This window comes from Lepisosteus oculatus, chromosome 1 (assembly GCF_040954835.1).
Source record: "Lepisosteus oculatus isolate fLepOcu1 chromosome 1, fLepOcu1.hap2, whole genome shotgun sequence".
Classification (NCBI taxonomy): Eukaryota; Metazoa; Chordata; class Actinopteri; order Semionotiformes; family Lepisosteidae; genus Lepisosteus; species Lepisosteus oculatus.
In genome coordinates, this window is record NC_090696.1 from 23965751 (window position 1) to 24030084 (window position 64334).

At 35.0% G+C, this 64334-nt stretch overlaps 1 protein-coding gene across 4 annotated transcripts; it reads right to left on the bottom strand.

Moving 5' to 3' along the window:
• Positions 1–20396: 20396 nt before the first annotated feature.
• Positions 20397–47451, bottom strand: glrbb (glycine receptor, beta b). Of its 4 annotated transcripts, none has more exons than XM_006629478.3 (10): positions 46941–47451; positions 44140–44291; positions 42387–42493; positions 40471–40538; positions 36093–36319; positions 33835–33917; positions 31444–31584; positions 26374–26526; positions 23602–23891; positions 20397–21299 (listed from the first exon to the last, which is right to left on the bottom strand). In XM_006629478.3, the coding sequence occupies exons 1-10, from the start codon at positions 46941–46943 to the stop codon at positions 21003–21005; spliced, it is 1521 nt and encodes a 506-aa protein (XP_006629541.2). In that variant the 5' UTR covers positions 46944–47451; the 3' UTR covers positions 20397–21002. The 4 variants fall into 4 exon arrangements, with proteins under 4 accessions (XP_006629541.2, XP_069044018.1, XP_015200230.1 ...); XM_069187917.1 differs by lacking the exon at positions 46941–47451 and adding an exon at positions 46748–46766; XM_015344744.2 differs by lacking the exon at positions 46941–47451 and adding an exon at positions 46617–46709.
• Positions 47452–64334: the final 16883 nt, after the last annotated feature.

Below are 64334 nucleotides of genomic sequence, written 5' to 3' on the forward strand. Positions count from 1 at the left end.
CAACGCGGTTTCTCACCATTGCGTAAAAGACTTCTGCCAGTTTTGTACTTTAAAAACTGGGACTTCCATCTTTCCCTAAATGTTCACAGTTCTCATGTTGACAGATCTTGTCTCTATATTTATACAATTATACATTATACAAGTTATACAATTTTGATGAAGCTAGAAATGTCTTACATCTGCTGCTCTGGCTCCTCCGTGACTCTCAATTGGAAGATCTGGTTGAAAAATGGAGGATGGATATGTAATAAATGCAAATTTTGAAATTTTGTAAGGTAAGTCCCAGGTGTTTAAAGTAAATATCATCGTTATGTCTTTAGGAACAGCTAAAGCCAGGAACTCAAAATAAAGATAGAGAAAGAACAGAATAAGAATAACCACTGAAACCAAAATTATTCTGCAGCTAGGATCACACATTCTCCCTTCCCTTAACGACAGATTACTGTTCTTTTAAATTTTCTCCATTCATTGGAAGTTTCATTTCACACCTCTCTGCACCCATTTTGACTTCACACCTCTTGATTGGCCTCTCTTTCTGTCCCCTGCTCCCGCCTCTCACTCCTCCTCCCTCCCAACCTTTGTTCTCCCGCTACTTTACCTTTGCCTACTGCCCTGTCTCTCTCACACCTGAAGAAGGCTCCACGGCCGAAACGTTGTGTTCTCTTTCTTCTTTTTTTCAGCATGGAATAAACCTATTACTTGTTCCTGATTAAGAATAAGAACAGCAGCATGATCAAGGCATGGCTGCACTGCACTGAAGAGCAAAATTAAAAACAAATTTAGCAGTTCCTGCATAACATCACTGCATACTTGCATTTGTTCATCTTAGATTCAGAATATTACTGGCATGCTTTCTTTAATATAGTATATTTATAATATATTATATATTTATAATTAACATACATAAACTGTAAAAAGCAAGCACAATTTAATATTCTTTGTTCAATATTTTCTTTGTTCATTACCTTAATGTTCATCTTTTATGCTAGAAAAGATATTTAGACTGCCTTTCATTCTACTCTATATTTTCATGGTATATTATTTTCTAAAATAACTTTCCATGTCTGGGGTCACGTTTTAGAAATTCATTATTCACACTGGCTTAAAAGTCCAAAAAGACATCATATGGATTCTGCAGTCCTCCATCAAGACAAGTTTTGTATACTGTATATTGTATGGCCAGAAAACAAAATAAGCCAATTACTGTATGTACTGAAATGAAAAAGATTATTTAGCCCAGACATTAAAATAATAATATTTCGAATTTGCTGGACTTCCAAACTTGTCATAATTGTAAGAGTAACAAGAAAAAAGCTCAATACAAGATTTACTAGCATCACTTAATAGTTTTGAATAGTTAAGAAGTCTGTATTGCATGATTTTTACTTTACAAATGTATAACTTCAAGAATACAACAAGTTTTCAACCACTTTCCCCTGCACCTCACGCAAGCACAGTTTTTCAGTCAAGAGCTAGCAGTTTTCAAAAACAGGACCAGAAACTGTAAAGGGACAGCATAATGTTGTTTCTCTAGTGGGATTGTAGTGTGACGATCCTTAAATTCAAAGTGAAAATCAAACGTGAGTGCCACAAAAGCCCTTTAGTTTGAGTCAAGAATTGGATGGATTGAAACAATTAAAGAAAATTTAAATTTAATTAAATTGCAGAAGGTGAGTAACACAATAAAATATGTACAGGTATTACAGTACAGTATATTTCAAAGCTGTATTTAACTGCCAGCAGTATTTGAGTGTTACTGTATGTTGTTGTGAGGTGGCTATACTCCCTTTAGCAGATAACATCTTTTCTTTATGCTTTTCTGCACTTTCTTTTTTGCTTCAGTGACATATGTGGTGCTGAATCATGCAAGAAGCAATCGCAATCTATTCATGTTCATTATATCTTGCCTTTTGTGACCTATCTATACTGTTTTTGCTAGTGATGGGGGCTTTTCCCCTCTGTCATTATTTCCTTGTGGCTTTAGTGAATACATGGGAACAAGAAGGCTCCACAGCCAAAAAACAGTGTTTCTTTTCTTCTCTTTTCAGCATGGAATAAACCTTTACTTCATCCTTTGTAGCCTATGCATGCTGACGCAGCTACCTACTTGAACTACTAAGTGAATACATGGCAGTTCACGATTTTAACTTTCTAATAATTTTTGTCCCAAGATGTTTTATACATGTGTTTGTAAGGATGTAATGTTAAACAGCCTTTGTAGCAGAGATGTCTATGTTAGTAGTATGAATCCATGATTTTATTGTTGTGGTCAGATTTAGAACAGTTCAGAGTGTGAAAATGCTGGCACTCTACAAATTAAAATGGAAATATTCTCTGAAACATTTATAGCAATTAAAACACATTTAACCAATAAACACTACTAAATAAATGTATTTCAGCTAAATTATTGTTGTAAAAAAATACAAACTACTCCCCTAAATAAATACATTTAAAGTTTAGACTTATTCAAACAGAAAAGGTAAAATTCAAAGATTTGCTGTAAACTTTTCAGGTAATGCTTTCTATGTCTGCCATATATACATTACACAAAATAAATCCTCAAAAACGTTTATATATTTTCTATATAATGTGCAGTTTTTAAAACCAACTTTAAATATACTCTTCAGATGTCAGCATGTCCCTTAACATTAGTAAAGTCTGCTGATGCAGGTAGGAGGAGTGATATTTATTTTGGAAATATTTCTAGGCAGACACTTTTATGACACTTTTAGAATTATTTTTCAAATGCCAAAATAAGAACTAGCTTTTGGAATGCTTTTCGAAGCTTGATTAATGGAACTGGATATCTTTATGGACGACTCAGCAAGTTCAAAATGACATTTTATTTGAGCCGTGTTTAAACTAAGCAATTAGAGACTCAAAGCAGAATGTTCAAAGATCTCCCTGACCTAGTTTTTATTTGCGTTTGAAATTGTGGTGTTTATTTTATTGCTTTTAGTATCACATGCCATATTTTAAAATCAAAATAAAGTTTATAGTAGAGGTTCGGGAGGAAGGTTAGATCCTAATCTCACACACTTCACTTCACCTTTATGTACAATTCGCACACCCAGGTCTCCCCTTCATGTAACTCTTTCACATCCCCCCACTGCCTCCCCATCTACACCTTTGCATTAATTCCCTAGATCAAACTTCACAATAGTGATGGGGGCTGGGCAGCTTATTCTCTCTAATAGGTTACCATTCCCCATTGCCTGGATATCTAGGTACTGTACATATATCTTCAAACGTATCTCGTCTCTCTATCGCATTCATTAGAACCAGGCTACTGAAACAGCTATTGTTTCTTCATGAAAAAAGGCTTAAATGTATTTAATTGCAGCAGAAGGAGAATGTTGAATGTTGAATCTCTTCCAGTTTTATCAGAGTTCCATACAGAAGCACTGAAAACAAGTAAGAGCAGGACATGTAGTAATTTCATCTGGATGAGGGTTGGCCCTTCGGTGCTAAAAAGGAATGGGAAACACTAATTCTGCCAGAATAATTGGTGGTTAGTAGTTGGGCAGTGCTTTTGTTCTCAGTACTTAAAATCCAGACAGGGCAGATTTATAAAATGGTACAAAATTCTTTATACACAATTATACAAGAGAATATATACAAACATTCACTAAATTAGAAAAAAATCATTAAATATAAACTTTAAAATATGGGGAAGTAAGTTTTTTTTATTTGGATTTGAATGCCTGAACATTTTTGTTCTATACAGTATTTTTCTATAGATGTTTAAATAGAGCAAATAGCAAATACAGTATTCTCTTTGTGGAAAATAATGTCAGTGTGGCAAAGCCACAGCAGTTCAGTATCAACTATAACAACTGAAGGATGTTATACTGCTGAAATAGAATAGAGGACTCATCCGGGAATAATTTAACACATTTTGGTGTTAAAGATATAGCTAGAGAAGTTACAATTCATCTAAAGAACTTGTGTGAAAAGTAACTTCACTAGTAATCCTAGATAAACTAGATTGCAAGCAGTTTTTCAACCTCCAGAAGCCAGGTATGCAAAGTTAGGTAGGAGTTCATAATCCTTCCAGTGTTGAAGACCTCTGCAACTGGGCCAGTGTGTACTTCCTAATACAACAGCATTCCTGAGGAACAATGTTCTGCCCGCACAAGCTTCTTCTGCCAGGGGATTTAATCCAGTGAAGGCACAACAGATGCAGCCTTCACAGAAATTATAAAGTAAGTCACTGCACTTATAACTCTTCACTCCTATTTGTTTCCATTGTGGAAAATAAACAGCTCCATAGTGTTTCTTTAAGGGACAATGCGCTTTGTACTTTCATTCCACTTAAACCAGTTAATTTGCAAACTATGGCCACTGCAACGTTCAATGGTATGCCTGTTATTGTGCTCATACTGTAGATATAGGCAATTTCCAGATTTTAATTACTGTATAGCAAATCTGGTAGTAGGTGAAAGTATATTGGGATAAATAATTATTCAGTGTGTACATGGAAATGAGCAAAGCATGTAAAACTGAAAATGTCTTGCTTAAAGTTTTATGCCAAGTGTGTAACATAAACATTTGTCTACTTGATAATCTGAAATATCAGTTTGTACTCCAGCAAGATTTTTCTTGATGCAACACAAAAATCCTGCACATGTGCACAAGAGCAAGCAGACTGACCACAAAAAGGACCAATGGGTTTGGCCATTCAACTCTGATCTGTATACTGTCCCATGTTAAAACAGGAAAAGTGGGCAGATACTCAAAAGCATTCAGTGGGTGCTATTGTTCATCCACTGAAGAATCATCAGCAGTCTTAGGTGTTTGTAAAAATTCAGTTTTAATGTGTCATCAGCTTTTTTATTTTTAAAACTTTAAGGCTGACTGACTTCCTCAATAAAGATGATTTTTTTTATTATCAAAATCAATTTGTTATATAAAAAGAAGAGGTGAGCACCAGCTGGTGATGCCTAAATGCCATAAGGACAAACACTTGCATTTAGAACGCTCAACTATTGCTGCAGTCTTTTGTAGACCTGATTTAGCTACTGATGTTTTAAATTATTGTTGTAGTGGTTCCAAATGTGAGTACACCTCCAAACAATTTTGTTTTCACTAATACCATTTCCTATTATTATTACTCTGTTCCAATGAATGGTTCCAGATATTGTGGGTACTCTGAAAATATGTACAGTAATAAAGGTAACAGATTTATTCTTTTTGTCTGTGATTATATCACACATTACCCAGGGACATCTCCACTAATATTCATATCAAGAAAAAAGGAAATTATAGCAGCTTATAGGCAATCCATAAGTGACAATACATGGGGGATGCCAATACATGTGTTGGTGAACTTCTACCGCTGCACTATCGAGAGCGTCCTCACCAACGGGATCACCGTGTGGTATGGCAACACCTCTTCGCGAGAAAGAAAGGCACTGCAGAGAATGGTCAATATGGCCCAGAAGATCATTGGCTGCGGTCTCACCGAGATTAAACAGCTCTATGAGGACCGCTGCCGTGGTAGAATTCTGGCCATCACAGAGGACAGTCACCACCCAGGGCATGAGCTCTTCACCCCACTGCCCTCAGGCAAGAGATATAAGAGCATACGGACACTTACCACTAGATTCTTCAATAGCTTCTATCCACAAGCAGTGAGACTGGCGAACACATTTAGCCATCCCCCTCGGACCACACCCACACCATCACCATCTACCTCATTGTAATTTATTTATTGTACGTCTCCAGTCATTGTTTACACGTCTGTATTGTTTACATTCAAACTGCCTGCATGTTTACTTGCACATTGTCTATTGTTTGTTTGTACATTGTCTTGATGCACTGTTTGCACTTTGTTTTGTTTTTTTACACTTGTTTTACAATCGAGAGACTTTCTGTAAGTAAGAATTCCATTGTACCAGTACCGGTTACATATGGCAATAAAGTTCAAGTTCAAGTTCAAGTTCACAAGACCAAGGACCAAAATCCATGTCAGGTCTACTACATCACCTTTACTACATCACATTTATTAGGTGATTGTGGTGAAATAGCATTAATGCCAGGCATATGATATAGCATGCTGAGGAGGTTTGTTTCAGACACTGGTAAAGACTGGCTGACATATTTTCTATTTGCATATCCAAAGGCATCAATGTGTATCTTGTATTTTGAATTTCTTTATGGTAGAACATAAAGAGGAGCCAACCAATCAGAATGTCACTTACTGTGTTCTTCATGTGAGAGACCAATTGGAGTTCTGCAAGAATACATTTCATAAACATTTCATTTCATTTCAGGTTTATTGCCTTAAACATTTAAAGTAATCTTATTATTTATTTAAAAATATATCATTCTAAATATATATATACACATTTTAAATGGCCTTCCCTATTTCTTTTCATCGTGATTGGCAAACTCCACGTCATTCAGTTAAGCTCATTTCTACAATCGGATACTATTTACCCAAACATGTATGTCAAGCCATCTGCCTTTTTTTACATTTTGTACAGTGCCTAGAGTCACCACTAAACAAAAGGCTAAAACAGCTCTCACTGATAACAGTAGACTCACAGGCACAAGTAACAAAGGGCCCCTGTTATACTGCATGTTATACTGTGACCCACTGAAGCCCAGCCAGACTCAGTAGTACTCCGCCAGTTGTGCAGTATCTCTTGGGGAATCCCAGTTACAGCTATTTAGATTTAAATCTGTAATGTCTGCACTGTAGGTCTTATCCTGCAATCTGAACAATCACTTTTACTGGTTTAGCCATTTGGGAACCCTGGAGTTCTGATTTTCAATTTTCTTCATATCAGAACCTGCTACTGACAATTGACATTTTAAAGTTCAGAAAGTGGACTTGTCACACCGTATTACTTTTTCTCAAGTATTTTTCACAGTATTCCTTCATTTCTCAATTTATTTTTGACAGAAGTGTTAAAGTGCAACTGCACAGTTTATCAGTTTCAATTATCAACTAACCACATCAGCTTAGGACAAGTTGTTCAGTCCAAAATGTTCATGTTGCAGTCAGTCAGAGCCACTTTAGTGCCAGTGTGTTTCAGCAGAGAATTATGTTTATTGTTATGTTGTTATGTTATCTGCAACAAATAGGTCATTAATAACTGTTGTACAGTTAGAGTATGTCATATTTTTGCAAAGATTATTATTCACAACAACCAATTGGAAATTATTTGGGCTAAGACTTTGTTCCTACAAAACAAAAGAAAACAAAATCACAGAATTGTGTGTTTTCGGTTACTATCTTTATGTTTTGCAGTAAGACTTGATCTAGAATATTGTATACAATTCTGGTCACCGTGTCATAGAAAAAATATTTCTGCTCTGGAATCACTCCAGAAAAGAGCACCCAGATTCATTCTGGGGCTCAAGGAAATGTCCTACACTGAGAGTCAGAAGGAAGCAAACTCTCTTGAGCAGAAAAGACTAAGATGGTACCTGATCATGTTTTTAAACTCCTCAGAGGAATTAACAGTAAAAGTCAGCCTGCTGGACTTCTTCAGAAAGAACAGTGAAACATGATCCAAAGGACACCAGGAAGGAGGCAGGACTTTACCCAAAGGGTTAAAAGATACTGTATGTTCATTACTACTATGCAGCAACAAAAAAGATAATCAAATAACTTGTCTACCTTTAATTTATCCTATTTCAATCTGATCACAACACAAAGACAGCATAAAGTATAATCCATACATGAAATATTTTTTGGTTTATATGGCAACATTGTATATTGGGACATAATTAATTATAGTAAATGAAAAAAAGACCACTATATAGAGAATAAAATAACAGCGTAAAACTGGTGCTAAAAAAGCTTTGCTTGAAACTAGGCTCTCTGAGTGAGACAAGAGAGCTGGTTTACCCAACAGCACTCAGGAAGGAGGCCATATGAATCCATGTATACAGACACAAGACATTCTGAAGAGCTAGAGTCCTCACAGCTTGCCTCAGGATGATGCAGCCACCCAAGAGAGTCAAAATGTAACGAACAGTTCTTTCCGGACCCTATGCGGACGACATAATCCGACGGAGTGGGGAAACACTAGGGAAACGTCATGCAGGAATACGGGGCAGAAGACAAGGGGGCGTGTCCAAGGTGCGCTGGTGCACGGGGGAGGTGTGGCCGAGGCGAACAATCCGAGAGAGTAGTCCTTTGGGAATATCCAAAACACACGAGAAAGTCCAAAACCAGGAGATCCATCAGAGCAAGAATTAAAAAACCACGAAGGCCGGGTCGGAACCGGCGGACGGGGAACGGGAACGGGAACGGAGGTTAAAACCTTAACGGGACCAGGCGCTTCCAGGTCCCGGACTCGCACGATATGGAAATCAGATGCGGAGCCCGGATGAGCGTCAGCGCCTGGGTTTTAAGGTGGGCTGGGAGTAGGGAGCAGGTGCATAGAATAAAGTCTTAAGTGATAGGGCTGGAGCACCCTTAAGGAGGGGGAACTAATATCGTGACACAAAAATGAAAAGACTTCTAGCCACTTCAGGTGAAGTGAATAATATCTTGAGTTTATAGCTTGGCACAAAGAGACCAGTTTGGCTAGTGCATTAACTGAAAGGTCAAAGGGGTGATTTTGTCTAAAAAAGAAATCTGCCTTAATACACACTGTACAAGCAGCAATTCTTTACACCTGTTTTGAATAACAACTGTATGTGAGCCTGAAAGATTTACTATAAAAATATTTATGACCACAAGGGAAGTCAACAGAGAATGTGACTAAAACTTTGGCTTTCATGCAGGTCCTGTTCCAAATGCACCAACTGTAAGTCAACTCTAGATGTGGAGACATGTTCCAAAAACTGGTGATGAGACAACCAAATGATCAATGTCTGTAAATTTACAAATAACGTTGAAAGAACAGAAGGACCAGAGCAGACCTGTTTTAGCCACCAAAAACCTTTTCTCCAAGTCTGTCAGACTTGGAAAGAGTGCAAGTGTACTAGGAATGCTAATACACATTTATACAATTTTTAAGCCTAGAGAAAATATTTACATGGATAGTAATTGAGACAGTGTGAAATTGCATTATATTTGTGGGAACAGGGGTATATAAGATACAATAGTGCATATAGTTTATTAAGATGCATAGTTAATGTATATTTGTGCAGGATAGTACAGAATACTTTACTTGACAGGATCACCCAACTAGGTTATGAACTGCAAGAGCAAATTCTCTGTATTGACTGGTTGTAAAAAAACATTATACTGTATCTCCAGAGTCATGTGTTTGATTCTGGACTGATACACCTTCCTGTGGTGTTTTCTCCTGCCTTCCAAAGACAGGTTAGCTATGTTAATTGGTGTCTCTAAATTATGCCAATATGAGTGTGTTTTATAATGGAATAACATACAGTATCTTCCAGATGTATTCCCACCTTGTGCTATGCTTACAGAATTGACTCTTAAATACAATACCTCTCTCCAAGAGTAAGTGGCTTTGTGATAAAAGATGGATAGTTAATTTGTCTACAATGAAAAAGCACAAAAAGTGTGTGACATTTCACGATAATATATATTTGGTATGTTCAATTCTGGAGCAGGGATAATGGAGCAAAATGCCTGAGAGGGTGCTATGAAAGTGCACTGTTGATATTCATGAAATCTAAAAATTCTGTCAGATTTTATTCTAGAAAAAATAATTCTCAGGTTAGGAAGGATGTTAAAATAGACTGGTCAGTAAAAAAAATGCTGCAGTAGAAGACACTTTGGTCTTCACTAACCAGATATTGAATGCCTCACAAATTATGTTTGGCATGTTCATTCAAGAAACCAACCCCTATCTGCTTTTTAATTGACAAGAAGTACCATAGCCATCATCTTTCTGATTGCTTTTTCTTTTAATGCTAGCAATGTGAGTAGACAACTTAGTATGACTAAATATAAACAATTCAAGGACAACATCAGTTCTGCACAGAGTAACATTGTTGGTTATATCATACTAACAAGAAATACTGTGGGGTGAGAACATTTGCGAGGGAATGTAGATTTGGCCTAAAAGAATGTAGGCACAGTGCAAAAAATAATAAAAAAAACAAATAGTTGTGTGTCCTGAGAGAGATAGAACTAATTTACAAACTGAAACAAGAAGTGTTTTTACTGTTGCCATGCTATTTTATTAGTAAAATGACAAGATCTGTAAGACGTGATACAGAACACTAGTCCAAAAACATACATGCCACAGGAGTGGACAGTAAAATACATTTTGCATCTTCTTTCATGATCCAGCAAGTCAAAGATTTGGATAAGACACATAAACAAGATAAGGTTATTCAATCAGTCTTACTTGTTTGGTTGCTAATAGCTTATTGATCCAAACATTTCATCTGTTTATTTCGGAGTATCAGTTTCAACATGACTGAGTAGCTTGTACAGAATTTCTGTGTAAAAAAGGGTGCTTCTTGATCTCTGTTTTAAATACACTATGTTTTTGTTTCTAAGTGTGTCCTCCGGTTCATGTTCCACTGTTGATTCTGAAGAATTCCTTTAGCCATTATGTATTAACATTGTCAGTACCTTTGAGAATTTTGAAAACATGAATTGGGTTCTTTCATATTTTTTTTTTCAACACTAAAATTATCCAATTCTTTTAGATTTTACACTGGGCCTGGGAATATGCCTGGCATTAAACACATTTCTAAATTGAATGGAAAAAAAGTCCCTGTCATCACCACCTCTGATTTGTGTAAGAGATACTGTCAAATTTTAGTAACTAATTCATCAAATGAAATTTATGCTTTCAGGACTCCTTGTGGTTTATTTATTTTCAGATATGTCATTTGGACTCCACAGGAAGATGCCACCTTCCAAAGCTTAATGAACAAAAGGCTGATTGTCTGCCAAGTGTATTCCACAGCACATCATGCTGACCTTTTGATTTACAGCTAAAGTTGGCAAGAACATCTGCAACACTGGCAAACAATGTTGATTAAGATCCAATAAACCAGATTGATCATTAAAAATGTTAAATATTCCTTTGAAAAAACAGAAGTAGAATACATAGTTTTTGGAAAATTACTTAAGTCTCATCTCAACTTAATCATTACAGTGCATTATGGCCCTACAGTACCTTGGCCTACAATGGCCTATCCACCTTTCTAGGGATTTTCTAGGGAACGAGGCAGTCTTTTCTAGGGATGGTGGACAGAATTTATCTATCCATTAACAGCGCATATTGGTTTCAAAGGTATACAAGAATTCTAATGGACTCCTGCCTGTGAGTAGTTATTTGGACAACCTAAAATCCATATTTGTTAGTCAACACCTAATTTTTACATGCCCTTAATTTTGTATCACCAATGTTTTATCCATTCAGTCTGGTGCCCATAGCAACCCTCATATTTGCACAAGCAAGATGGGTGCTTTGAATTTCTAAGACCATCTGCATGTTACTGAATATACAGAACAGAACATATTCCAGAACATAATAAAGTTAAAAATGGGAGAAGGCCATTCAGACCATGTAGCTTGTTTGACAGCTAATAATTAATTGAACTGAGGATTTCACCTAGCCTTTTCTTGAAAGACATTCATCAATAGGGCTGTATTAAGAAGTTGCAGACAGCCAGAACTGTAAAACTAAGCTAAGGCTAAGCATCTAACCATCACTAGATTGATTTTTGCAAGTATCAAAGGATTACCTATTTTAAAAGAAAACTTGCAAATAATCAAATACCAGCTGTATAACAAAAAATACCATAATACCATAAAAACATCTGAAATCTGTCATCTGATGAGCCGCTTCCCCCATGCTTCTGATGTCTCCAGCATAGATTTAGTTCCTCACTGTACATACCATCCAATATTTTTCATTCTTGGTTTCATCACTGCAATTACCATTCATTTCTACAAATTTAAACAACCTCTGAATAGCCTTATTGTTACTGTTACTGTATATATGTTTTAGAAATCACATCATTAGATAATAGTTCAGGTTTCAATGAATAATTATGTTTATGGATTAATTAAGGAAGTTTTTCCCATTTTATGCATACACTATACTGTAGTATGTTAAACAGTGGACAGAGACAGCTCTCATCAGAAATGCTGCAAGCATACTGTACATGGGTCATGCTAGACAGAGACACTACTAAAAGGAAATCTGATAGATAAATCATTAAATTAATGATTGTTATATTATATAAAGGATGGTTATATTATATTTGAAGTTTGTATTTGTATTATACTTATAGAGATTACCTAAACAGTAGGAATAGTAAACACTGGAGGTTAAAAATATAATTTAAAAAATAACTAAAATCCAAGCAAACACCTGACAGATTACGTTTAATGTAGACAATCTGGGTAATAAAAAAATGAATTAGAAATATTAAATGGGAAATGTAGAGATTGCATAAGTTAGTTATGATAAAGACAGCTGTTTATATTGACTCATCATTTACATTTTCTAGCCAATATGGGGAAGAGCTGAAAAAGGAAAGCTATATGTTAGGATATAATGAGCGTGCTATGTTAAAATTGTACAATGTACTAGTAAGACCTCATTTGCAAAGTTGTGTACAATGTTGGTCATCATGCTAGCTCTATGAGGATCGCTGCTGTGGTAGAATTCTGGCCATCACAGAGGACAGTCACCACCCCGGAGCATGAGCTCTTCACCCCACTGCCCTCAGGCAAGATATACAAGAGCATACGGACACTTACCACCAGATTCTTCAATAGCTTTTATCCACAAGCAGTGCGATTAGCGAACACATTTAGTCATGCCCCTCGGACCATACCTATATCATCTGCCTCATTATGATTTCTTATTTATTGCACATCTCCAGTCATTGTTTACACGTCTGCATTGTTTACATTCAAACTGTTTACTTGTACATTGTCTACTGTTTGATTGTACAGTATATCGTTTTGATGCACTGTCTGCACTTTGTATTTTTACACTTGTTTTAACAATCAAGAGACTTTCTGTAAGTAAGAATTCCATTGTACCAGTATATGTACCAGTTACATATGGCAATAAAGATCAAGTTCAAGTTCAAGTTCAAGTTCAAAACAGGAATGTTTAAAAGAATGTCCTACGATGACAAACTAAAATAACTTAACCTTTTTAGTCTTGAACAGATTATGAGGGGACTTGATCCAGGTATTCGAATTTCGAATTCCTGAAAGACACTGACAAAGTCAACCCAAATGAATTCTTCAGAATAAACAGTGAAAAATGAACCAGAAGACATAAATAGAAACTAGATGGAAGTGATTTTTAAACTGAGAACAGGAGGCACATATTTACACAAAATGGGGAGTATGTAACAAGCTATTTGGTCATGATATTGAAGCCAATATCCTGGCACATTTCAAGAAACAGCTAAAAAGATATTTAGATGAATTACATATACAGTACCTATCAAACAGACTAGAAAGGCCAAATGACCTGCTATTTTTTGTTATATGTTCTTACTGAATAGCAACAAAGGTGCCTTATTGCAACAAACTATTTTGGTTAGTATTGGGTATAAGTAATGTAGTAGAAGATAAATTAATGTACTGTGATGATCTTCTAAAATGAATATGAAATCACTCCAGGCAGTAAGAAAAATAAAACTGAGGAACGGTTTATTCTCATCTTTAATATGTAGGAGAAGGAACAAAAGTTTAAAACTCAGACACGGGGCATTCATTCACATGGACCTGTTTATCAAAATAATAAGATTTGAACTGGGACTTATGCAATTAAGCAAATGTTTCCTGTCATTAAATACTGTTTTGTATGTAATTTTATATTAAACAAAAAAAATCAACTCATAGAACATTTGCATTTTCAATTGAATGTAATCAAAAAGAGATTTGCATTTGCTTTAGTATTTGGATGCAATTAGTTTTATCATTAGTAGAACCATTTGTCATGATGCAGTTAATCACTTCAAAATCTAGGTGAGTTATTAAAGTACATTTAGTAGGTGTCACCTACATGCAATTACTGTTGTTTAAGAAGTGATTTGTCATAATACACCTTGTTACGTCCCAGTGTGTGTTCTGTGTGTTTTTTCTGTTATGTCCACACTGCTGACCCTTGATTGTTCTCCCTTCCCCATTGGCCAACCATCACACCACTGTTTCAATATGATGTCATCATCAAACAGCCCTCAGCCAATCAGAACATATCTTATTCACTATATAACATGGAGGCTTTCAGAAAGAAGAGGCCTTTTGTTTGACTTTGGTCCCGTTCGGTTTTGGTTATCGCTTCGCTTCGGGTTATTGCTTCGGCTTCGTTTGTTGGTTTGTTTTGCTTTGTGTGTGTGTATTTTCGTATAGCTTCGGCTTTGTTGTTTTGTTGGTTTTATGTTAGTTTCTTTGTACTTTCGTTTGTTTGTGTGTTCATCCTTGTTTTGTCATTACCTTGCCCCAGTGTTACATGTTCAACTTTTGTGTTCTTTTGTACCCTGTCTTGTTGATTACTCTTGTTTTCCCTTATTTGTCTTCCTGGTTCACTTGTGTTTTTGTGTGAACTTTTGTATATAAAGTTAGTTTAGGTTGTTGGGTACACTTACACACTTAGTTGATTTTGTATTAGTACACTAGTTTAGTACGGGTGAGTGCCGTTTGTCTTGTATGGTTTTGGGTAGTCAGTGCAGGTTAGCTAGGGTGTTGAAGACGCCGAAGACCGTGTGTTTCGGGTTTTCTTTTGTAGTCAGATTAGCTTTCCCTCATTGTCCTAGCCAGCTCCATTTTGTTTGTTATTTTCTTTCCTTTGGCACCACTCTAGTTCCTTACCCTTATCATACTTCCTAGTCCCTCACCAAAACCCCCCCTGCTTCCAAAAGAATTATCCTAAATGTTACACCCCTTTTCCCCTAGACACTTGGGGTTGTAACAACCTCATCAATTCAAAATTCTTGTGTGCACTTTTTTTGTTGCCCATTGAATCTCCCTGACTTCATCACATCTTCCTGAAGGTTACTGCATTCAACAATTGTAAAGGTAGTGCTTTATGTTACTTTAAGCGTGGGTTTTAATATAGGCGATAATATCCACAGATGAGTGTTTATTATGCCAGAGATGGTATACATTAATACAACCGAGACAAAGCAAGGCTGATGGATTTTATGCCATATTGGCTTCCTCTTCTAGCCCTGCTGGAATAGGAAATATAAAAATCAGACTCAACACTACACTACACATACAAAGTTATTCTACACATTGAAGTAAAAATAGTGTAACTGAATCAAACAGAACATACAAATAACTTTACTTATTAACTACCTGCTATATTATTTATTTTTATAATTGAAAACTGTGCAGTACTGTATTCATTTTGTCATGTTATATTGTTATTTGGTAGATGCATGTTCATTTTCAGAATGTATTACAGTAGGCATATCCAAGATATTGATGGTACAGTATATGGTAAAGGAGAGTTTTTCCCAGTATCATTAAATCATTATTAGTTCAGGAACATATCCCCCTTGAATAAGCAGGACACTGTGTAATTCTGAAAAAATACTGCTATACAGATTTTGTCAACTAAAATGTGTCAAAAAACAACTTCCACAACTTAAAATAATAATCTATTGGTATGTAATACTACACTTGATCTAATCTAATCCTAATGGTGTATCAGACTGTAAAACAAAAAAGTAGTGGAAAAGTAGTTTTAGCTGGTAATAAAGTTCACAAACCATCAAAAAAGAATATTTATTTACATATATTGTACAATACTGTATTTTCTATGTTTTTTTTTACATTTTCCTGCAGGTTGTGGTGCACAGTTCCTTTACTTAAAGTATAATGGAAATCTCTGTCAGCTCCATTTAAATATTATCACCAATGCCACAACCACTTACACATCTCTGTAACAAAGACATTTACGTTTCAGGTACAGATATGAACCTAATGTTAAAATGAAGTTGTTTTCACTGATCATATTATCATATTACAAATTCAACACATTGACCATTTCTACTGATCAGGCCACACAGTCTTCAGATCAGATTTAGAAGCTGAAGTACAATAGAGCGGACAGGAAAGATATGGAGGGTATAATCCGGAGTCGATCTGTAGATTGGGACCTGAACCAAGGTACTGTACATGGAGGAACAGTGAGCCCTTTGGGTACTTCAGGAAAAGATATGGGAATTGTCTGAAAAGTAGCATAAATTAAAATGAAACATCAACAAAACCAGTTCACTAGGAATAACAATGCCCCAAATCAAAGTGTAACAAACTATTGTGGAGCGAATATTTGGCTTAACCCACTTGGCTGAGGGCCGACCTCCTGGCCATAGGATGAGGAGGCAAGGATCCCCCCACAAGGTAAAGAAGGGGCAGCTGCAGAGGTGGTGTTGGGGTGGAGGTGGGATACAAAAGTCGCACGCGAGGGAGAGAGATATAGCATTTGGTATTAATAGCGTTCGGTGGAGGAAGGACGAAGGGAGTGATTGCTAATCACCAACAGCTGGGAATGATTGAGTGTGGTTGTTGTCATCCCTCCTGGACTTTAGTTAAATAAACTCCATGAAGCAAGAAGCAAGAGAACAATGGCTACACAATAAAAAGATGAAATGCATAGAAGCAAAGCACAGAGTAAAACTTACGTATTATCACCTACAAACTGAGTCATGAAGGAAATTCCAGATCTCTGACCATTAGCACTGTAGTGTTACCTTTTATGAGACAAAATAAAAAAAAGTATTATGATTCTAGGTCAAGCTATTGTATTATAATTATTTTTTCATTAATAATGTGTCATTAAATATATGTTACAATATATACTTACAGTATACCATAAATGAAAAGTAGAGTGTTTTCAGTCCTCAAAGTGTTGAAAATCTCAAGATTTTCTTGCTATCTTTTCTCAAAATTAATGCCCAAATTATGGAGCACCATAAATGTAGCAATTATATGTCTTTTGGAATGACTAATAAAAATATATCATTATTGGGATTGATTTATTTACATTTACATGTAGCAACCTAGAAATATTTGAAAGCTCAGTTACAAACAAAGACTATTTTGGATTCTTCAAATGTTATGTCTTAATGGTTCTCCAAATTTAATCTATTAATGGTTGTTTTTAAAAATAGTGAGCTTTTTCATTTTTATTAGTTATTAAGGCTAATCTTCAACTTACTATAGAGTCCCATAGTTTAACTTAGTATAGATGATCACTAGTATTTAAGAGATAGTAAATACCACCTAGAGTTTTTTTTATTCATTAGTAAACTAGTTTAATATACTTCCAGATGGCTAACAATAGTGCTATTTTTGACATTACCGTTGAGCTAGGGTGCAATGACATACCTGTAATGTATATTAAAAGTATGACAGCACAATGATCAGTACTGGTGAGCACACCATTGCTTTAAACTCAAGCGTGCAAGCAGTATGGCGATCCTGTTCATGCTCATATAGTCTTCTTTGACAGTTTCACAATGCAATCTGCAATAGTTGTGTCTGTCACATTTACAGTGGAAAATGGATGAAATAATAATTATATAATAAATAATAACAGCCTTTTTCATTCCATACATACAAGTAGAGATATAAAGTGATCCACCATTGATGTGAAGGACTCCCCTGAGTGGCACTGAGCACAGATTATGCACTAGCAACCCCACTATACCGCAGATCAGGCAAAGTGAGTTATTGCTTCACCATCTTATTTAAGGGAAGCGAGACTTTATGTGAGATTGTGCAAACACATGGTCGAACCCAGTTAGGACACTTAGGTGAACACTCTTATTTTACAAAGTGTAATTTTTAATGACCAAGTATTTAGAGCCTTGGTTTAATGTCTCATTGAAAGAATGGCACCTCCTACAGCACAGTGTCACTGATCACCATACAGGGACATTGTTTTGGGAATCTTAGTCCAAAAGAAAGAGTGTATTGATCAACTAACCAACACCACTTAGACCAGCAACCTTATTTTTTACCTTGCTTCACCCCTGAAATATGAAGACCACCTGGTAATGTGGCTGTTGTTTATATAGTTGACAAAACACTCATTGTTTTCACATGTAACAAAAAGTATTGAAGAAATTTTAAGAGAAAGGTCAATACTATAATTAGAACTAGATACAGTACAGATGTGAGACTGATCCTACCCAACTAAGCTTTTACAGGGTTACAACCAAGGAAAATATTGGGAAACAGTACAATATGCTTTACCTAGAGTCAAAATGACCTATTAATTAGAAAATGAAACACTAAAACTGATATACAGTAGGTGTGTCTCTCATTTTTTAGATAAAAATATTATTGTTCACTGTAAAAAAAATGAAAGCATCTATGAGTTCCTCAGGGGTCAGTGCTGGGAACACTAGTGTTCCCATTAAATGTATATATATGTGTAATTTTACTGAATCAAGACATCTAAGAATTTAACTTTCAGACTAGTGGACAAGGAAAATCAAGAACAATTAATTCAACAGTAAAACACAAACCAGAAGTCACTAAGGGAAAGGGCATTTAAAACAAACCAGGAGGCATATCTTCGCTCAGAGGGCTGTGTACGTCTGGAATAAGCTAGCTACTTAAAGCCTTTTCTTAAAAAAAGTCAGAGCATCCAGATTTTGATTAAAATACTCACAATCAAGTGCATAATTTAATGTATATACTGTACTTTGTAGTTCAATAAAATGGGATATCTGTGCAAGGGGGTGAATATTTTGGCAAGACACTGCAAGTCTTCAGCCTTACACAGAGAACAGTGGAAGGTCAACCTTAGCTGCTATTTCAAATTCAATACAGACAGCAGGTCTAGAGGGCACAAGTGAAAGCTGAGTGAAATTATATTTAGAATAGGTACTGGGTCTCTACACCAAGGACTATAAATGTGTAGAATAGATTATCAGGATGATTTGCAGCTCTGTCATTTAACCAAAACAATAAGAAAAATCTAACAGTACCCTGCTAGTGTTTTTTTACTGAGGGAAAAGCCTTTTTGAACCCAGTGGCATTTGCTTTATCCTACCATTTCCCATGTACTGTATTTTAGTGGTCCTCTGTTTTGTACTGAAGTAAACAGTCTCAAATCCTCAAGTTACCTTCAAATATTAAACAAGCTCAGCTGTTGTATATATGGAATGGATTTCTTTTCATACCTGCAATTTCTAAATCAACAATTAATGGGTTTAAAGGGGTTGTTTTGAATGGATGGTTTAGGAATTTGGATTGCAATACAATGCCAAAAACGTAAGGAAAAACATCACTTGCGCACGGCAAATTCATTTGTCTCCACTAGAGGACACTAGAGGGCCAACATATTTTTTCTAATGCCAATACCACGTAATTGGTTAGAAAGACTAAATATTTCTAATCAGTATAAATTGTCAAAATTGCATTTTGAATTTTTAGAAAACCAAAACTTCACTTAAAATGTCTATTCCTTTCTTGACCTACACAGTTGCAGTATTAAAATCATTTAATATATTTAAACTTAAAAAAGAAAACTTTACATTCTATTGTTTATGAAAATCACGTTCTACACGGAAATGCGAAATGTGCCGTGTTTTAAGATCAGTCTGCTTTCTTCTACGTGTTTGAATTCCGTATCTGTTTTTCAGACTGCATTATTTTGTGAGTTGGAGATCGCCGTGAAAATGTACAATCTTAAAATAGTTCTGGCGTTCTAACTTGAATGTGCTGCAAAAGTCTACTGCATTTTGGTAAAAAGCTCAATCGTATACAGTCCTAATTTCTGCCTACATTGTTAGCAAGAGTATATTACTATTAAGATGCTGTAGAAAATCCAATATACCTGCAACTATTGCTGCCTTGAAAGTTAAAGATAATTATATTTCTAACTGTTTGCATTTCTACAGCACTTTTCATTTTAAAGTATCCCATAGCGCTTAACACTGTGTCCAGCAATGAAGTGCAGCACCCAAGTGGGTGACAAACAGTACAGCAGCCATTATGTGCCAGCACACAGCAGTGTGGAAAAATGAGAATCTACTTAAATTGAATTTATGGATTGCAAACTGGTATTGTAATTTGGAGGCAAGAATTTTCCAAGTTTAGGTACAGTATATGTTTGCTGCTACTGACTAGGACTTTTCTAGTTTTGGTTTACATGCACTATATACATATCAGTTTGTGCAATCCAATAACATAATTCAAGCAAAATAAATTGAATTTCTTAGAAAAAGATTTTAAAAATGTAGTCATCGCTCTAAACATATTCCTGAAAAGAGGTATCTATTACTATGTTCAGTATTATAAATATTCCAAGGGCAAAGGAATGCATGTAGATCTTAAAAGTATCACTGAAAATGTATCAAATGCATCCAAGTTCTTGAACCATAAGAATTTAAGGAAACAAAACAAAGAAAAGACAGTTAATAGAAAATGCACTTTAATGTGAAAAAGAGAAAACAATATTTAGAACTAATGTGTGAATAGAAAAAAGAATATTTAGAATCAAGGGTGCACTTTGAATTCTTCAACCTTTTATTAATTTTGTAAATGCTACACATACAGGAGCAGTTGGTTTTCCTTCACTTTACAAATTATAAATGAAATATAGCTTACTCTTCTTCTATGATATTTCACAATATCCATCTGAGGGGAAGCAAAGTCATCAAAACAAGACAAGGCAATAAATAATTTCTTAAAATAACTAAGAATATTTCATAAACCTTTAGATACTTTCCTTATGTATATATGTATATATTTATATTTTAAAACGTGCAGGACATTAGAATCTTTAATTTCTTAATTACAGAAAAACAAATGGTACTCCCACAAACTGGTGTGCAATTTTGCACATAGCTCTCCCAGTGCAGAGGATTTGGCTGTACAACTATTTACAATAAATGTTGACAGGAACACCAATACTGCAAAGTAATGCTGTTATTCAAAATTTGAAAGCAGGAGAGTTTTGTTGTAGTTGTTATTGACATCCCATCAGTTACACAGCATCTACATTGCAATATACGGCTTGCAAAGAAAAATCTGACAGACAGATTCTAGGGCAGAGCTACAGTAAAACAGGCTGAAGTATCTTACACGGAGAACACTGATGGTAAAATTATCACAAGTATATGGACCAATATATGACATTAAAGAATAGGAATGAAAAGGGAAACAATGCTCTGGCATAAAGGTCAATTCTTTTAGCTTCAGAGGGGATGACAGGTTTTGGTGGAGGTGGCTTCTTATTATTTTTGGCCTGTGACTTCCCCAGAGCACTGCTGACTTCAATGGGCTTTCCGTAACAGTCATAGTTTGACAGTTCAAAATCTCTTGGGAGTGATCCAACAATGCTGAAATCATTGGACCTCAGGTCAGACTTGGAGGTGCAAACTTTTTTGCACCTTGTTTCTGCCACCTATTGAATAATTAAAAAAAAAAACAAGTTAAAAACAGCACTGTGAACAAAAAGTTCCAGTAACATCTCCACTATAGCTCTTAAGCAGAAAATTACACCGTCAAGCATGACAACAGTTCTAAATATGCTCCATACTCATTTAAAAAATGTTATTAAAAACATTCTGGTAGATTAAATCATTGATTTAATCTGCACCTGGAATTAAACTCCAGTTTTTATCAAGAAGTGATATTACAGCAGCATAATACTCACATCTGGTTTTGTATTAAACAATACAATAACTGCACTGTTATTTAGCTCCTTCCAGCAAATCACATACTCTGCTGTCTGGAAACTATATATTGCAAAATAAATTGTTTCTCAAACAAGGACACCCACATTCTATGAACAAAGTCTTAGTTGTATTCCTGCAGCTGAAGCACCAGAATAACTGAACTAAAATGACATATTAAATCCGGCAAGTGAGTCATACTGTATATGAGTATAACTTACCATGATGTTTTGATTCTTTAATCCGGCATACAAATAATTAAAGCTAATTTTAAATATCCAGTGCAAATATTTACTTATGTTTCACTAACACACCCAAAAAACTAACACTAGGCAATGAACTATAAAAACTTACATACTAAACAATTAGGCACTTAAATTCGCATTGCTTCCTATAAGGATTTAAGTATTCATAAATTGTTTCTACGGTTTAGTCCACAATCAGCAAATATCTGAAATGCAAATTAATCCATATTATATATCAAGAAACTGTCATTGATTTCAAACTCTTCAAAAAGGTTCAAATTTTATGAAGTTGGTATTTCTATCTGAAAATGTTTCTTTACAGCTACAGTACAATATGTGATATAATACAGATATGAATTACAGTGATTGGTGCTGTATTTTAATCAGATTAACACTGCAAACTACAGTATTTCCATACAATAAATACTATTTTCCTAATACACTAGTTTGTTTATACCCTTTATGAAGTTTTGTATTATCTAGGACTATCTTAAATATTTCTGGAAATGTTATCATAAATGAAGCATGAATTAAGAATTTCAAGAAAAAATGAAACAGGAGAAAAAAGCAGGGATCTGTCTAAAAACTGCACAAATAACTTTGAAAGAGGAAATCTTCCCTCACTGCATAATTGAAAAATCCTGAATTTGTTTTTACAAAGAAATACAAAGTTAAAAGTGTTTTTTTTTAATGCCATGCCTTTAACAGTTTGCTTGTAATGGTTTTTCATTATGAAACAAGGATCTCGAAATGAACCTGTACAGAAATTAAAAATTACAGTTGCATACATAAATATTGGTATAGTCAATCATATAGTTTACCATAAATTAGTTTTCTTACATCAGTTACATAAGACTAATGTTGTAACTTTGTCAGTTTCAAAATGAAAAACGCAGTCCACAGTCAGTGCTTTTAAGCCTAGCCTGAACATTTACTCCTGCGTATAAGTTTATGATTGTTTTATCTTGTTTTTTGTTTCTTGGTTCCTCTTGTATTTATTTTTGTTAAGTATCTTTTCATATATTATAAAACACTTGGAGATCATTGCTTTGGAAGGTGCTTAATAAAGTGTACTGTATATTTTGTAAAATGCTACACATTGCATGAAAGGTAAAAATCTGGAACCCTTATACAGTATTCGAAGAGACAAAAATACCCTGCTTTCAGTGTCATATTTGTAATGTTACTCAACCCATTCTCATTTTCAGATGTATTAATTCAACAGCTCTGCAATTTATTTTTCAAAGAGCAGTTACATGACCACATCTTTGCAGTACTAACTCCTGCCATATACTGCAATGAATAAATCACTTCACATAAGGATTGTTCAGAATTCATGAGAAATAACATCACCCAAGTATTAAATACATTGAGAAATGTACTGAATGTTTTAATCATAGTCAATCTGCCTTAATCAATTTGGCTGTGAGCCAAGCTCCTGGCCATAGGATGGGCCATGGGAGTGATGTGTGAACCAAGGGGCACCTGCACAGGGAGATGGGGTGAAGGAGGGATGCAGAATGATTAATGCAAATGAGGGTAAGGTCTTACATACAGTATAGTATTTAGAGCTTTAACTTGAGGAGATGATGTCTGGAATGATTACGATACAGGACAGCTGAGGCCAGCTGAACTTGGATGCTGTTACCCCTGCTGACATTTTGTTGTAAACTACATTTCTTACATTACAACACAGCTGAAGTAAGGATGAACTTCATGCATTTACACAAGACACATCTACATCCATTAGATATACAGTATAATATACAGTAGCAATGGAACATACCTGAAGTGTGCTCACATGAATAGGAGTTCCTCCTGTACCATTAACTGTATTTTTCTTAGCTGGGGCTTTGCCTTCAGCTTGTTCTTTGCTTGCCATTTTAGCCTTTTCAGCCTCAATCCTCTTGGGGCTATTCAGCATTACCTGTACTACAGCATATTCAACAAGGGATGCAAATCCAAACAGAAGACAGGCGATCAGCCAGATGTCAATTGCTTTTACATATGATACTTTGGGGAGCTCAGAAGCAAGAGATGTACATTCGGATGACAAGCTCAGTACAGAGAAGATTCCTGAAAAAAGAAAAATGAAGGTCAATAAATTGTTTAATGAATAAAAGAACATTTATAACGACAGCTACTTTTTATAGGGATACTGTCTAAATTGTATAGCTTGGTTGCAAGTTTTAAAAGGCAAACCCAATATATCAGACAGCCAGAACTACAAACTCATCAAATCAATTAATGAAATGAAATAATACTGATGTAAGCACATATTTTCCATACACAAAGATTTCTTATTACTTTTCCTGCCTCTTATTTATTTCTACTCAATCTGGTCTTCTGAATATTGAAAAATAAAAAATTTGATACAAATTGATAAAAATTAAAAACAAATCCCTTTTTTCTTACTTGCTAGACATATGCATTTAGTTTAAAGTATATGAGTGTTACAGGAAACAATAATACAGAAAATACAAAAAAAAAGTACACGTTAAAATGATAACCTCTACAAAGTACAGTGGATTAAACTACTGTATCCCTCATGATAAATACATTCACTGTAAATCTATATTGAGACAATTTCACAGTAATATTTGTATTATTCTTAGTACCATCTTCAAACAGATCTATAAGATGATCTTCGTACATTATTTGATTTGAATCCAATATAGGAATTAATGACAAACTTTATGTAATAGTTTAATAATTCTGACAAAATATTAATGACAATACGGTGGCTTGTTTTCTCCCTTCCAAAGACATGTTGGCTAGATAAACTAGTTTCTCTAAAAGTCCGTGCGTCTGTGATGGACTGGCATTTTATCCAGGGTGCACTCCCCCTTTTTCCTTGTGTCTGCTTGTTTACGTTTTGGACAATTCAAGGATGGACAAAATGTTGAACACTTCATTATTTCTACTGTATAACAAACTGTAACAACATTTAATTACATGAAAACAATCTTAAGATAGAAAAGATCTTTCCTTGTATATTTTGTCAGAACACTTACACTATTCATTGCACAATTAACCAAATAACATATGTTAATACACTGCAAACCTTTAGGTGGTACTCAGCTAGTGCACATTAATAACCCATCAAACCACATACGATATATGCAGATAAAATTAATTGACAATGTCTGGTGAACTGGAGGCTTGGTGGTTAGCTCTGCTGTCCCACACCCCTTGTGTCACTGGCATGATTCTGGCCTGGGGCACCTTCTGTGAGGTGTTTGCACTTTCTCCCTATGAGAACAAATCTCCAGTTTCCTTCCAGTATCCAAAGACATGCAGTCAAGGTTAAATGGACAGTAAATTTATATGTATGTGCCCTGTGATAATATAACCTTGCCTTGTGCCCTGTACATGCTGGTTTAGACTATCTCACTGTGACCCTCTAAGGATAAAGCAGGTACTCAAATTGTATTGATAGTGGCCATTTCCTATTTGATGAACCATTAAAACACCCTATATGAACAGTAATACTCTCAATGTCAGCACATTTATACATCAAATAATGAAAATGACAGATATCAAAGGACATCATGAAATGCTCAGTGATAATGCCTTGGTGGAACACTGCTGCTACATGACCCTGACAAATCATGAGGTCAGTTGTGTCAGTTATTGTAATGCCACCATACATGAATTGTAAATTTTGAATTATACACATAACAGAAGGCTTTTTCTGTTTCCTCATAAAATGCCAGAATACGTCACGAACATCAAGGAAAACTAACTTGAACCTTGATACATGAGATCAGCGCATGTGACCACTGGACTACAGCCTATCACTGATGTTGTCTACACCAGTCACTATAATTGTCTGGCAGAGAAGCAGTGTTAATGGGCTGTCACCTTTGCAGGATTCAAGAAAATGTCTTATGATTTATGTTAAAACATGAAGCCCCATGGTTCACTGCAGTTGTACTGTACAAACTGTCACACTATGCTATTGTGATAAACTGCTGGCTCTAAGGTCAGGTAGTACAACTCACTTGCTATAGGGTAACCAAATTTTATTTCTAATTCACTCAGAACCAGAAATAGCTGAAGACTGCCAGTAAAATAGAGTATCTGTGGATTTATATGGTTTCATTTACTGCAAAGTATTCCAAAAACCCTCCTGCCTTTGCTTGTCCTTAGACATAAAACTACATTGAATTTGACAAGAAAAACTGTTTTTACCAAGCTCAAAAAGCTATTTGTAGCCAAATTATACATGTGGAGTTGGATTAGTTTTGTTAACGAAGGTCTAAGAATTATAATACATTTACAGGATTATAATAGCAAAAGTAGCAAAGCTACTGTATCACATACACACAAACACAATAAAAAGAAATGAAAACAGAGGATATGACTGACCTGACTAGATGATATGACTGAAATGAACAATTATGACATTTGGTGAAAAGACCAGACCACATGATAATGGTAAGAGGATGAAGTGGCATTGGGCAATGGTGGAATGAGAATGAAGTTACTCGGATCATCTTTCCCAATTCAGTGGCACCAGGCTCGTCCATAGATGAAAAGGCTAGATTGTGTATACCCAGTGGGACTCTGGCAGCACTTGCATCAGGGTTAATCCAGAATGACAGCCATGAAAGAACCACAATCAGAAGGGTAGGACCATAGACGCCCATCATGTAAAATCCAACTTGCCGCCTTAATGTGAAGATTACCTCAACACAAGTATAATAGCCTGAAAAGAGAGAAGCAAGCAATCAAATCAAATCTGTTCAAATTGTTCCAAAATGTGGCAAAAAAACAAATGACCTTAATTATGGAGGACAATTTGTATAGAAAAAAAAAATCTTAAAATAAGCATGTAATAGGCTGACATGGTGAACAGATGCAACTGGTTTAGGTTTCTCTGATCAAAGCTCTGTGGCATATTTTAATTAATATACTGTATAAAGAAAACTCATAAGGTTTTATAACTACACATTATACCATTTTGTAAAATGGTAGGTATAGTTCTGTTAATATTATTTGTGAGAAAACAATTTAAAAAATAGTGTATTAAGTGCAGTTATTTTATAAGACTACCTTTTTGTTTGGCTACGTAAAAAAGCAATGGTATCTCATATACCAAAGAAGCAATGTCTGATGTATTTGCATGTCTCTGTCATGAGTCTGGATTAACTTTTAACTGCTTTTATACTCTGCCTTTGCCTGCTGTTCCTTTATCTCCCTTGTTAGCACCTTTAAATAAATAACATTGCATGATGTAATGCTTAACGGTTCTACTACTTTCAATCCACTTTCTTTAAACCCTTTTTAGCAGAGGACATGGCTTGGATATGGTTGGTTGGTTCAAAACAATGCTAACGTTCATGCCTCTGGTTCTTTGACAATTCATTTTAAGCCTTCAGTGTAGCCTATTCTGATTGCATTAAAATCAGTAGAACCTTGTGGAGAGTTAGAATGCATGTGCACAATAAGTATGCCTCTTTTATACTGGAATTGAATTGTATGAATTCTCTGACCTTAGCTTCTAAATTAAAGAGGTTTCATCCAATGCAACATAATATCAACACACCTGTCTTCATATTTCTCTATTGCAAATAATATTTATTTAGTTGTAACTGACAATTCACTAATTATTTAAAATGCCTGAAATTCTCTCAGTGAAACTCTTTATTTTCAAGTCTGATTCTAAAAAATCCTTAAAACAAAGTTAAGGCTCTCAATTATTGAACTTACCTTGGCTGTACATTTGTGTAATGTTTCTCTGTTCAAATAATAACATACTGTCTATACAATATGTGACCATTATGTATTTCTTCCCCTCCTTGCATCTTAAAAATTGTCATGTCATGTTTAGAAGGAAAATCTATATTAATTAATCTCTCCGTTAAAAGGCAGCAATTAAATATTTATGGAAAAACAACTTACATTAAGATTTTTTTCTCTGAATTATACTAACGGTAGGAAAACATAAAATTAAGATGGAAAAATAAATAGGTGGCCCCTTGAGCTAAAAAAACAAAAGAAGATTGCTTTTTTTGCTTAACATAGGATCTCAAATAATTACCTAAAATATAAAGTATTCTAATTTTTATTTTTAATACATGTTGTATTGTACAATGACAGCCACAATTAATTAATGAAAATGTGATAAGCACAGTGAAAAGTACTTAAAAGTGACAATAAAAACAAGATTAAAAGTAAAAAGCATAGATGTAAAACTGTTAAATTTGAATTAATACTCTTCAGAAAGCAGAAACCTGTAAGTCTACACATTATAATAGAAGCATAAATATCTTAATTTTGGCATGAACTGATTATTCCCCTATGGGCTGTGAATATTTCAACCAGAAATTATATAGAATTGAGTCACTGAAAATATGCCAATAAATTATACTAATTAAAGAAAGTATATGACCCTGTTTCCTGCCAGAAAATAAAAAAATTGAGCGATAATGTTTTTAGAAAAGTTTTTTCCTTCCAACCATCTTTGCTCCATAAACTCTTATGGGCAGAAACCTGACAACAGACAGAGTGAAACAGGTCTATTAATTCAATTATTTGTCTTTTATCAACACCAACAATCCTATAGTAATCCACTGAATTACTGACGCACTGAAGGGAAAATAATACTAGGACCCTTTTCCACAATCTCCTAAATATAGCTAAGAACACAACTTCCCAAGAGTCTACAATCAATGTTATTTGTTTTTTTAAATTTAAAATTGATAACTTTTGGAGTCATATTGTATACAGTGATTCTACCCCTACATAAAATGTGAATCTAACTGTATAGAGTTTCCTGCAATCTTCCCTCAGCAGCTATTTGAAAGTATCAATAAAATAAAACCCTACCACTTTTTTTCTTGGATCTTATTCCCACTGCTCTACTGTATTCAAATTCTACAATTTGCAGGTCTCATTGTCACAAACCATCAATTAATCATTCTTGAATGATCTGGAAGTCTTCCCTCAGCCCTTAAACTTGAAATTACCTCTATTAAAAAACAGAACTTAGACTCCAACCTAATCAATATTTATTGGACAATATAAAACTGTGCTCAGATTGATGAACAAATTAGGTTCAAGGTGTTATTCAAAATCAAGGCAATACGAAGGGCCGCTTCACATCACATTTTGCGTGAACTCTCAGGGATTTACAGTACAACAAAATGGCGACAATACAGTAATTTCACAAAATTCACAATTTTGTGCTTAATTCGTAATTTGTCAAATTTTGTCATACAAAAATTGGGACTTCACCTTTAAGACAGAAAAGGATCCTTTGAGAAATGAACAGATGGAATTCTTGACTTATGAAGAAACGAGCAACCAAATAAACAAGTTCGCCTGAATGTCCTCCTCTTATAGTTCTTTTTATGTTCTAAAATGAACATTTGTTGAATCAAGCCTGTTCTACCAGTTTTACTTCAGAAAATTTGACAACCTTCCATGCCATTGGTAGTAGTATTACTTTTTTCTATACAGTGCTAAACTTCGATTTTAGTTGTCATTCAGTATACTGTATAATAATACTGCTGTAGCACTACAAAGAATTGCCTTAATATTAAAAGAATGTAAAAGAAAACAAGTCCATAAATTAATATATATATAGTGGCGGGTTCTAAGGTAGTCTTGTTTTCAACTATTCTTCCTTCGAAACAGATATTTACATCAGATTTCAAAATAACTTGTTGAATTTACTAGCTTGAGGACATTCATTGTAATCACATGCAATGGATTAGAGCTTTGGAACAGGGATAGCCTGGGAGTGCATAGAACTGATAATCAATTCGGTTTAGTGATCTGTTAGCTCTGAAGTAATTGCTCTGAGTGTATTAGATTTGATAACTGCATGTGTAGAAGCGTGAGGAGCACCCCAAATACACTGCTGGATCCTGATATTATATATACCACAAAAGCATTTACTAGCTTTTTCTCAGAAAAATAAAGAGAAGGAGTTTGTTAGAAGCTGCAAAATAAATACCAAACGAATTTTAGAAAGAATGAAGAAATAATAGCTGAATATGTAAATAGTGCCCTGGGCTGAATAAACTTTCTCTTTTTTATTTAAAGCCTAGTGTAGCTGCTGCAATACAAACTTTCAAACCAAATGAAAGGACATGTTTGCAGGAAATGAACCGAGTGTCACAGTACCCTAATGAGACAAGGTCACATCATGTTTGATGTCAGCTACTGAAAGGCAGAGCTACAAAGCAAGCAATGAGCCTCTGCAGTGACAAAGCCTTGAGCAAAGAACTCCATGGCCTAAAACTTCTGAACCTACATATAATTGCGGAGTAACATTCATATTTTACTAAGAAATATTGAAATTGATCAATGAAATATTTAAAAATAATCTAACAAAAGAAACTGCAAATGCTCCAATTCATAATGATAACAAAACAGCAGTCACTTATTTTCTCAGTATTCTCTTGCTCTGTCTGACCTAGTATCTAGCCAGAATGTTCAAAAGAAGAGTCAATTAACGTAAAGTGAAAAGAAAGCTTTTTGCTCCAGCAAGGGATATACAAAGCATTTAAATTTCTACACTCTGGCTACAATGCTTTCAAAATACTACTTTCTAAGTGTGTTATTTATAGCAAATCTAGCTGTCAAGTTTAAACAATCTCCTTTTGCAGTAGCTCACTGGAGGAGTTTACAATACTTGTCTTCTGTCAAATACTGCAGCGTAAGCATACATGCACAGCTACAATGCATTAGACATGCAAACTTAATAGGATTCAGAAAATGCATTTGACTTAATTATCAGTACTTTTAAGGATTTAGTACTGGAATGTGACTTGAGGACTTACAATACATATTTTCAAACTAAGGAAAATATCAACACTAGTAGCACAAACTACACAAAACTCTTCAAGGCAAAACCCACCTACAGTATGATGTATAATGACATTAATGAGATGATCAGATTTTTTAAGATAAAAATTCAGCCTGATCAATATAAGATTTTTTTTGCAAGTATTTTACAAATATGTCACTATGACACCTGATGCAAAGATATTTATCTTGGATAGTTTCATTAAGCATTATATTTCAATTGCAGAAAACATTTTTGTAATCCATTTCGTGAACAGAATCCAAACAGGAGACTCAAAACTTGTAAAGCTTCCAGATGTTTTGGATATAGCACATGGGAGAAGCAAGGACAATTTGCATTATACAATAATTGTGTAAATGCCTTATTGGCTAATTTGTGAGTTAACACTGCTGACCTGCATCTAACCTCAAATACACCACTGCTGACACCCACCCATCACTTGTAAACACTAGCAAATCTAGAAATCATGGAAATTACATTTATGTAATGAGGAGAAAATGTTTGATAACATTTTTTGCTTTTTAAGTGGAAAAATCCAACAGAACAATTTTAATAGAATATTGGATATATTTGATGTATTACAGTATATACAGGCATTATAGTTAAAAAAAAATAAGATTTAGATCAAGTTTTTTTTACATAACTACAGCCACTGTACCCTAACATAAATTTATTACATAATAAAGAAGCATACATATTTTTTTAAAAAAGTATATATATCACTAGTGCTTTCTCTTATTTATATTCTCTGAATGCACAAACATTTATTCATCATGTATGAGTAATGCAATTTAAAAAAGAGCATACCAGTTCCTTTGTAATACTTTGTGCAGTTTCCATATTCAATATCTTCTTGTTTAATATCAAACTGGGGCAGAGCTATCTGTTCCATTTGGACTGGGTCTCCAGACTGCCATATGAACCTCAAGTCATCTGTTGTGTAACCAACTGAAACCAAAAAAATGAAAGACAATACATTCATAATTACTAATTATTGTTGGATAATTTTCTCATGAATTAAAAATAAATTAAATTATTATTTGTTTACAGTTGAATGAACAGAGTAGACTATTATTTCTACTAACCAATGCCTACTGTAGATTGCACAGAAGCTGATTTCCCCAAAGGTCAACTACCATATCACATGTTTGAGACACAGAAATTTCTAACAAGCAGTAGGTCCAATCAAATAATGAAATGGACATATTTGAGAAACAACCATGACTCCACCAAAAATTGCAAATGCATAGAATCTGATTCACTTTATTCAAATTAAATTAACTAATTTACATTATTCACTCAAAAGTCCATCAAATATGCTTCTGAACACATACCTTCTGTCAGCCAGTCAGAAAAGAATACTTATGTCAAAACATATGAAATTATGTAATCTAATACCATTCAAGGCAAGGAACACTTAGTATGCCATACCATGCTGAATACCACGACATGAAAATATGTGAAAATACCCACTTTAATAAAGAACAAATATGCAAAATACAATGATTATTCAGAATAATTCAAAGACAAAACACAATATCCACATTTCATAATTTCACAAATGTGAGCTAAATTGAACCCAGAAATGAAAAAAAATGTGCGTATGTTGTCAGTGTTAACAAACCAATGGGAAATCTACAAAATAAATAAATGAATTAATTTAAATAATATGATCATTGCTGCATCTTATATACTGTACATGTAGATCATCATGTGTGTGAATCACAACCTTAGAAAGCCTGAGAAGCCTTGCTTATTGAAAATAAAGTGATAATAAGACAAAATATTAAATGTTTTATAATGTTATAAACATTTTTAATGTTTGTTGAAGTCAATATGAATGACATACAGAGGGTGGACAAAATAAAGGAAACACCTAACAATATATTAATATCAAGGACCTAATAAGGAGTAGGGCCACCCTTTGCCTTCAGAACAGCTTCAATCTTCCTTGCAACGGTGTCATACAAGTCCTGAACTGTGTGTAGTGGGATATTGCACCCTTCTTCAAGAAGGAAAGCCTCCAGTTCTTTGAGGGATGAAGGTGGAAATCTACTTCACACTCTGCACTCCAGAAATTCCTATAAAGATTCAATGATGTTTAGATCTGGTGATTGGGGAAGCAATGGAAGGCGTTTGACTTCATCCTGGTGTTCATGAAACCACTTTGGAATTTATTTAGCAATGTGTATGGAGGCATTATCATGCTGGAATATGGGAACATCATGAGGGAACAGTGTTTGCCCCATAGGGTGCACCTGGTCCTGTAAAATGGCCTCATATTGCTTGGCTGTTATACAACCATGCAGAGCAATCATCGGACCTAATGACTCCCACCAGATGGCTGCCCATACCATTACGGATCCCCCACCATGTTTAACAGTTGGCAACAGACATTGTGGGTTGAAGGCATCCTTTGGCTTTCTCCAGACAAACCCGTCCGGATGTAGGAAATAGGGTGAAAAATGACCAGACCATATGACATTTCTCCATTGCTCAGGTTTTGTGCTCCTTACACCAGGTTATGTGTCTTTGTGCGTTGGCCTTGGATACAAGCACCTTCCGAATGGCAGCCCTGCCATAAATTAAAGCTTTGTGAAGCTCACGACATCCAGTTTTTGTTGAGACTGGGATAGAGAGGTGCTGATTCAATTCTGTGGTAAATTTTGAGGTTGTACTTTGGTGGCATTTATCAACTATCCAGTGAAGTGTCCGTCTATCTCTGACTTGCGACCACTGTTCCTCTTTGCCGATGCACTCTGTCCATGTTTGGTATGTGCTTTCATTATTTTTGAGACTTTGTGACTTTTTTTTTTAGTTTTTGTGACCAATGCACCAACTATTTGGCCTCTTTCAAAACTCACATATCAAAGTGCTAATTGTCAGACCTCTTTTACACCTGACAGATACTGCTAATTGGCAATCAACCTAATATGACTAAGCTTTGCAGCTGCATTTGTAATTGTGATTTAGTTACTTCAAAGTTTACTTTTTCATGTAGTGGTTCCGTTAGTTTGTCCACCCCCTGTACTTGTTTGGTAATACTAATTACCAAATGTTCTAGATGAACCTAATGGTCTATGTTATTCAGGGAATTTTGGTTTAGTCAATAAATGTCTGAAATTGCTTTTCCCATTTAGTCAAAAGTCAAAGTTAAAACTGCTGTGCAACAGGTCACTTAATGAAAGCATTACATACAGCTTTCTAGTTGCATCTTGCATCGTTGTGTGTCCATGGGAAATAGGGTCAAATCCAATGGGCAGGACAGTGTGACAGACAGCCTGAGACATGAGGAAAAAAATAAATCAGCACAATTACAATAGTTAAAGTTGAAACAGTCAAACTCGATGTAGTAATGTATTAACTGCAATTTAGTTTCTACAATTCATTTCCAAAAATTACCACTGTAAATGCAAAAAAATCAGGAGATTATCAAAATGTAACACTTCAGAAATTAAGAGTAATGTGTAGTAAAGCACTATTACAGTACCACAGATTTTTAATTGGACTTTTAAAGCAAATGAAAAAAAATATTTAGAAATATATTCATTTTCTTTTGGCCAATAATCCATTAACTCATGCACAAGAGCTAGCACAGATTTGGTTTATTTTAATGTTAAACCAAACAACTGGAAAACATATGTATTAAATTTTGGAATACCAATTATAAGCTTGAGGTAATGAATGCAAACAAAAAACCCTTAGAGTTTATTTCCAACAACTATGCACAAGTGAGTCATAAAATAATTTGCTGGAGTACAGATTTTCTCTTCATGCTTTTCTAAGTAATCTTCAAATGAAGACATACATTATAAAAATATGGACATAGTTGCAAACATTTGCCCCATAATTTGCTCTAACCATGTGTATTTTATTAGCTAAAATAAATTCTGAATCTACTGTAAATACTGTCCCAATTTGTCTCTTCAGCTGAATAATTAGAACTCCTGTACTTCATGACATTTTCAACCCTATAAGTTGGATTCCTATCTTACGTAGCTGTTCCCTTGTTTGATAGCTTCAGCCCAATGGAGCACCAACATAATGTATAAACATGAAATCTCTAAATCAATTAGAAAAAGTACAGATTTCCTGAATCACAAAAAGGTTTAAGTTCAACCTAAATACCATTGAACAAAGAAAATAAATCTGCACTCCCAAAGCATTTTTTTTTCATTTTGCAATAGTTCAGCTCATGTTTCACTAAAGAAGTATTTTCACATGGCTGGACAAATTTACATGAAAAGTCAAAAGAAAACAAACCCCTGCATACCATTCGCAATAACTAAATGTAGTTTAGTAATTAAATTTGAAAAAATGTCTAGGGATAAGTGAAACCAACATACTAGTTTTGTATTTTTTAATGTAGTGTAGACTTATGTTTTGAATTAGCCCACATTTAACTTATTAAACACAGACTTTTTTTCTATCCAACAGACAGTATGATTTGAATGTATAGAGCTTCATCAAGATTGAAATTGTATAGGAATCTATACAGCATTTCTTGAATGTTTCTTTATGGTTGTAAATACCATTATTGATAAAGAACATAATTTAAAAGTGTCAATGTTAGTTGGACAATTTCCATTAAAAGCCTAACTAGAAAAGGCCTTCTATACCCATTTGTTCATCAGTTCAAATTCAGAATTCACAGGTAACTCATAAAGTTAGGATCAAGAAATTACAACAGGAGATTACTGCTGGAATGGGAACTGAAATAATTATTTCAATTTGCATATATTTTAAGGAGAGTTAAATGCTAGTTTACATGTAAAATCATCCACTTGTCTTATGTGATTTAAATTCATTTGGCAAGACCAGAAAATGGGATGCTATAGTATATTCTTATGGTTCTTCACTTTAAACTGATCAAATCACAATAGGGAATAGATTAATGTAATTTAATTCTGTGTTTAATGTTTCTAAATTTATGACAGCATAATTGAGTTTAAAATCTTGATAAAATAGTGGTAAAACATTTTTAAAAAGGTGTAAAAGACTGAGGAAAATGTTTACCAAAAATCATCTCTCAATACCACATTTAAATCACTGTTGAGTCTTTGGAGTTTGGTTTGAAAGCTAAGCAAAGGTGAACATAATTTCTAACCAGGTCAGGCAATTAATAATAATAATAATAATAACAATAATAATATTACTGCATCATAGCCCATGCTGTTGCCTGAACAGCCAATTTGAAACCGACACCTGAAGAAGGCTCCACGGCCGAAACGTTGTGTTCTCTTTCTTCTTTTTTTCAGCATGGAATAAACCTATTACTTGTTCCTTTGCAGCCTACGCATGCTGACGCAGCTACCCACCTGAATCATTTCTAACCTTCAAGGATAGGTTCAGTGGTAAACAATATACTGAAAGCAGAACATTCTCACTAGATTAGTCTTGTTTAATAAAATCCACTCGAAAACACTCAATCTGAAATCTGATTAAAGGTAACTCACCTCATACTCAGAAGAACATCACCATTGCGATAAATGAACAGCAGGATGTTTTCTTGTGTGACATCATGGAAATTTGCATTCTTTTCATTTGCAAAAAACAAGTCTGGCTTCCAAAGGCATTTGAACATTTTAGGGTCGACGGTTAGGGCATCCGATTTGAAATCAGTTGGCAGTCTCAGTCTTGGGTCATTCCACCGCTGTCTTAAGAAGATGTTTACCCTATAATCCTGATAGATATTATGAGATAAAAACATTTTAAAGTTTGGGCTCATCAAAATCCAGTCCCACCTTTGCAAAAATCATGTAATACTGTAAAAACAGCAAGATTGGTGGTTATTGTGTGGTAAATCATACCTAAAAGAAATATTCCACCATGACGTATGTACAGGTGGATGCTGCACATTGGTGGTGGTGGAGGGGAGTCCCCATTACCTATAAAGTGCTTTGAGTGGAGTGTCCAGAAAAGTGCTATATAAGTGTAAGCAATTAATAATAATAATAATATTATTATTACTGCATCATAGACCATGCTGTTGCCTGAACAGCCAATTTGAATAACTGATTTAATTTAACCTATGGACTTTGAGGTGGTTTGCCAATGACTACTCCTTAATTGTTAACTCAGCATGCAAATCACAAATCTGTGGTGAAATCTCTACTGCACAACCTGTACTTATTTGATCATACTGTACATCACACTGAATCTCATTGAGAAACTTGTTGATGGGACCAACATCAGTGTCCATGTTTATTATCCATCTCTTGACTAGCTGAAAATCCCTTGGAAAAGAAAACAGTTTGGTTTTCTGCTGATTTGATCCTCTGTTTTATTTGTGACCACTATGTTCTGAACAGCCAAACACCCAAAAGAGAGGCATTGTTTAAAATACATTATACATTAGTTCCAAAATTAATAAACGTGCTTAGGAGACCACATTTCTCATTTGCTTACAGCAACTAGTGAACAGGAAGGGCCGCTTTCATGTCACAATTTGCATGAATTCTCACTCATTCCTATGAGAACCATGCAGTACAAAGGTCACAACTTTGCACTTTACTTGAAATTTGGATAATTTCGCGATACCATCCATTAATTTTGTTAACGGGATTTAATAACCATTCTGAGAAATTGGGACTGCAGTTCCTCTTTTAATGACAATACTGCAAAACAGTCACAATTATTCCACTTATAATGTGAACACTGAAGCATTCTGAACTTTTGTATATGTGATGTTAGCTTCACAGAATATGTTAAGTATAAATATACATTTTTTTTATTTTAAGTAAAAATTCTTATATCAATACAAGTGGGTTCAGGGATGCCAACATTAACAGCTAATATTCAAGATATAATACTGACAGGCAGGCAGCGAGGTGATCCAGTGGTTAGCGCTGGAGCCCTGGGTTTAGATCCAGGCCTGAGGTGCTATCTGTATGTAGTTTGTATGTTCTACCTGTGTTTCCATGGGTTTTCACCAGGTGCTCTGGTTTCCTCACATAGTCCAAAGACATACTGGTAGGTTAATTGGCCCCAGGGAAAATTTGCCCTAGCATGAGTGTGCGTGTGTGGTTGTCCTGTGATGGACAGGTGTCCCGTTCAGGGTGTACCCCACCATTCTTGTCAGGATAGGCTCTGACTCCCCACGATGCCTGTATTGGATCAAGCAGTTAGAAAATACTGACAGGCATCATCCACTGTGAATGAATAAAACGCTCATCACTATGAAGACATGTATTGGAGTAAAAGTTCTGTCATGACGGAAGAAATCTTCAAGAGAATTTTAGGTGCCATGTTTTTTTAAACTATATGTTTCTGAGAGGGATATGTCATAGTGGCTATGCTTACTGAGAACTTATTCATCTCACTCATTCATCCTAGCAAAGTGGGAGATCAGATTTCACATAGGATGTGGCCAATTATTTTCATGTATTAACACACATCTAATGAAATATATATAAATAAATTAAATATGCAGCCATATTTTTTTAGATCTACTGTAGAGCTAATTAAGAACATTTAAATACAATACTCTAATTTCAAACTGAAGGAAGAATACTTAATGTAAACTCTTTATTAATGCTTCATTCCCAGATGTTTAAATCAGTATGATTTTTGAGAACATCCAGGCAGCTGCCACAAAAGTCTGAAGTGCCTTAGTTCTTATGAATATCTCATCATTTTTATTTTTAACATCTGCTTACTGTACCCTTAAAATTGTCAAGGCATGTTAAAAACTTCTGTTTTAAATTTATTTTAAATGTCTGTTAAAGCTTTAACAAGGTACCAAAAAAAAAGATTAGACGTACTGTATGTAGGAACACATAACTGGCATGCTAATAAATTGTAGAAACATCTTATTAAATATATTATAACAAAATCTGCATTTCCAGCCCTTCACTGACGTATTAACTTACCTTAACGCCTTTACAGTCACATTATTTCTAAATATTATAAATAAGTAAAATTAGCACTCATCTGTCCATCCAACCAGAAACGTGTTTCCAAAACAGACCAAGCAGAATAAAGCCAAATACAAATATGAAAAATGCATGGACTTTAAACCCACAGCACGAAATCTAGAATTCTCTGAACTATTGAAGTTGTTTCCCACAGTCAAGTTTCAAAAGTGCAGCTGCTGTTTGAGAGGTACCATGTTTACATCTGTACAAACACCTTCCCGTGTTACAAGGGAGCTACAAGGAACCGAACGGGCTTCTCTGGTTGCAGCATTTACAGTTTAAAGTCTTGAACCTGCACTAGGAAAATGTCGTGACACATATCCTTACGTAGATTGAATTAAACAAGCTGTTTTAGATGTTTTTGTAAGCTCACAGTCTTGCAAACTACAAATGTTAGCTCTTTTGTTTAGCATTTTCATCCATTAAATGTCATATTTTGCTTAACAATATTGAAAAGAGGCTTTGGGTTGTGCTCTTGTGTGAAACCCAAGTCTGGAAAAATGTCAAACAGCCCACAAACAATCCCAGCTGTAGTGGGGGGTTGTGTGAAGTAGCTTTGTGATATCCCCCTGGAGAACCGCTGGCATTCACACACAAATACTTAAGAAAACTGTCAATCTGAACAGAGCAATGGAGAAAATCTGTGCACTATGGTAATATAACTGAATACGAATTGTTACCTTATCCCTGGAGACAGGAAGCCTTCATTACAGAATTTAAATTTTTCACTTAAACCTATTCATAAAACACAAACTCAATGGCTATACAACATGGGGCTCCATAAAAACAAATTGCATTGCACTTTGGTCAACAGAGATTACAAACCCAATTCAGAGTCTGTTAAGGGGTTACATATATTATCTGCTGCATTTAACTTTTATTCTATATGATCCATGCTGAATAAACGTGGTTAGCACCACATTAGAAGCTAACATTTAATAAGAGCTGTTCTAGCCTATTATTTACCATGACAGTGAAAGTTTGAGGGGATTATTAAATGGCCCACACCCCTCAGATGGTGTAATGCAATTGTAATAGCATGTCTCAGTGAGAATTCTCTCAAGAAAATATGTCTTAAACAAATACTGGAACATTTTGCAACAGCTGCTTCAACATGTTACCAAGGCCAGTGCACAGAAATTCCAAATTTCAAATACTCTAGGAGATGTTCACATCTGCTCAGACTCACCCTGCACAAACAGACACTAAGCCCCCAATCAGCCTCATCCATCAGTCAAGTACTACTGTTAATCATGTTCCTAAATAATATGTTCCTAAAACTGGTTTTGTAAACAAGACTAAATTATCTGCTGACATATGTTCTCTTTACTATTAAAAGTGAAGACAAGGAGATCAACAATATTCTGTTTCCTCCAATGACAAACTGGACCTGTACAGAAACCACTTTAGAATTTCCAATAAGAAAAATGATTTTTTAGCAAAATTTAAAGATGACTACCCCACCACAATGAATACAATAAAGTAGCCCAACTTTTCCATCCTCTGAAACTCTCTCCCTCCCAACTTATAGTTTTGGTGCAGGAAACTACCAGCTGTAGGAAAAACTGATTATAATCAGGTAATTCGATAATCCAACTAAAATAATTCAATTGTTTAATATATTCAGAAATAGTTTCTTGATTAACAAGAGAAATATAATTGAAAATAGGTAAACTGTTAAGGAATAGAAAATAATGAAGGGGGCTTAATAACTTAGTTCTTTTCAATTCAGGAAAATTTTACATTAAAATTAAACAACTGATAAACTACAGTACCTGTTCAGTACCTGGAATTGATGATATCACAAAGTGTGGAGAACTGAGAAAACTGTCTTCATCAACTGGCCCATTTACACACTGTTTACATATAAACGCATACTACATTTTAAATTATTTAAAGTTAAACCACTTGTTCTTACCATAGTTGTTTCTTGAATTGAACCAAAGCTGTTGATGAAAATGTTAACTTTGTCATCTACTGGAATACCTATAAAATGGCAAGAAACAAAATACGAGTTTATGTATTCTGAGAACTCAGCTTTGCATTTTGAATAAGCAAACCCTTGAACAGCTAAAATAAAAAGGAGCAACAATATTGCAAAAATCAAGTACTTCATATAAGTGTTTCAAATTTTGCTCATAATTCATTTGGAGTCAATACTGATTGATGTGAATTACAAGATCTAATATATTCCTTTTCTTCATTTAAATAATACATGGGAATATAAGGTACAGTATTACAATACAGACAGAATTAGAAGTCCACTGAACTATTATTCTTGGTTAAGCAGTTTCATTATTTACAGTCTCCTGCTGAATTACTCATTTATTATGGTAAAAAAAATAAGCAAAGGTGAATTTCTCTGAAAACTATCTCAACACCACAGAAGACAATATGTTAAATCTGAAAACTATGTGATTTACAAAAAAAATACTATGAATCACTTAATGTTTACAACACTGTCATTTTAATTCCCATTAAAGTAAAAAAGTCAGTGTATCAATTGTAATGTAAACTTGGTCTTTGTGCAAAGAATTCTTGCATGGAATGTTTTTATTTTGGTTTGGGTTTCTTGTGTTTTCAAAAATACAATCTGCATATAGCAAAGCTTAATCAGTACAACAAAAAATATTTTACTACTTGCTTATGAACAACTCTATTTCAACTACTAACTAACCTCCAGAAATATCAGGACACCAAAGCAAACCTGTTATTATTCCTTATTATTAATTAATTAATTTGTACGTGTGATCTTTAGATTAATATGAACGATAAAATAGGAAGGACAATACATATTTTATTTTGGCTGATTTGATGTATACATGTGATCATATTACAATAAAAACATACTTTGTGTTTTTCAAAAGTCAGGATGTGACCCTTCTGAGGCAATAATGAAGTCTGTGACTCACTGATCTCACCAAACTCTTTTGTGTAATTATATGAGATGCTTTGTTTGCTGCAGCTACCATAGGCCCTTATCTATTCTTCGTGTCCAGTTGTTTTCTTCAGCATGTAAAATACACATATAATTGTATTCAAATTACTGCAGACTGACTTGGACAGTTACTTTTTTCTTCTGATATACTGAACACCTTGTTGCACTGACTACATGTTTTGGCTATCATCCTAATACTTCTGTTCCTTCAAAATAGAGGTTCAGAAAAATTATATGAAGAACTGAATTAACTTCATTGAAAATAAAATACTTATTCTACTTATCTGTTATGTTTTTTTTCCATAAAAAAATATTATTCGTGCTCATATAGAACATCACAATTTACACTTCACTGTCCCAGTTATTTAGTAGGGAACTATACTGGTCATCTGGTAATGACTTCATTTAGCTTTTATTGTTTTAATGGAAATACAGATAATTACTTCAAGTTTTAAGTGTCAAGTTAAGTATCATTTTAAAACAATCAGTCCAACACATTCAAACTACTGTGGGAATGTTTACGTTTGAAAACTAGCATTGTCAAAGCATCAGATCTTCATTAAGGTTATGTTTTGAATGTACAAATGTTTCACTGAAAGTGAGTCCTTCTCCATTATGATTCAATCCATGGGCCAAAGATTTCACTAAAAATAATGCACTGCTTTACAAACCACAGATTAAGGAATATTCTGATTATATTAAAATAAAAAAATCTAGTATCTTTGAAAAACTAAGGACATTTATCAGAGCAAATTGCTTTATGACACAAACCTGTCAAAATCGACAGTAAAATTCAGTTCTTAGCACTGAAATACTCTAATATTTAATGACTGCCACAAGAACGAGCAATACATTTTAAAAAACAAACGTTTTGGAAAAAAAAACAATGAACTGACCTTTGAAATTTGGTCGAATTCTGGGATCATAACTGACCAGCAATCTGTTCAAGATGTTACTTGTGGAGTTTGCAGGTACCCGGGCAAGATCCTCTGATGATAACTGTCTGTGGAAGTTTGAAATATTATTAAAAGAACATGGAAACATTGAAGGGTTGAAATGGAAGTCTGAAACTAATAAACCTCCATCTAGAATTCTGAGACTGATAAAATTAAATCTACATTCCATCCTTAGTTTACAGCTGTGGCAAATCAAATCCTAGAACACCTACAGTACAATCATGCTCCTCAGTTTTGTATGTGGAAAAAAAACCCATTAAATGTTGCAAATAAAGTGTCATATTGTAACTGCTGACAACCTTAATAAATGCAACAGGGACCACTGAGGTACAGTATCTGCATTTAACAAACAGCAAAGCTAGTCAACCTGTTAAATGACAAAAACTTGCTTCAAGGTTAGTCTGAAATCAATGGTGCAACCAACACCATGGGTTTGCTCTGGAATCAGATTCAACAAACTAATAATGTGCTTTTCCCTGATTAATTTAAAATTAAGATTTTTCTGAGCATCAACAACGTTAACCTAAAATGTGTGCTTCCAAGACAATCTTTGTCTTCTGGTTGAGCGTAAATGTGATCTGATTAAAGGATGGGAGGGAGATGACCAGAATTTCCAAGGACAGAGTCAAACTGTGATTATTCCAATGAGATGCTGATGCAATGCAGTCACTGATGAAAGCAGACATACAGTACCAAATGTTGGACACTGTCTTCAGGGTCAAGTTAGGTTCAAAAAGTAGATTGCATTGTAAGACCATAGGGTGTAAAATAATTACCTGAAAGTAATAATCATAAATAAGAATTGTACAAAAAGCATTTGCCAACTAAATAAAAAAAGAAGGCTTATTAATATAAGGTGGAGCCCCTTTAGGACATCTGAACTCTGGAGAAATGTAATACAAGATCACAAATACTGTACAGTATCACTCAGAGGTTTTCCTTGCATTTTTATGCATTGCCTTTCACCATAAAAATGTTTTTAAAATTCCCTAATTTGAAATTATTTTTCCTTGTGTATATTCAAATTAGATTGTGCATTTATTAAAATACACTATATATAACATAACTAAAAACATCACAAATTACAGTGAATTTATAAAGAAAATGGTGTTGTAAACAAAAAGGCTAAGATCAGCTACTGTAAATATTTTCTAACATTCTCTAGCTGTGGACCTCCATCTCATCTGACTCAAACGAAAGGAAATGACAGGAAGTGGGAATCAGCATGGGCTGGATCACTTGGGTGATTCTGTTTACCATGACAATAAATGATACATAACTTGGTAGGGGTGGAATGCAGAAGAAATGAGGTTACCCAAATCAAATATGCATCGGCCACAAATTATTGGCTAAATGGGCGATCTGAATAATCACTGTGAGCAGACGAATTCTGCAGGGGCTAAAGACATTGATGACATTGGCTGGAGTGAGTTTCAAGCCACTGAAATCCAGATTCTTGACATCTAAGAAAGGTGGACATGTTCTGATTCCCTCAATGCATTAAGAAACCAGTAAAAAACCTAGGTAAGATGTTCAACAGAGGCTGTATCCTTCAAGCTGCTAACAAGGCCAACAGGCAAGACAGATGTTTTAGGACAGTGGATACATGCAGTACACATTACAACCTATAAATCAAACTTATTTTGTATCCAACAAAATCACAAAATCCAAAAGTGATCAAGAAAACACATACGAGGGGCAGAGATGTTGTTTCCTTTTTCCTTTTCCTTTCTTGGATGACTTTTCCTTTGTAAAACCTTCTTCCATCCAAATGGCGAAGACAAGGATCAGAAAGGTCAGCTTTATCACTTTCATTCTGGAAAGCACCAAGCTCACCGAAAAAGGCTGGAATAAAAAGTCATTGACAATTGTAACTATAGTTATGCAAGAGGTTTTATGTGGTTTCTGTGAAACAAAACTGTCATGGCAAATCTTTACATAGAAATCAACATGCAGAATGTCAACCAAGAAAATAGGCCTGTGCTTTTTCCAGCAGCAAATCTAACACAAGCCAAAAGACTAATTTGACAGTAATTCGTTTTTCATTTTGACATTCAAGAAAATTAAAGTATGAGGAAAAAAATGAGTAGGTAAAAATGTGTGGATGTTACTTTAAACATCATGTAGATTTGGCTGTTTGTACTTTAACCTAATTAAAACTATATAATTCAGGATACCAGGAAACAAACAACAATGTGGTTAGAAAATTACTCTGAACAGTCAAGCCTCTATGCAACAAATTCCTCCTAGTATCATTTCTTACTGCCTGCATTGTGAAACTTAGTTCTTGTTTCATTGTTGAAAATGAAGTAGTGGTCAAGACAAAGGAAATGAATAAAGCCTCTGTGTGACAAGTGCCATTTTCTTTTTTTGCAGGGTAATGACCAAAATTAATGTATACTTATTTCTTATTTTAAGCTTCAACATTGCAAGTATTTGAATTTTAAGATTTACTGTTTTGGGTCAGGACTGAAAAGGTGTTGTATTGTAACACAGTACTTTTATACACATTGATACCTTAATTAATCCAATAATAATTTCTAAAAGCAAGGAGTTGCATGCAGATGTGGTTCAATCATCCCTGTACAGCCAAGTTGATTTTGTCCCAATGCAAATTAGGAATGAAATCACTGGAAACACCCTTAATTATTTAACTCCATTAAATTAATTTGTACACTGAATCATATAGCATCCATTACTGGAATGCTTGTGGAACATTAGATATGAAAAAATGATTGTATTTTTAAGTCCACGTTTTACGTTAATATAAAAAAAACAACAAAAGGGCAAAGTTTTGATTTGCTGTGGAAAATATAAGTTGCCACAAATCTTCAGAAATGTAACAAACAAAAGGTAGTGAGTATTTTTACACAAATAATGTTAAAAAATAAACAATTAATAAAATGGAAGAAAATTCTGTTCACTGATACATACTGCAGTAAAACTTTCATACAAACCACAGTTATGTTGAATCTTCCATCCTTAGCTGTATTTAAATTAGAATGTCAGGAGTGTAATATTGATTTTGTCAATTACAAATGTTCAGTATATTTATATTCACACATGCATAAGAAATTCAACAGACAAGCAAAAAGGATTGCTACCGGATCCCCAAAACAATCTATAAAATGGCAAGAAGATGGAATCAGGTTTGCAGGATGAACTAACAGTACAACTGGAGGTCGGAAGACTAGAAAACTGCTGTGGTAGCCTTGATACATTGGACAACCAAAGTCTTATTATGAGTATATTTACACAGCTGTGAAAAGTCTTAGAGATTCTAGAAATAAGGTTCACAATGGATGTATGTAATCAGCATCTACTGTACATATTAATCAAAGCCCCACTAGTGCTTTCTATTTTAACTTCGATACTAACATTTTAGTTTGGGTGGAAAGAAACCAAGATTTTCATTTATCAATCTTTAGTTCACACTGATCAGAATCTTCAAAAACTTAAGTTACCTTAGGTAAACTATACATGATTATCAAACATGAAGTGTTGTGGCTAATTTATCAAATTTTCTAACCAAATTTAACTGACTTGTCAGGTGTTCTTTGTCATCAAAACTATTTGCTCTGCTCTCACACTCATAAAGGTAACAGTAAAAATACAAATTTATCAGGATTAACTGTTAGCGTAAATCTAAGTGGCTAAATGTTTAGAAGATCACCAATGCATTGTTTTTAAACAAAAAATGAAAAAACACGAGAGTGGAAAGAGCAGAATGATAAAAAAAAAATCTGCATAGCATTGCACACAAATAATGAGCATGCAGCATATTTCAAATAGGATACATATGATTCATTAAGGCCTGCAGTGAGCACACAGGAGATTGTCAAAATCGATCATTTCACAACATCCCATTAGACTAACACATTCTTCATGTACTCCTCAACCCCTTTACTATACAAAATGCTACCAGGGAAACTGAACAAATACTTCTTTGCCTAAGATAGCTATGTGAATCTTTAATATAAATAATAAAATGCAATAAGCCTACAGTTACTTGCATTATCGTTGCAAACCAATCCAAACTGTAATTCTATTGTCACCTCAACCTGTTTCACCTTAAACTTTTGCAATACATTTAGCGATAACAGCTGGGGTGTAAAGGTAACAAAATTTTTTTGTGTTTTAAATCAAGGATTATTTACTTCTTGTACTCACGCTTCCAGACAAAACGAAAAACCATGAACAAAATTATAGAATATACTGGAATTGTGATAAATCAATTGAGATACACGTTTGTCAAAGATTTTTAGAAATACAACATAAAGTTACTATCTTCACCCACAAACCAAAAATAGCTGTAAAGATCGCGCCGACATAAAAGCATCTTATCCACCGTGCTGCGTAAAAAGAATGCGGGAATGCAGAAAACGTCAAGAGGGAAAAAAAAAACATCAATACTGACTTGAATGGCGTCTGTTGCGCATAGTTCACAGTAATAACGACATATTTACAGTTACTAAAATTATATAGTACACTTACCATCCAAGTTTTTATTTTTTCCCCAGTAACCGTTTTTGGTACCTTGTAAAATTAAAAGTAAAAGCTACAACACAGCTGATTGTGCAAACAGTAGAAAGCCATCACTTAAAAAATGCACACTGTTTTCTTCAGTTAAGACTGTCTACAATTTACACAAACCTCTTAATCATATTTTTTTCGGACTGTTTTCATTTCTTCATTCTGTCCTCTATCTGTAGCTCAAACTATTTTAAATATTATACATTTATCCCTACCCTTTCCATCTACATCAAAATGCCCAAGATGGAGGCTGCGTGCACCTGCTACATGCGCAGTAGCTCCAAGGCGATTAAATTAATGACTGCCTCAGCAGCACTTCAAAGCAGCAGAGCCGTCCGGCTCTATCATTATGTAAGACAGACTTCTGCTGTTGTTGTAATTCCTTAGTACTACAATACGGTAAACCCCTAAAGGGCTATCCATTTGGAATCACGCAGGGTCGAGAAAAACGCTACAAATGTTTTCCCAGTAAAACGCTTTAAAATTACAGCGAGTTTAGCATGAACTGTGTAGTATGGTGTGTGTCATAATTATGTTTTCATCAGATGGAATGTTCTAAAATCAACAATTTGGACAGATTCATTCACAATCATCGTTGCATAAATGTTATGATATTTTGTGATAATACTGAACTATTACCATTTGTTGCCATGAAGTATGCCAATGTTCTATATATGAGACGATTATTAAAGTATCCGACTTTTTCCAAGGGTAGTCTCTAATGAAGTACTGTAGTAATATAAACTATTATACGAGAACAGAAATCAATTTTAAAATGGTTTTGTTTTTATGAGCCTACTATAGCTACAGTACAAGAAGATATTGTAACACTATGGGGTTCACATAATATTGTGATGATTCATTTCTGTATTAATAGCTCTATTTTTTAATAAATTGAGTATACATGCTTTAGCTATTTAATGCGGCACATTATTTTACTCAAAGGTGTCTTGATTTTCAAGTGTTTTATGTGTTTCAGACAAACTGTCAACATGAAATACAGTACATTCCACTTTCATTCTTGAATAAAGTCCATCTAAATCTCTTTTTGACAATCTGTGATTTATTCACACTTGTTCAGTCAAGCAAATACAGTTTCCTTTTAGGACTTTTTTAAGCATGTGTCTGGTTTGATTTATTTTAAAAAATTATATAAAAAAACATAACATTAAAAACACAGTAGGGGTGGCTCATGAGTAACTCAGCTACTAACGGTACCTGCTAACACAAGTTGAGGTCCATAATCCAGACATGTTCTGCTTGAGCCAGGGATGCATTATCCAACTGATATCAAGATTCAGCAAGAACATGCCCACAACTGCCTGAGCACTGCAATGGTTGGATGGTCTTTAGTTAATTAGGTTACTTTTAGATTTTCTGTGCACAGAGTGATCCCTGGAACTTTCCATCTTGCCCTAGTCTGCCATTAATAAGAAACAAACTTTTCCCTTTTTAGCTTCTGTGAACAGTGTACAGTAGATGACAAATGGTGAAGATGATCTCTGCAATTTCTACACATGCAGCATTCTCTTACAAAAATAAAAACATAAGAACATAAGAAAGGACTGCAGATGAGAGGGGAACATTCAGCCCATCTTGATCGGTTGGTAAGTGTGTAGCTAAGTGAATCAAATTTCTTCCAGATGTTTTTTGAAAGTACCCATAGTTTGGGCCTCATCCTGTCACGATCGTTACTCCTCCTCTTAAGGGCGCTCCAGCCCTTCCTCGTTCTGTCCCATTCCCCACACCTGTTCCTTATTCCAGCCCCTCTTTAGTTCCACCTTTAAAGCCAGACGCAGGCGTTTGCCTGAGGCTTCTCATTGAATCCTGTTTCATGAGAGCCTGGGGTCCTGCAGCATCTGGCTCCGTTATGGTTTTAGTTTCCTGTTCCTGATTCCCTGTCCCGCTGGTCCAGACCCGGTTCTGTTTTTTAAATTACTTTAGATGGATCCCCTGGTCTTGTACTCTGCCTCTCGTATTGGATTTCCCTTTTGGATTTATGTTTGGATTGTTTGCCCCCGACTCACTTCCCCTGGACACCTGCTCACCTCGGACACGCCCCCCTGTCTCCTGACCCGCTCCTGCATGATATTTTTCCCTATTGTTTCTTCACCTTCCGGATCGTGTCGTCCGGATAGGGCCGGAAAGAACTGTTCTTGACACATCCACCTGTCTTGGAAGCCTGTTTTAGATACTGTACCCACCACTATTTAAGTAAACAAGTCTTTTTTGTACATCCTAAATGTATTAAATTGATTCCTCTTAGGTTTTGAATTGTGACCCTGCGTCCTTGGAGCTTGATCTGTAATGTGGTGTACAATATGTATTTAGATGTTGTCTATTTTGAACACCTGAGTGAAATATTTATTTAAAGTATATTTCATGTCTTCATCATTATCTATTATTAGTCCCCTATTATATTATAGACTTTAAAATCCTCATGCTCACCTACAAGGCTTTACATGGCTTGGCACCTCAATACCTGTCTGAACTTTTATCGCCCTACTCCCCACCTCGCAACCTCCGCTCTTCAAATTCTGCCCTCCTTACTGTCCCCCAAGCCCGTCTACATTGTATGGGCGACAGGGCCTTCTCCTGCTATGCCCCCAAGCTCTGGAACTCCTTGCCCAAGGATATTAGAGAGTCACCTTCTCTAAACTCCTTCAAATCCAGACTCAAAACCCTCCTTTTCAGAAAAGCCTTTACTTAACTGCTTCCATTCTTCACCCCTCTGCTCTTCTTAATACCATCTTCCACGGTCTCCTCTATTGTTATTGTTGTAATTATAATTGTGTCCTGTCTTGTGAAATTTTCTTATTTATTGTTGTAGTCTTCTTATTTATTGTTATTGTCATCCTGTAAAGCGCTTTGAGAAGCCACCTTTAAAGGCGCTATATAAAATAAAGTTTATTATTATTATTATTATTATTATTATTATTGTAGACTATTTACTTCCACTTTTACTGTTACTTTGCTGTTGAAGTAGCAAAAAAGCACTTTGGAACAAGTAATAGGTTTATTCCATGCTGAAAAAAAGAAGAAAGAGAACACAACGTTTCGGCCGTGGAGCCTTCTTCAGGTGTGAGGTTCTTCAGGTTCTTCTCACACCTGAAGAAGGCTCCACGGCCGAAACGTTGTGTTCTCTTTCTTCTTTTTTTCAGCATGGAATAAACCTATTACTTGTTCCTTTGCAGCCTACGCATGCTGACGCAGCTACCCACCTGAACTAAAAAAGCACTTTGCTGTATTTTTTACTTTATTTTTTGTCTACATCATGACAGTTCTAATATATTTCATCAGCTGCTCCTGTAGTTCTAAAGTACTGTATATACAGTACAGTACTCTTTTTCTATCTCTGAAACATGGACACTTACAGTATATGAACTGTGTGGAGTGCTCCCTTATCTACTATTTTTTATCATCTGTTTTTCTATAATTATCTACTCTAATTTTAGACTATTTTTGTTGAGTTTTGAAGTATACATCAAAAGATACTGTAGTATCCACAGAGTCACACCAGGACCAATTTTCCCATAAGCCAATAAAACTATTAGTGCATCTTTGGACTGTGGGAGGAAACTGAAGCACCTGGAGGAAACTCATGTGAACATAGAGAGAAAATACAGGCTCTACATACTGCAGAACCAGGACCCCTGTGCTGCGAGTCAGCAATGCTAACCACTGTGCCAACATGCCACCCCTAATTTGGACCTATTCTTAAAGTTGATACAGTATATTTGATATAATAATGTGGCTATTCATAAGACGGGAAGGAAATCTTAGTATCAATTCCAAAGCTAGCTTGCAAAACTGCCAATTTATTCACTGAATGAAACAAAAAGAGAAGGTAGTAAAAAAAAAGGCAAAGCAAATGTTAAAGGGTTTAGGTGGATGCTGCACATTGGTGGTGGTGGAGGGGAGTCCCCATTACCTGTAAAGTGCTTTGAGTGGAGTGTCCAGAAAAGCGCTATATAAGTGTAAACAATTATTATTATTATTATTAATGGCATGTTTCCAAAAGTCAAAATCCATTGTCTCATTTATTATGGCTGTAATACAGGCTGTTAAAATAGACATTTCTTACATAACATATTTGTTTCATTCTAGTAGTTTTAGTGTTTTTCCTAGCTGTTGAGCAATGTAAATAATGACATTGTAACTTTTAAAATATTCTGGAATGTCTGAAACCAGCATCAAGAGAAATGTATTGTTTGTATGCATGCACAACAACATTAGTTTATTGGGCACAGGTGAGGAAGTAATTTAACCTGTTGAATTTTAAGCATGAAGACAATCAAGAATGAAAAATGGAGAAAGGAACCAATATGCCTTAATTATCATCTTATCAAGAGAGAAGCACTTAGATATTATTGGTGTTGGTGGCTGAACTACCTCAGTGCACTGTTCCTTTCAATCTGGAATGTTCACATCCAGCAATTTTTAAACTGGCCATAATTAAAAGCCAGACTTAGTATCTATTGTCTAGTGTAAAACAGGTATCACAGATGTATTACTCCAATCAATGGCCACACATAGTGCTAGGCGGTGACTTTCACAGTAGACCCCTTGTTGATCATGCTTCCTCATGATAAATACTAATCAATATAATGAATTTACATATATCATTTCTGTTCAATTAAATGTCAGTTCAATTATGTCACTTTCATGATTGGACTTTTGCTTCAGTTAAGACTGTCAAATGTATTTTATGTTTATGGCATGCCTTATTATATCAGTATGCTTTCATAACCCCAACAAATGGCTTCTATGTTTGCCATGAAATCTCCAAAAGCTGCAAAATAGAATTAATCTGCAATTAAAACACTGCACCATTATTTTTGTCATCACTTCAGATACTGCATTGTCCACCAAAGTCAGTGATTATGATGTTCAACTGAGTGGTTCTCAAGTATACAGTACACATATTTTTTGCTAATAGCATTCTACAATCATTCTGCTGATTTGCTTAGTGCTTCTTAGTGCAGTTTCAACTGCTGTTGCCACAGTGGTTTAAAAATCACAAGATACAGTAAATGAATGTATTTGATCTGGACAGCATCATCAGCTGCCTATCCTGATATGGATTATCTCAACAAAGCTGATTTCTGGTATATTAAAGTTGAGTTACTCTTAACATAAAGAGGTTGCATTCAAACATGGTGACATTTAAATTCTTATAAAGATATTTTATAAAAGATATTTAATAGTTTAGGCTTTGTAACTCCATTTGTTCAAACTGTGTATTATAAAATTAACATTTTTTAAATTGACTTTAGAAAGATGGATGATACCATGAATAGTTTCTCAAAGGATTTTCCTGGCTAAATATATGAATTGATCTTTAAATTGATTGAACATAAGGCAGTGCTGAGTTTACCATTATATAATTGAGTATTAGGGCAGACATTGGAATTTATATTAATCAAAGCATCTCATTAAACTAAAGTGCTGAAAATGCTTATTTTATAAACAACATTATGTAGGGATTCTTTATAACATTTCTGTATAAAATTGACAAAAAAATATAAACATAGAACAATACATAAAAGTTCATATCTTCTATAGAAGATAAACTTTGAAAGTTAAATGTCTGTAATACATATATAAACATTGGAAACATTAAACAAAATGAGCTTCTTATTCTAAAGATACAATGTTTCTGATAATGAAACCTGGTTGGCTTTAAAATACTGTTAGAATATAGTGCAGATGTTACTTTTAAAATTTAAACTTTATTGTAAGAAATACAGCCCTGCAAAGACGCCGGAATCTGCCAGGTTAAGCTCCTAACCTTAACTCAGTAGAAGTAGAAAATGGAAACAAGCCAGAAACATTTACATTAACTTACTATTTATATACTATACAACGTGGGAAAATATATAAAATGTCTATATGGTTAATTAATTTTCTTTAAGTATTGCAGGCAGAAATCTGACTTGGCAAAAAATCTAGGACAAAGAACTTTAAGCACCAACGCAGTAATACTTATTGGTCACTCCACATCACCTGTTATTTAAATGTTTTGGACACTTGTTACAAGTCTCGAAAAAACAGATTTAATGGTTACCTGTAAAGCCTGCTGGAATGGGGGTCAACAAGGACCAGGGCTAAATAACTCTAATCTTTATTACCCTTTAGTTGAGAACAATATTTTTCACTGTACGCTTAGCAAATATTTCATACCTTCAAAGAGCTTTGCTTGGTTAATGAGAGCATGTCAAAGCAAAGATTATTATTTTTATTACACACTAACAATTGCAACACAATAATTCAGACTCACTAAAGTCATTAAACAGTAAAGTTCACAAGTAAATCCTGTTCTTAAGAATGTACAGTATATAAGAATGTATACAAATGAGAGGAGGACATTAGGGCCATTTAGCTCACTTGGTTTTAATAAGATAATTGATCCAAGGATCTCCTTTCAATATATAGTATGGTATATTGAAAAAAGCCAGGGTATCACTTTCACCAACATGGCTGGAGTGTTCACTCCCACTGTTTTGTGTAAAAATACAGAACCTTCTGTCCCCTGTAGTTTCCACTTATGTCCTCTGGTTCATGTTTTGTTGTGTCACTCTGACAATGCCTTTGAGGATTTGGAATACTAGAATCAGGTTCCCTTGTAATGTCATCTTTTCAAGAAATGAACTCTTTTAGTCTGTCAAAGAAGACCATCTGGTTTCAGAGCAGCAAATCCTTTTTGTATGGTAATAAAAATTGTACATACAATTCTAAATGAGGTTTTGCTAGTGTGTTGTACAATTCCTTAGTGAACATACTGTATGTTGAGTTAAATTCTTTGCTTTTAACTACAAAACCCAGCTTCTTTTTGCCTTTTGTATTGCTTCCCTACATTGTCTGAAAGATGAAAATGTGTAGAAAAACTTTAATGTCAGTCTTATAAGCAGCTTCTTAAAGCCCAGTCTTTCCTATTGAACAAACATAAGGTAAGTACTGTAAGTACTCATAAACCACCAAGGCTTGGTGGGACTTACAGGACCCAAATAAGTGAAACCACTGATTTATGGGAGGTGTCATTTTTGCAGGTAATGGAAAGACAGGGTCATCAACAGTAGATTTGTTCCATGGTTTATTTTTTATAGTTTAAAAAATGAGAAATACTTTGGCATAGTTTTCTTGACAAACTGTTATGGAGGCACTGGGCAAGTAAAATAGTGGGGAACAACTGTACATTAGTTATAAGCTATAATATTATATATTATTCAGTATACACTGAAATGAATGAAAACAGCAAAATGTGGATAAAATAGAATAATGTGTGTTTGCTGATCCTACATTTTCATTAAAGCTATCTGGCTAATTTCAGTAAGGTGTTAACTACAGCCATAGACTAAAGCCATTTCTAGTTTGTGGATCATTACAATATTTTTATTTCATATTTCATTTTTCATTTTGCAGGCCTTAAAAACATGTCAAAGCTGTTTTACATTGACAAGGACACAGCAGACAAAATGACAGCAGAAATGCCCTCAAGTCTTCCAGTTCTCAAAAATACAGAATCATCAACACTTACAGTAGCTCACATCTCTTTATGTACTGTAGTCTTCCCTGATCTTTGTGCTGGAATGTGATTGGGGAAAGCTGAAGCAATCAGCCTTCTACTCAGTTTTGTTTCAGAGCCACATGTTATTTAAGAATGATTTGTTCTTACTGATTAAATAACCTATAAATTACATATTGCCTCAAATATGAAAAGTTGTGTTTTCTCAAAGGTTTTGAATATTTTAGAATTCAATTATATTAATTAGAAATATACTACTGTGTCAACTATGTTATTCGCATCATGTGAGCTGTACTGTCTTCATATCAACTGTTATACAGTACTATTATACATTTGTCTAAAATGCAAGAGGAATCATATCTAATTTGCTCAACTGTATAAAAAGTATTTGATCTTTGTGGGAAAATAGTCTATTTTTTACTTTTCACAAAAACCTTTCACTCAAAACATTGCCAGCAGTTGGCAAAAAGATTTTTGGAGTTAAATTGCATGAGAGGTGGTTTTATCATATAAATCGACCCAGAAATAACTTATTCTAATAACTCATTGCCTTTAGATATATTCCTTGCTTTTAGGAGATTCTGATATTTGTAGTATCTGCTATCATGTGGGAATTAATCAAGAGTTTTCAATTGAAAAAAAGCATAATTAATAAAAGCTTTATTTTGGAATAAACTCATTACTTGTTCCTTTGCAGCCTACGCATGCTGATGCAGCTACCCACCTGAATTATTAATACAATACAATTACCAGTTTTCAAATTACTATACATTCTCTACACATTTACTCATTGTTTACAGTATACACATGATTTAAAATTCTGTGTTGATCTTTGTTTGTTACATATTAAAATAATTCACACTTACAGTAGGTAAACCTGAAAAAAAGATACTATATTAAGAACAGACAATAAGGTGCCTGTGCACAGGCAAACAGACAAATTTACATGAGATACTGCTTACATCGGCACCAACAGGACTCACTTCATAAAGGCATTATTTGTTGGCTATTGCAGCAATTTGACATACTTGAATTGTTTTTGGGTTGCATTCCCACATTTCATTATATTCATGTCTGTGCAAACTAACACAGCAATTCTGTCGGTTTCTTCTCCCTTCACATAACATTTCTCTGGCCTTTTACTGTGTAAATCGAAATTTGAATGAATGTGATATACTGTAAGCATAGGCTGAAACCTTTTTGTGCTATTATGCTTAAATATGGAACTACTGTAAACCAACAGAAGGTATAAGACTGATAGTAGTCATCGTAAATATATTGTTGTTCAGGTGGGTAGCTGCATCACCATGCGGACTCCCCACTTTACAAGAAAACAAAAGCTGGCTAGTGTGTTCTCACGGGCGCTGGTGATACGCTTCACTCGTCTCTTCCAGTCGCTGTATCAGCCAGCCTGTGGACTTGACAGACTCCCTCTCACTGCTGCAGCAGAACTGGACATTATATTGTAAATATATTGTGTCTATCAGTTATTGGAATGAAATTGAATAGATTAGGCAACAACCTATCTACACATGTTTCTTCACATTAACAATAAGTTTGTAAAGCTGTAACTTTTTGACCTTTGACAGAAATTGTGAAAATGACCTATGTTTAACCCAGGAATGCTCGTAAACAGGGAATTATATTTGATGTATAGAAAAGATTACTAATTTCCACAAAAGGGAGTGTTTTTTGGTTAATTAAACTTTCCATGGGGCAATATTATTGCATGTATGACAATATATTAATGTACATTGGATCAATCTACAATTATTTTATTGTGGCTTCTGTAGTCTTGCAGGTCCTGCAGTCACAATTAATTGGACTCCACTGGAATCCATCTGTGTGCAATTAAGGTGCTGAACAGCAGTTAAAGTTAAACACACCTACCTGTATCTCTGGAAGTCCCACAATTAATTTGTACTTCTCCCAACAAAAAACAACATCATGAAGACATGATCTGGGAATTGTCTGGAATTGTCATTGCAGTAGACAATTCTCTCGAATTGACTACTGCAATGCTCTGCTCCCTGGGGTATCTAAATCTACTCTGAACAAGCTGCAGTATGTCCAAAATTCAGCAGCCAGAATCCTGACCAGGTCTAGTGCAAGTGTTCACATTACTCCTATCCTGGAGTCCTTGCACTGGCTTCCGGTCAAATTCCGCGTAGACTTTAAAATCCTCATGCTCACCTACAAGGCTTTACATGGCTTGGCACCTCAATACCTGTCTGAACTTTTATCGCCCTACTCCCCACCTCGCAACCTCCGCTCTTCAAATTCTGCCCTCCTTACTGTCCCCCAAGCCCGTCTACATTGTATGGGCGACAGGGCCTTCTCCTGCTATGCCCCCAAGCTCTGGAACTCTTTGCCCAAGGATATTAGAGAGTCACCTTCTCTAAACTCCTTCAAATCCAGACTCAAAACCCTCCTTTTCAGAAAAGCCTTTACTTAACTGGTTCCATTCTTCACCCCTCTGCTCTTCTTAATACCATCTTCCACGGTCTCCTCTATTGTTATTGTTGTATTGTTGTAATTTTAATTGTGTCCTGTCTTGTGAAATTTTCTTATTTATTGTTGTAGTCTTCTTATTTATTGTTATTGCCATCCTGTAAAGCGCTTTGAGAAGCCACCTTTAAAGGCGCTATATAAAATAAAGTTTATTATTATTATTATTATCTGGGATAGGATTTCTGGGTTAACGGCATGATGCTTTGATGAGCTAGGGCCTGAAAAACTTCTAAAGATAAAAGGCAAAATGTATGCGCAAAATGCAGAGAAATTCCTAAGGAAAACTGCTGCAATCTGCAAGAGACATTGGACTTGGGTAGATGATTAATCTTCGAGGTCTCCATACATACAAACAAAGTCACACTGGAATGGCTTAAAAACCAAATGTCAGTGTTATGGATTGGCCCAGTCAAAGTCCAGACCTCTATCCAATCAAGAATCTGGGGCAGGATTTACTGTTCACCAGTGGTCCACATCCAATTTAAGAGAGCTTGAGCAATTTTGAAAAAAATTCAGAGTCCAGATGTGCAAAGGTGATAGAGTCTTATCCTAGAAGACTTGTGACAGTAGGATCTTCTGCCATAGGTGCCTCTACCAAGTGACTCAAGACAGATTAATACTTGTGTAATCAGTTATTTTCTGTTTTGTAATTTAGGAAGATCTGTAGAAGTTTCTTTTCACTTTGACAATAAAGATTTGTGATGATCAATCGCAGAATTAAATTAAATACACAATCCATAATATAACAATGTGGAAAAAGTCTGGAGGGGATGAATGTTTGATAGCCACCACACATCTAACATATAAAGATCAAAGATATAGAAAATGTATATTGTCTGTACAGTAATCCCTTCCCATTCCTGAAAACCCTCTCAGTAGGTAGATTTGTCACGAATGGTATGAAGAACCCTATGCAGGTCAAGTAGCGAACTAATCCAATAGGATGAGATGAAGTCGGAGTCGGGAAGGCAGGCAGTGTCGAAATCCAGGAGGGTGAAGAGAGGGTCCACAAAAAGGTTTTGAGGGTAAAGAGCCTAGGAAAACAGTAGACTGTTTAATACCGAGTTGTGAAGTGAGGGTTGAAGAGGTTTATATAGAAGGCGCGGTGAGAGGCGAGAGACTTGATATGATGATTAGATTGTGCGCTGTCGTTTTTGGGAATTGGATGGGGCTGGTGTCTGATTGACTGAGGTCATGGGAATGCGCTGGCGTGTATCAGAATTCTGTGACTGGTTATGTGAGAGTGTGACAAGATTCACAGTTGGTAAATTGAAGACCTTATGGGGAAAAATAAGGTTAAGAGAACAGAAGTCATGATTCAACCTAATAAAATCCCTCATACATTTTTTTTACCTACTGTATAACAAAGTATAGTTTCTTTACTGTTATTTTTACAATAGTTCCAAAATATATATTGTTTTAATGAATTTGATATAATTCTTACCATTATCAAGATAATGCCCATGTAGATCATGTCATGTGGCATGTACAAGACCTTGCAGGTACAGTATGTCTACTAAACAAAAGAGGCTGAGAAAGAACGAGAACATATGATTGCTCTCTCTCCTTGTAAAAAGAGCTTGTGCCAGCATGCATTACATGTCATGGATGCTTCTTGACTGATAATCAGTCTGGGAGTCATGCAAGGAAAAATGGTATACAGAAAAATCTATGGGGATACTCAAAACTGTGTAAATTAATTTACAGCAGTTGGACTGTATTAAATTGACTGTTTACAAAAAATGTAAATGGAAAGTTCTTTACTGAATATCACATTCATTCTTAGCATGGATGAGCAAAAATCCTAATGTAGAGTATTGACTAGACCTGGCATTTCCCTAAGCATACACTACAGTCTAAAGCTGTTTTTCCGTGGCTGAGCCACATAAGGAAAATTGAAGAAATGCATATGTAAAGCTTGCAGCAAGACCACAAAAAGTGCTGAGTGATTGCAAATATTACAAGTGATTTGGCCCATCACTCTTGTTTGTTTCCAAGCATTTAGTCAGAGATCTTGACCACTTACTTCGCAAAGTAAGCTGTAGTATCTGATTAAGTAACCTACAGTAGCTCGGTTGAATTTGACAGCGACCAGTGTAACTTGATTTAACTGGAATTTGGGGTTAGATATCAATTATCAATATCAATATCAAAAAGAGTAGCCCAGTCAAACATTTCTGAATTCATATATTAATAACTGATATATAAACATACAGAATATAAAGGATTCACGTACTGTATATATATAATTATGAGATTTTAAAATTCTGATCATTTGAATGCAGTAATTAAAACTCTGCTTACCATCATATACCTTTATATCTTTTGCAAAACAGTTTTCAGTTCTTGTTTCACAGAGCAGAAACAATGTATTTACTTTGTCATTGATGCAGCAGTTATGCTTTTTTTACTGTTGTCTATTTCTTACATTACTCTCATTTTACCATGTCATGCCAAATATAAAATCACTAATTACTATATAAACTTATAAACTACCTGAATAAATCAGTGTGCTGTCTAATAATGATTTACAGTATTTGTTAAATACCATAAGTACTATATTTTCCAAACATGCAATATAGCACATACAGTAGAGAATGTCGCAACAGGGCTCTCAAAATAGACAGGTCCAGGATAAACACCAACAAAGCTGAAAGTTTCCAAACCAGCACTCTATTTACAAAGGTGGGGAAACAAACCAGTTATACCAAAATAAAAAGCTAGCTCGTATCTGAGCTCCTACCTCACTTATGGTCTCTAACATCTTACTAGAAAGCTACAGTAGGCTACTTACCAGCTTCAAAACAGAAATTTGAAGTCACAGAGACTCCCCAGAAAAGCATCATTTCTCTTCAGTTCTCAAGATCCAGGACCTGTTTGAATGCACACACAGAACATTCCTCCCACTCACTAAGCTGACTGAACTCTTCATTATAAGATTATTAGTATTCAAAAAATTCTACCTGTTTCAAATCATAAATCTTTTCACAAGCCTGTTGATCTGAACTGATGTATTCAAAACATTTATTGAGAGTTACTTTTAAAAAATCAGATGAAAGTTTACATATGAAGTTTACAAACAAGAAAAGGGCATTCCAATCATCTATGCTTTATTTTAGTTAGAAAATAAATGATCCAAGGATCTCATCCAGAATCTTGAAAGAAACCAGGGTATCTGCTTCAACAACATAATAATAATAATAATAATAATAATAATAATTGCTTACACTTATATAGCGCTTTTCTGGACACTCCACTCAAAGCGCTTTACAGGTAATGGGGACTCCCCTCCACCACCACCAATGTGCAGCATCCACCTGGCCTGATAGCTCGCTTCACACTCCCATAACATGAGGTAAAGAAGCTCCTCCTGTTTTCAGTTTTAAATGTACTTCCATGTAATTTTTATTTGTGGGTCACATTTCATTGTTCACTGAATAATCCTTTGGGGTGTTGTGACAAGGTAAAATGCAACTAATTCTGTTGCTTTCTTTCTTATTAGCATCCTTTATATGGCAAACTTTGTGGTTGTTGTGCTGGTTTACACAGTTACTTACTGTGGAAAGATCCCCCTTTCTGATAGCATGGCAAGGGGTCCTTCACATGAACCATAACTGTATTGTAACGCTTACGGCCGACAAGCAGTGTGTGTAAGAGCCGGCGTACCAGAGCGGGTGACGTCACCGCCCTTCCCTGTGATAGCAGGACCACAGCTACTGGGCTGTGGAGAGATCTCTCTTTAGCTCACGGGGCTAGGTCGCTGCAGAGAGACGCGGAAGTCCCGGGTTCGAGCCACCTATACTTTGGGCCGACCAGATGCGGCAAGGGCGCCCGCCTGAGCCCCCGTTGCGTTACATTGGTGTCAGAAGCGGGGCGGGATAGCCCTTCGCCAGGGACGGCGATTTAAGCGGGGGAGAGTGTAACGCTTACGGCCGACAAGCAGTGTGTGTAAGAGCCGGCGTACCAGAGCGGGTGACGTCACCGCCCTTCCCTGTGATAGCAGGACCACAGCTACTGGGCTGTGGAGAGATCTCTCTTTAGCTCACGGGGCTAGGTCGCTGCAGAGAGACGCGGAAGTCCCGGGTTCGAGCCACCTATACTTTGGGCCGACCAGATGCGGCAAGGGCGCCCGCCTGAGCCCCCGTTGCGTTACAGTATATTTCCCCAGATAGCAGTGGCAAGAACCTCACTCAGTCGATTCTGGTTGACCAGGTGCAATCATTAACCACCTTCTTATTTACCGGTCTCCCGACCCAGAAGACATCCGAGGCTGCTACCAATATTACCCTGCTATAATCCTTCCATGATTAGTTGTACCAGAAGATCTCTCTACCCTCTGAATCTTCCTTTAAACTGCTCACTGTTCTTTTTAACTCTGAGGATATTTCTGCTCCAGGAAGTGCTTTCATTGGAAGCAAGAGATTCCAGATGCAGCAAATTCAGTGATTTGCTCATGAGAAATTGAAGAATATGGCTCACCTAAATGAGATGACTCATCCCCTTAGTGATTCACCGATGCTCCCAACACCTACTATACACTTACCTGTTTCCTCAGGCTGTGGGTGCACACACAAGTTGGAGAGGCAGGCAGGGTAAATGTACTGGATTTAGATGAATACCTTAAGACATGTACAGTATAGAGGAAAGGCAACAATATACCCATTTTATTTTGTATTGGTTTGCAAGTTGCTTTAGTGGGTTAATGAGTCAACTAATTTCAGGCCTAGTTCCTGCCTTTCTCCTAAGGGCCCTAAGAAGGAAAAGGACACATGCTTTTAGTAGGCCTCTTATATGCCTGTGACACATAAAAATTGTATGAATTATGAAGGATTTAATATATTTGATATATTTTTGTATTATACTGTGTTGTTGGTCTATTATTAAGTGTGTAGCAATCTACAGTAGATTGTTAATATATGTTTGATGTTTGTCTGTTTTATGATTCAAATTATTCCATTGAGAATGCTATTGCCCAAGGGTATATAAAGGGATGCTGAACAATGTTTAGGTAGTTAGTAATAATTACTCAGGGAAGAGGAGAGGTCTAGATATAGTGATTTAGCCAATGTGTACAGTCTATAATTACTAATATGTTTGTTGTTACTGTACCTTCTCTCCAACTGATATTTTTGTTATCCTTTGGTTGCTTTGTTTATTATGGTTGTTGTGGTCCCAGTTGGCACACGAACACTTGCAAATAAATGGGTAAAGCCACTTTTTTAACCTAACTGTTGACTTTACATTGTGAAACTTTGACTAACACTTTAAACCAGATCTGGTGGTCTACTCTACCCATTGAGGATCGTCTAGTGTGACAGTTGCCCTAATAGTCTTCTCTGTTCAACACTAAAAAGGTTCAGTTCTTTTGGCCTGTGAGGAGATACATTCCTTTAATCCATGGAATGTATCTTGTTGCTCTTGACTGGACTGATTTCAGAGTGGTAATACCTTTTCTAAAATGTGGTGATGACATTTATACACAATATTCTAAATGAGGCCTTCTTAGTGCTATGTAAATGATGTGTCAACATAAATACCTAAGACTTTTGTGTTTTTGCACAAGAAGCCTGCCTTTGTATCCTTTTTAACTTACAAAAATGAAAATAAATTTAAAAAAATCAGTAACAGAGCCACACTGGTATTATATGTGTATAGAACTGTTTAGTTCACAAAAAAAATGTAATGTCATGTTGTGGAAGTTTGTATGTTTTCTTTTATTTTTATGAGAGAGAGGTTAAAAAGAAAAAAAGTTCTGGTTTACAGTAGCCTCAATGTTTCTATTTTTGCATTTATAGTTCTTGTTTTTACTACCTTTGCCATATCTTGCTATACTTCTCTACATTAAATGTCATCTGCCAGGTGTTTGACAAATCTTGTATTTGATCATTTTTTTATTTCATTTTTTGCTTCTACAGTGTTTGATAATCCTCCTGATTTGTATAATGTGTGAATTTTACTAGTTTACTATTTACACTGGAGTCTAGATCACCGTGTTTTGGTTGAGCTTTTTCAATTCTAAATACAGAAAAAAAGCTTAAATCAAATTATCAGAGACATGAAAAGGAGGAGAAAGAGGTGCAAATATTTATAAAAGCATGAAATCATTTTTTCTTTTTTCAATACATACTGTATTTTAGTTGTATTTCAGTTTTTTCACATTTTATTTTGTATGAGTATTTTTTCTGCATTACTAAAATGCTCACATTTATGCAAAAACTGTACAATCTTGGAGAACATCTAAAAAATTACAGTACACCTGCTGTACACATTTACTCCATAGCTGGCAGTTCCTGATCTTTTGTAACGGTACAAAAGCATTCAAGGCAAGTTTCACGAAATTAACTCTATACGGTACACAGAGAAAACAGTAATGCTACGACAAAATGAAGCCACCAGGTGGCTCCAGGCGCTAAGCACTGAGTAAGTACCATTCCAGGCAAAAGTGAGTGAGTTTTGGTAGAATTAGCATTCAAACTTTTCGTTATTCTTAACTTGTTTTCTTACTCAAGAATGGTTTTTATTTTACACTTATGAAATAAACTTAGAATTTAGAAGTTGTCAAGCATTTATTCTTGAAATTCTGTAAATATACAGTATTGTGGTAGCTAAGCATGTATCGCTCATTTTACATTGACAATTTTAATGAAAAAGTGAAGAAATACATTGTTTTTCAAAAATAACGTTTTTCTAGTAATACATATAAACCAATTATTATTAATGTCACAGTTCTAATGTACTTCATTTTCTTCATTAGAAGAAGAGGTACTGTACAGTATGTATACTATAATTTTAATTACACTGCAACTTTAATGATGGATTCAGTGCCTAATTGCCACATTTAGTCTCATAAATTATATGTTCAACAGAGTAAAAAGATATAAATCATATAAATAATATTTTGCTGGGTAAACGAAGGGGGTATTTACTAGTTTTACTGGGTAACTCACCAACATCCTCAAAGGCATTGACAAAGTTAACCTTCTTTGGAATCAGCAGTGAAACATATTCATTTGGAAACAAGTGGAAATTATATGAAAGTGCATTTTACACAAAATGTTGTGGGATTATAGATCCAGCTACCCAGCCTCGTCATTAAAGCTGATATCATGGCTTCTTTCAAGAAAAGATTGGATGAGAACTCTAGATAAATTAGATATTAAATACAAATGAGCAACTGTAGATGACACTCCTCTCTTTCTTATTTAAATCATTATTGTTCTTATAAGAGTTATTTTTGGATGTGCTTTAGTGTTCATTTTATATAAAATTAATAATACAATAAAATATTTCATCTTCTGTATACATTTAAGGATAGCCAC

Coding starts and splice junctions, on each gene's coding strand:
- glrbb (XM_006629478.3), bottom strand. Junction 33,918..36,092: donor GATGTTCTTCTGAGTATGAG/GTGAGTTACCTT, acceptor CTCATGTCTCAG/GCTGTCTGTCACACTGTCCT. Junction 26,527..31,443: donor AAAGTATTACAAAGGAACTG/GTATGCTCTTTT, acceptor CTCTCTTTTCAG/GCTATTATACTTGTGTTGAG.